The 60,948-nt window shown below is 43.3% G+C and overlaps 6 protein-coding genes across 6 annotated transcripts in view; 2 read left to right on the top strand and 4 right to left on the bottom strand.

Moving 5' to 3' along the window:
* Nucleotides 1-4,662, bottom strand: part of bcl6ab (BCL6A transcription repressor b) — a 15,138-nt gene extending 10,476 nt beyond the window's left edge. The window contains exon 1 of the mRNA XM_080544319.1: nt 4,539-4,662. Coding sequence (XP_080400445.1) covers nt 4,539-4,563 — 25 coding nt within the window. The 5' untranslated portion in view covers nt 4,564-4,662. The remainder of the gene's footprint in view (nt 1-4,538) is intronic.
* A 7,158-nt stretch (nt 4,663-11,820) lies between these two features.
* Nucleotides 11,821-38,015, top strand: LOC308169341 (leucine-rich repeat-containing protein 71-like; the record flags this gene model as incomplete). Its single annotated transcript, XM_080544026.1, has 11 exons — nt 11,821-11,843; nt 28,923-29,012; nt 29,287-29,388; nt 30,072-30,147; nt 30,369-30,443; nt 36,687-36,755; nt 36,960-37,119; nt 37,271-37,354; nt 37,582-37,656; nt 37,774-37,876; nt 38,011-38,015. Exons 2-11 carry the CDS (start codon nt 28,949-28,951, stop codon nt 38,013-38,015), a joined length of 813 nt encoding a protein of 270 aa, XP_080400152.1. The 5' UTR covers nt 11,821-11,843; nt 28,923-28,948.
* On the bottom strand, nt 14,539-17,448 carry LOC308169627 (histone H3-like centromeric protein A). The gene is made up of 5 exons (XM_080544333.1): nt 17,312-17,448; nt 16,608-16,713; nt 15,818-15,948; nt 15,059-15,133; nt 14,539-14,952 (listed from the first exon to the last, which is right to left on the bottom strand). The coding sequence occupies exons 2-5, from the start codon at nt 16,687-16,689 to the stop codon at nt 14,824-14,826; spliced, it is 417 nt and encodes a 138-aa protein (XP_080400459.1). The 5' UTR covers nt 16,690-16,713; nt 17,312-17,448; the 3' UTR covers nt 14,539-14,823.
* On the bottom strand, nt 24,086-26,934 carry cldn1 (claudin 1; the record flags this gene model as incomplete). Its single annotated transcript, XM_080544327.1, has 4 exons — nt 24,086-24,257; nt 24,527-24,611; nt 25,524-25,688; nt 26,712-26,934. 4 exons carry the CDS (start codon nt 26,932-26,934, stop codon nt 24,092-24,094), a joined length of 639 nt encoding a protein of 212 aa, XP_080400453.1. The 3' UTR covers nt 24,086-24,091.
* A 5,060-nt stretch (nt 38,016-43,075) lies between the features above and the next one.
* LOC308169618 (uncharacterized protein) lies at nt 43,076-45,337 on the top strand. Its single transcript, XM_080544323.1, has 2 exons — nt 43,076-43,171; nt 43,640-45,337. Exon 2 carries the CDS (start codon nt 43,646-43,648, stop codon nt 45,218-45,220), a length of 1,575 nt encoding a protein of 524 aa, XP_080400449.1. The 5' UTR covers nt 43,076-43,171; nt 43,640-43,645; the 3' UTR covers nt 45,221-45,337.
* Nucleotides 45,338-54,948: 9,611 nt separating this feature from the next.
* LOC308169343 (transcription factor HES-1-B-like) lies at nt 54,949-56,428 on the bottom strand (the record flags this gene model as incomplete). Its single annotated transcript, XM_080544028.1, has 4 exons — nt 54,949-55,388; nt 55,888-55,975; nt 56,131-56,226; nt 56,318-56,428. 4 exons carry the CDS (start codon nt 56,426-56,428, stop codon nt 54,949-54,951), a joined length of 735 nt encoding a protein of 244 aa, XP_080400154.1.
* Between the last annotated feature and the right edge of the window lie 4,520 nt (nt 56,429-60,948).

Here is a 60,948-nt window from a genome sequence, read left to right on the forward strand (position 1 = left end):
TGCTTAATTCCCACTCAAAACAAAACAGAAGATGAAGACAGTTGACCACATGGCATCACAGACCTTTAATACATTCAGGGGATGCAGCGGTAGCCTAGAGGCTAGAGAGGCTGGCTAGCAATCGGAAGGTCGCTGGTCCGATCCCTGCCTCAGGAGGGATCTGAATGTGAGCTGGTGACTGGAGGGTTGCTGGCATCATATGTGACAGCAGCTGGTGAAACCGAGATCAAGTCAGCAGACGATTTAATGTTCAGACTTTTATTCTGAAAAATGTAAATACATTTTTTTTTTTTATCAATGACACACTCGCTAGTCAACTAATACAGCTTGTATTATAGTTAACTGGGTAGTAGTGGGGATTACTCACCGAATCCATTGCATTGCAATATTTTGGCTTGACTAGTGAGTGTGTCATTGATCTTCAATAATGTGTTTATATTTTTCTGAATAAAAATCGGAACAATTTCATTGGTTGGCGACTTGTTCCCGGTTTCACCAGCTGCCGTCACATATCTAAGGTGCCAGTGTGCCACTGCCGTTGTGCCCTTGAGCAAAGCACCTAACCCCTAATTGCTCCAGGGGAGCTGACTATGGCTGACCCTGTGCATTTTACATTTTGTTGTACTTGTTGAATCTAATCTAATCTACATTCACAAGATACGCATGTGGGCTCATCTTCAATGGGAATTAGAGAACGCACAGTGTGCATATGCAGTCACAGCAGTTACATATTGATAACAAGTTGTTTTTTTCTCAAAGCTAGCGGCAGGACATACTTGTTAACTAATAACAGTACCTTCTTAACAACCTAGGCATCATTAAAGTGCAGGGGGCTTTTTTTTCTTCTTTTTTTCTCCAATACAACACTGTCCCCTTGTTGTGTCCCAGTCAAAAAACACATACAGTAGCTTTGTCTGCATAGATGGAAGAAAGGGCGAAATTGCATCTTTTGCTTTGCAAATTCCTCTTTGATGTTTATACCTCTATGGTTCTGACACATTATGGAAATGCATCTCTCCTCAAGGGTTAGGGTTATAATTTAGGAAGTATGGTAATAATTACAAAGTCTAATAACGACCCTATCATTTAGGAAGTATGGTAATAATTACTATCATTTAGGAAGTATGGTAATAATTACTATCATTTAGGAAGTATGGTAATAATTACTATCATTTAGGAAGTATGGTAATAATTACTATCATTTAGGAAGTATGGTAATCATTACTATCATTTAGGAAGTATGGTAATAATTACTATCATTTAGGAAGTATGGTAATCATTACTATCATTTAGGAAGTATGGTAATCATTACTATCATTTAGGAAGTATGGTAATCATTACTATCATTTAGGAAGTATGGTAATAATTACTATCATTTAGGAAGTATGGTAATCATTACTATCATTTAGGAAGTATGGTAATCATTACTATCATTTAGGAAGTATGGTAATCATTACTATCATTTAGGAAGTATGGTAATAATTACTATCATTTAGGAAGTATGGTAATCATTACTATCATTTAGGAAGTATGGTAATAATTAGTAAGCTGAAGAGTGGAACTGCATGAGCAAGATGCCTTGGATGTATCCACATTGTTTTCCCTCACCATATTCATAATGTACATATACACCACATATACACCACTGCGACACTTTAAATGAATGTGCAATAACACTATGTGCAATATGACAACCCTAGTCGTCTATCTGTACAGTATAGTATAGTGGATAGTGTACATTGCCTTTATTTATGTAAACCAGCTCCTTCCCTTCTTGTGTTTTTTTTTTTTGTGTTTTTTTCTTTCCTAACACGCCACCCCTCCTAAATTTCGTTGTTTGGTACCTGTACTATAGCAATGACAATAAAGTCCATTCATTCATTTATAATGTAGAAAAGTTTACAATTGTAATTCTATCTTTCCTCTAGCTGCGCTTTGTCCTACAATCATTGTGAGGCAGCCATTTTTCATCATCTGGTCTCATCCGCTCTGAAATGAATGAATGAATGAATGAATGGTCTTTATGAATGAATGGTCTTTATTGTCATTGATATAGTACAGGTACCAAACAACGAAATTTGGGAGGGGGGGCTCCCCTGGTGCTAGGAAAACAAAAACTAAAAACAAGAAGGGAAAAGAGCTGGTTTACATAAATAAAGGCTATATACACTATCCACTATACTATACAAATAAAACACTGTGCTGTACTCTATGCTATGCTATACCTATTCTAACATTTCCTATTCTCTGAACCTTATGTACACTAGGGTTGTCATATTGCACATAGTGTTATTGCACATTCATTTAAAGTGTCGCAGTTTGCAGGTTTGAAATGTACACAGTTGTGTTTCAGTATTACACTTGATTTCAATCTAGTAGCTGCCATGGTAGCATCTTAACCCTCACATGCAGGGAGTCTACTACATGACCATAACTATCCTAAGACCTAAGATCAACTCAGGTAGATAAACATGTGAAAGAGTCCGACATGGATATCCCTTTTACCATAAAAGGACTGCGATGTTTAGTACGAAATAAATATTTCATTAAGCTTGCAGGTCAGTAGAGTATATAAAGCAGTGGCAGAGCATCGCCAAAACTCAGAACATCGAGTTTTGTCAATGTCCTTTAGCCTTGAAAGAAGAATCTGAATGTGTGATGCAAGAGGGTTGTAACACTGAGGACGATGTAAGCACTCTTTTTGTTAAGGTATAGGCTACTAATTCTCAACACACATTATTGTGGATTAGGAATGACATTCAGTCATATTGTAGTAACATTATGAGAAGAGTGGTTTATCTAGAAGATATAATATGGCTAGCTCTGTTTTGTAGACCTGAAGCTTGTATTTGTATTTGTATTTGTTTCTCTGCGCTCCTTGAGAGCAGTCTTGAACCCGTGAGACCTCAGTCACTGGCAGCTATCTACATGGCCTGTCCTCAAAAATATGACAAGGTACATAGTTTCCTGACAGGGGTCATAGGTCATGCTTCCTAAACACAACCTTGGAAAAACACCATCTTAAGCACCTTTATACGAGCCTTCCCAGTAGATTCCATGCCATTTCCAGGGTCGGCGTATGTCTGAACGCGACTGACCAGGGAAATCCGCCCGGGCAATTACCCTGGTCTAGACCATGTATAATACCATGCAATTTACCGGGTTGCTGTATGTCTGAATGGACGCCTGAACATTGCCTGGTCTGACTCCTTTCACAGCTGTCCTGCATCGCGCAACCAGCAACTTTGTCTCGGACTTGTTTGGAGAGTTCCTTGGTCTTCATGGCAGTGTTTGGTTGGTGGTGCCTCTTGCTTAGGTGTTGCAGCCTCTGGGGCCTTTCAGAAAAGGTGTGTATATACTGACAGATCATGTGACACTTAGATTGCATACAAGTGGACTTCATTTCACAAATTATGTGACTTCTGACGGTAATTGGTTGCACCAGAAGTTTTTAGGGGCTTCATAACAAAGGGCATACATATGCACATGCCAATTTTCAGTTCTTTATTTTTTTAAATTCTTTTTTTATATATATATTTCTCATTTCATTTAAAAACTAACACTATTTTGTGCAGATTCATCAAATAAAATTCTGATTTAAAAAATGTTTAAATTACAGGTTGTAATGTAATAAAATAGGTAAAAAGCCAAGGGGGGTGAATACTTTTGCAAGGCACTGTACATACTGTATATATATGGTATATGGCAGTCTCAACGGCTTCACGGTTCTTTGGTGGAAAGGCATTTTTAATGAACTCCCAGCAAAGTCAAAACACGAAAATCTGCGCTCACTACCTTTTCCAGTTGAACATAAACTAAACTATTTTGATGCTGCTATTGTGCGAAGTTACAAGATCCTTACATCCCACTTTTTTTTTTTTCAAAGGATGCAAAGTTCTAATGTAGCCTATGGAGATGTTGTATTTGTTCCCAAAGTCTGTTCAAACCCAGGCAGCGAGACCAGCAGGAAAACACAACTAGATCTTCTATAATTCTAACTGGATAGTACTTTGTTTCCAATCTTATAGTTAGCTAGATTACTTACTAAGCTAGGTATCTTTTACTTATGAAATGTACATTGTGTGTGAACGGCGAACATGTGTGAACGGCGAAAATGGGATTCCATGGAAATTACAGGGAACTATGTGTGAATGGGGCTTTAGTCCTCAGAGATAGTCTGCAGGTTAAAAACACCATCTGAGTCCTCAGAGATAGTCTGCAGGTTAAAAAGTCAAACACAGGATATGCTAGCTGTGCAGAATTTACAATTGTTTTGAATTTAGTTTACAACAACATATGCCATTATACGAGGTAAATCCTTCTGTATGAGTCGCTTCATAGTTCAACGTCTGGTGCAACAGGCACCCAAAAAATAGAGTGCCATAGTATAATGCAAAAGTACAAAAATAGAAGGCTTCTAAGGTTTAATGGTATACCTCCGAAACACTGCAAAAATTAGACACTGCCTCTCCCGCTGCTGAATCCCTCATCCACGCCTTCATCTCCTCCCGCCTTGACTACTGCAACTTCCTACTCACCGGCATCACCTCCCGCTCCCTCCATAGACTCCAGATGGTCCAAAACTCTGCTGCACGCCTCCTCTCAAACACCCGGTCCCGTGACCACAACACTCCTGTCCTCCACTCTCTCCACTGGCTCCCCATCAAAGAACGTATCCAATTCAAAGTCCTCATCCTCACATACAAAGCCCTCCATAGCCTGGCCCCCCCTTACCTGACTGACCTCCTTCTCCCCCACCGCCCTACCCGTACCCTCCGATCCTCATCCATTGTTCCCCTCACTGTCCCACCCTCAAAACTCAAAGGCTTCGGCCACCGTGCCTTTTCACAAGCTGTACCCCGCCTCTGGAACTCCCTCCCTCAACCACTCAGAGACTCACCCTCACTCCTCACTTTTAAATCCCACCTCAAAACCTACCTGTTCTCCCATGCCTACAGCCTCCCCTACCCCTAGCCATCTCCCCCATCCCGGCCACACCCCCCCCCCCCCCCCTGGACACGCATACAACCTCCCCTACCCCTACCCATCTCCCCTAACCCTGCCACCCCCCTGACATGCATACAGCCTCCACTACCCCTAACCATCTCCCCTGTCCCTACCACCTCCCTAACCACCTCCCCCCCCCTCCCCGTTCGCTAACTCTGTGTTCCATGTTATCTGTTGCTTGTTGTTTCTGTGTTTTCCGTTTCTCCCATATTGTCAGCGTCTTTGAGCCTCGGAATTATTATTATTATATTATTACTGTGACAGTAACAATAGAGTTGAGCTTTAACATTGAAGTGTATATGACATGCATTTTGATATACATCGATCTTGTCCTTCAGGGAACCACGACTTGCACTGATAGTATGTATGTATGTAAAGCCAGTGCAAAGTACTCTGACAGTGCAAAGTACTCTGACTGCACCAGCACCACATATCTCCACTTCGCTAGGTGAACAAACTCTCTTGTGATTGAGCAACTTCCTACCTAATGTCTAACAAGTGCAATGCTATTCTCCTTCAATTTGAGACAGGGTACTCAATAACATTTGCTATGCCTTTTCCTCAAACGAATACCAGTATGTGAAATACCAGAATGTCCATTGAGATTAAAAAAAAGAATAGATGATATTAAATTATTGATGCTGTGAGATACATTGAAGACCGTTTTCATTCCAACAGTTTTCTTCCCTTGTCATGCTGATGTTCTCCACTAATCACCTGGCCGTCCAGTAACTGAGTAATCTTTAGTAGCTTGTGTTAGGAATTCAACTGGCCAGCCACTGGCCGGCTGCCTAGTAGGTCAGTAAACTAACCCACATATTAGTATATTTTGACTTGAGTCGTAGGAGTAGCCTATGCGGATGTTGGATGTGAGGTCATCTGGGTAGGCAATTGGCTACTTACTAGGATCCAGGATCCAAGGGCATCCGTTGTCAGCCAGCCCAAATGGATGATGGCTGTCTGGGCCGGCCTCTGGCATGTAGTCTATGCAGTTGCTTAGGACCACAACTGTGGTGGACGCCTGTGGCTCAGGAGGTAGAGCCGACAACCAATGATCACAAGATTGGTGGTTTGGCGATTCGATCCCCGGCTGGCCACGTGTCGACAGCGGAAACAGCTGATTCATGTGAGTTGGATGTTCACTACATAGGCCTAAGAGTTTATTCTGCAAATCTGTTTCCATCTAACTTTTTGCGCAGTAACTCTGATTTGCAAAAGGCAAAAACCACCTCAAGAGAGCGTAGGCTACAAACTCTTTTTTGTAATGTGATATACTTCAAAATGCGCATTATTATTATTTTTCAATTCTTTATGGAAACACGGCTACTGTAGATTGTAGGAATAAGACGGGAGGTTTGAGTTTGAAGAGATTGCTAGGATAGTAACTTGCTGGCTTTAAGTATGTGGCTTTGTCTGTGGAAAGTACGTCATATTCCGTCTGTAGTCGTGGTCTTTCTTTAAAAGGTGTTGGGGAGGGAGAGGATGAATAACGGTTATCAATCTCAGCAATGGATCATGAGCAGGGCTGCCAAGTTTCACCAAAAGTTTGGAGTGAGATTTTTTAGCAGTGGAGCGACCCAAAACTGTACACGTTTTGGCAGCGGCGGCCCCTCTCTCCCACCCAATTATTTGTACTAGTTTCCTGCAATTTTACATGTTGTTCATAATAAACCAGCACAAGAAATTAAAATAATTTACATTTTATAAAAGAAGACAAAAATTCAGACAATATATCATATTTATGAATGTTAATAAACAAATACAGTAGCCTACAGACTCTAAAAGAAAATTGGGCTCCATCAACAGGACTCAGCCCCTTGGTCAGCAGCAGAAAGACCCGTGGTCATCATCTTATATACAGTGCATTGCTCATAGATGGCTATCATGTTATACAGTACACATTTTTTTGAGGGACCCCCAATTGTTGTATTTGTATTGTAAATTGTAATTATTATTATTATTATTATTATTATAAATGTACCTGGTTATGTTACAGTAGAGAAACAAAAAACTGTTACCAAAACTGAGTATTTACTAGCTAAGATTGGCAAAAGATTGGCGTGGTGCAACCGAAATTAGTAAACAACTAGTTTGAAACTAGCTAGTAACAACTAGGGGTTTAGTAACTACTAAATCCACCCATCCAGTGTGACCAAAAGTAGCCCAATCTGGCAACACTGCTTGCTACGTTCTTGCAGCTCGCGTGAACACAGGTTCTTCCATCAGCGCTCGTCTGCCGCTTCGACTGCAGACTCAAGTCAACGCGCGTGCAGAAAGATGCCACGAAACTCATGTCCGGTAGCTTTCTTTCAAGGAATTTCAAAAATAAAAGTCCCGTAAAACAATTGTTATTTCTCGCCGTGAGAAATAGAGGTGCGGCGTGAGAGCGTGAGAACTGGTTGAAATGCGTGAGTCTCACGGCCAATGCGTGAAGACTTGGCAGCTCTAATCATGAGATGTAATTGAGTTTAGAGTTTCTTGCTATTTTTGCCATGGAGGAGTATTTTCCCACGAAGATAGGCTTTAAGGGTCTCCCAAAGGGTCGAATGAGTGATTTCTGGAAGAAAATTAATATGAGAAGTGGCATGATTTACAAATTATTCATCGGCTAGGAGTAAGGAGTCATCCTTATTTTTTGGGTAACATTGTCAATTGAGTACCTTCCTTTGACAGGAAAGCTTTACACACAGGTTGATTTAGAGTGCTGGTGGAATTCAATCAAATACGTTTACATGAAAATGATAGTTGATCATCCAGATCTTTGTGCTTAACCTTGACCCTAACCCTAACCCATTTCTGTGCTTGATCTTTGTGCTAACCCTACAGATCTTCTACACAGTGATGTCAGTTGTAATTGGCATGGTGAGGGTGGGGCGGGCGGTCAATCAGAGGGCATCTCCACTGCAGCTCTTGACTCATCAGCAGCAGTGTTACAAAGCTCCTGGATCACATTGTATACAAGAGGATAGTGGACAAACGTTTCCATGGCAACATGTGTGTCATGCATTATTGCTCTAACTGTGATGAATGAACACAAGGGAGCAAGGGAGTGAAAGTTAAACATATAATTAGCTGAGTGTTTAAGACAGCAGAGAATAGCATAGTGTGGGGGATATTTCATCTGCTTCCAGTCGTTTCAGAGTTTAAATACAATAATGTGATTGTTTCATGGCTTAACAAATGGAACGCTGATGTCACCTTTTTCATCATAAAAGCTCTTCGGTCTTATAATCTAATTATTCAAGTCAGCCCAGCAAACACGTGGATGACACATGGCCCATATCATGGGACACAGACACACAGCTAAACATACTCTTGTATCTTCCTCTTCTGATGTATTCTAACTGTACTATGCTTTGAAGGATCAAGAAGATTGACATAAGGAAGAAAAACCTTTCTGTATTTGGCATTTCTCTCAGGGCACCATGAATAATATATGGCTGGAGAAAATGTTCTTTACAGAGGGAAACTTTAGTAGATACGTATTGAAGCTTTACAGATACACATGTTTTCTTTGTTGTAAAAAAAATAATAAAAAAAAACGTTTTAATCATCACTACTTCGTCAAATATCTGAGGAGTATGTCAAACAAGGTTCTTATTTGGTTTGAGATAAAAGACAGTTCAAGCCCAGTTGATGAGAACTCTCCACTGTGCTAAAGATAACCTGTACAGAACAGATTAGGAAATCTTTTTGTTGCCATAAACTCTAGTTCAAGTCAATAATTCCCCAAGGTCCCTCTGCCCAAAAAAGAGTTGGATCTACTATATACACACAACACAGTCATAATGCTGGTCAGGAAAGGGTTAGCTGTGCTAGAAAAACATCAGTTCCAATGAGTTATGGAACGGCCGCAGTAAGCTTGGGGGCAGCTATGTTCAAGCTGTGCGGAATGTGTACACCGTGTTCCGGAATGATTGAATTTACAGCACTCATGAAATGGAACAACACAAGCCATCTAGAAGCAGTCATGTCATTGTCATTATGAAAGGATGTAACAGCTTTGTCACTACGTATGACTCTTCAGTTTTCACTGTATGAATGGTTTTATTCTTTTTATTATTGTTATTCTTTTAAAGCCAGACAAGGTGTATCAGTTAATGATTGGTAAGTACAGTATGCTATCTGAAACTTTAAGGCTTCCATTTCTTTGTAACAAGCTGTCTTCGTGGCATGTGTTTGCTAACCCGAATAAACGGTGAGCCCCAAGGTTTGTCTCTTCCTTGCTGAGACCCTCAACCAGAGGAGAGAGCGCAGGTGAACAGCATGTGGCGATTGGGCCTAGCCTTTCAGCATCGAGCACAAACCCTAGAGAGCTTCTGTTGCTAGGGCTAATATCAGGCAATAAACCATGGGTCACTATAGTGTGCAGCAGAGAGTGATTCATCTCTATGGAAAAATCAAAGGGGCTGCTCTGATTGCAGCCTGGCATGCTGGCTGTCAGCGCAGAGGAGGAAGTGTCCCATTAAGAGTGGATTGTTCGGTTCACTCTCAGAGAGAGGAAAACCAGCATGAGATGCTGAAAGTCTGTATGGGTACACAACAACGTCAACCTTTCTCTAAGGTCAACATGCCGCTATCATGTCGAGGGTGGTTGAAAACAATATCATAAATGGATAGCTGCTTTTGAACTTGTCTGGCACTGGCGGCAAGATGGCATTGTGTGGATTAGAGTGGCAGTTCTATTCATGGGTATTGAACTCTTGTCGCTGTTTCAGGCAGAGAGAAAAATTGAACTAGACGGTGGCTAGCTTCATTAAACAGTCATATATTAAATGGTATCGATGCATCAGTGTATTAATGATGTGTGTCCTAAGGACATTGCGGTTTGAGCTGTTGAACGATGAGGCTGCAGCATAGCCTGGATTAGTTGCAGTGGAATCAGCCAAATGGACTCTGGGTTCAAACTGTGTCTGTTGAGACTCTGGGTTCAAACTGTGTCTGTTGAGACCGAGAAACAGCATCCGTACACTCAAATGCAGTGGTATAAAGGGTACAAACAACATCACTTGATTAGCACCTGTGGCAAATATTTCACCTAGTGGCTAGGCATCAAGGGAATTGTAGTCCTAGATGTTGTGGACTACAAAAAACACATACACAAGTGTTCATGACTCATGAGACAGGACACACCAAAATACATCAAATATTTTTTGTGGTTTTACCAATATAGATTTTATCACATGGGCATTTTAACAAATACACAACATTGTTTATGTTGCATGTGATTACTCCCCTTACTGGAACAGAAGGGTCTGTTTAGGGCTAGGCAATATGTCTATTCCGCAGGTTAGGTCCTCTTTTGTAAACAAAAAGAGGTGGATCCATAAAATGTTGGTTGAGGGCTGGATCTGTGGTCAAGATATGCCAATATTTCAGGATAGTGCTGACATTTCTAAAAACTTGTTTGTACTTTGTCATTATGGGATATTGTGTGTGGATTGATGACTTTTTTTATTTTTTTATTGAATCAATTTTAAATTGAGTCTATAACACAACAACATGTGGAAAAGGTGAAGGGGGCTGATGACTTTCTATAGGCACTGTACCTGAAACCCTGCATCCTCATTATTCTCTGAATACAGTCAGGCATGACACCTGTGTGTAGAATCCCACTAGCTACAAGGAAACAAAAAGGCAATTTTCTTTTATCTTTTTTGAACATTGGATATGTTTTCCCATTGATCACTTCTGTGGCAGTGCACACAACTTAAAATACAGTGAATCAGGGATGAATGTGGAATTTACAACTTTCACATTGCTAAATACCCATTGCTATGTTTATGTCTATTTATGAACACAAATGGTACAGTAGCATATTTACTACGGGCAGGAGACTCTACTGTAGCTTTGGCCTCCAAAGGTCCGCAAAATAGACGTCCTGTAGACTTGTAATGTTATCATGTCCCCTCTCTATCCCTGGTCCATGTCCCCTCCCTATCCATGGTCCATGTCCCCTCCCTATCCCTGGTCCATGTAGTAATGTTATCATGTCCCCTCCCTATCCCTGGTCCATGTCCCCTCCCTATCCCTGGTCCATGTAGTAATGTTATCATGTTCCCTCCCTATCCCTGGTCCATGTCCCCTCCCTATCCATGGTCCATGTAGTAATGTTATCATGTCCCCTCCCTATCCCTGGTCCATGTAGTAATGTTATCATGTCCCCTCCCTATCCCTGGTCCATGTAGTAATGTTATCATGTCCCCTCCCTATCCCTGGTCCATGTCCCCTCCCTATCCCTGGTCCATGTAGTAATGTTATCATGTCCCCTCCCTATCCCTGGTCCATGTAGTAATGTTATCATGTCCCCTCCCTATCCCTGGTCCATGTAGTAATGTTATCATGTTCCCTCTCTATCCCTGGTCCATGTAGTAATGTTATCATGTTTCCTCCCTATCCCTGGTCCATGTCCCCTCCCTATCCCTGGTCCATGTAGTAATGTTATCATGTTCCCTCCCTATCCCTGGTCCATGTAGTAATGTTATCATGTTCCCTCTCTATCCCTGGTCCATGTAGTAATGTTATCATGTTTCCTCCCTATCCCTGGTCCATGTCCCCTCCCTATCCCTGGTCCATGTAGTAATGTTATCATGTTCCCTCCCTATCCCTGGTCCATGTAGTAATGTTATCATGTCCCCTCTCTATCCCTGGTCCATGTAGTAATGTTATCATGTCCCCTCCCTATCCCTGGTCAGAGCAAAAGCACATTGCACCAACTGATCCAGAGAAAGGCCATCGTCGTGGAAACCTGTCACCTGCTGGTGTCAAATACAGGAACGACTCCTGTGACCTGGGAGGTACCTAAACAACCAGGAACCACTCCTGTGACCTGAGAGGTACCAGTCCTGATTATTTGTCCCAGATTGTTGTTTACCGTGAGGTCATGTTACCCCTTTGTGGTGAGCATGTGTCTCATGAAAACCAAAGCGATGACCTGGAATTTGATCCTTTGACCATTGAGAAGCATGAAAAGCACTGAGGTTTATTTATTTAAACGGATTCCCATTAGTCATCACCATAGTGAAGTCTATTCCTCCTGGGGTGCACATGAAAGACAGACAATCAAACATAACAAAATCAATCAACAAAGGAATAATTAGTGAACAGCATTCAACAGCAATTAAAACTAAGAAAATTTAATAAATAAAATATAAGATAACACAATTAAATAAAAGACAAGTAGCAGAACATTTGAGAGCTGCATTTGTTTCAACCACCATATCGGATGACCTGGCCTGGAAGGACAACACTAAAGGCACCATCAAGAGGGCACAACAGCGGCTATACACCCTGAGATGCCTCAAGAAACAACACAGCAAGCAGGAGATGCTGGTGGCCTTCTACCACGGCGCAGTGGAGAGCATCCTCACCTTCGGCATCTCCAACTGGTACCACAGCTGCACGGCAGCGGAGAGAAGCGATCTACAGAGAGTCGTGAGAACAGCACAGGGGATCACCGGCGCCACCCTCCCCTCTCTGGAGGAGCTGTACAAAACACGCTGTCTCAGGAGGGCCTCCAAGATCTCCAAGGACCCGACCCACCCTGGGCACGAACACTTTGTCAAGCTGCCCTCGAACAGGAGGTACAGGACCCCGGCCGCTAAGACAAACAGACTGAAGGACAGCTTCTACCACAGGGCCGTCAAGGCCCTGAACACAGAAAAGGCCTAAGTTCTGGGCCCAGGACAAGTCCGGACGGATTGTATGGCAGCTAGTGCTGAGGCACAAACATGTACATTTTCAAGCCTGCAAACTGTGACACTTTAAAAAAATGTGAAAAAATACTTTCTTGTGAAATATGACAACCCTAGTTGACTATCTGTGCAGTATAGTACAGTGGATTGTGTACATAGCCTCTATTGATGTAAACCAGCTCCTTACCTTCTTGTGATTTTATGCATCTATGCTTTTTCCAAAATGTGTTTCTTTTTCCTTTCTTAAACACCAGGGGAGCCTCCCCTCCTAAATTTCGTTGTTTGGTACCTGTACTGTAACAATGACAAATAAAGTCTATCTATCTATCTATCTATCTATCTATCTATCTATCTGCATCCAAATCGGAAAAAAAGACAGAGCGCTCACACCAAAACTACAGTATTATCGTCAGGGCAAAATCAGACTGGGCTAAACCTTAATTTCTTTCCGGACAACAGCTTCTTTCAGTTTCTTTTTGAGGCTGGATTTATTTCCAATAAGGGTCAGATATTGGGGGAGTCTATTCCAGTATACCACAGCTCTATAGAAAAAATGTTTTCCGTAGTGCATTTGTTCTAGGCCTTGGTAAGATGATGAGACTGCACTCACATGTGAAGATTTGCTTACAGTTCAACACATACACTACAGTATAAAAGGTCTGCTATTCATGAATTGATGAATATTGATGAATATAATATCATGGACACAAATATTGGCACCCCTGCACTTATATTAATATTTGGTAGCATACCCATTTGGAAAACATAACTGAAATCAACCTTCCTGTAACCATGAATGAGTTTCTTACACATCTCTACTGGAATTTTGGACCACTCTTCTTTTGGCAACTGCTCCAGGTCTCTTGCATTTGAAGGGTGCCTTCTCCCAACTGCTGTTTTGAGATCGCACCACAGGTGTTTTTGATTGACGGGTGGCAGCTTGCACTAAATCAACGGCTCAAGTGTGGCCCCCTCTAGCGCTTGTGGCCCTAAACCGGCCCTGATGACACATCTCTTTTTATATCATGTTTTATGTCCCTATTTGCACTTCTGGTTAGATGCTAAACTGCATTTCGTTGTCTGGTACTTGTACTGTGCAATGACAATAAAGTTGAATTTAATCTAATCTAATTTGATCATCATCTGAAATCTTATTGGACCACGATACAGATAGTTACTATAGTTACTGTACTTCTGTTATCCAAAGAAACATATCCATAGATGACATGATAATAGCAAACTATTTAAACCCTAATAAAGTGACTGCATGTGATGGGCTCAATCAGGTTGAGGATTATGTGCTGTCATGTGGTATGTATGTGTTTGCTACCTGGGAGTCAGTACTTCAAAGTTATGGATCTATTTATCTATCTAATCATCTATTCATCCATTCCTCCCTGTCTCCGTCTGTCTATCCATCCATCCATCAGCTAAATGTTGTGGTGTGCGGAGCACTTTTAGAGGAAGCTGTCAATTGTAGACATTCACACAAGAAAAACCACGTTTTAAAACAAGCCAAGTCAAGATGTCTTGCTTTGAAGGTCCTCGTCGGTCCTGATGTTCCAAATTGCCCATTTGAGTCAATTCTCTCCCAAGATTCCCCTTTTCTTCCCACACAAGGTCCTTCTGTTGAACAGTGCTAGAACTAGCGCATGCTGCTCTCTGGGAATCACTGGCTTAGTGCAGGGTTAGAGTGCAACAACTCTCATCTGACGTATTTTAACATGGTATGTTTTTGTAAGGTAAACACAGGTTTTTCGAGTCGATAGCTATGACGCAGCAGAACGTGAAATGATAGCTCAAGACGGTTTTCATTATTGATTGACCAGGAATAATGAACATGGATTTCACCTTTAATAATATAAAAACATATATCAAAATAAAATGTCTCTTCAACATAATTGTGTGGTCAGAACAGCGATAAGCCAAGTCATCTATTATTACAATAGATTTTCTCAACCATGAACATTTCTTAATGTCACAACTTCAAACTCGTATACATTATTTACATTAAAACCAGACAGATTTTCACAGTAAAAAAAAGTTTAGTTAAAGTTAAAACTGCAAGCAACCGTCTGTGTTTGACCAACAGTCAGCAAGCCCGTGCTCCTCCTCGGTCTGCTCAGAGCTGATCCGGTCCCCGGATTCGGCGACACAGCTGGATGTCCCGGGGGTACAACGTTACCCGCTTGGCGTGGATCGTGCACAAGTTAGCGTCAGCAAAAAGTTTCACAAGGAACGCCTCGGCGGCCTGGGGATAAAAAAATAAAAAAAAGTACAGTATGTCAAAGTTGCGGTCACAGGAAAACAATATGGGACCAAAGAGTACAAAAGTGAGACGCATTAGGTGTACATACTTCCTGCAAGGCCATGAGCGCATACCCCTGCCATCTCATGAAGCCTGCGTGATACTGCTGGCACACCTCCCGCACCTGTGTAAACAGCACAGGTAGACAACCTTACTACACTTCATTGAGGACAGATGTTCATGTTGCATATCGATAACAAAGACACGGTACAGCCTCTGAGGTGGATCAGTCACAGAGGCAGAGGTGGATCTGCCCGCAACAGGTGCACCTCTCTGGGGTGCATAAATTCTCAGTTCAAACCGAAAGTACTATCTAGTCCATTCAAAGTGTTTTAGCCTACCCCCTGTCCACTGGTAATAAGGAATTGGCAAGAATAGATCGATATAAATAGATCAACATTTAACAACAGATGAAGAGAATACAATATAGAGAGAAAAGTGTTATTACTGGAACTGTATTCTATTAGCGGGATAATGCAGAGTTCCAGTAGTAATTTGGGGCTAAACTGTGCAGTGTAGCCGGCGTCCTGGTTCCTCCAGAAACACGCGCCGCGGAGGTAACGCAGCAAACACGCGTCTGGTGAGGACGACGCTGTAAAAAGTCCAGAAAACGTTCCGCCATGCACAGGTAAGGTAAGGGGTGGGTTTTAGGCGTAAGTCTCTGTGAAACCGGCCCGAGAAGAGCTGAGGGATATCTCAGTTCTTGGCTCAGACCACAGGCTGGATCCAGAGTGTGGACTTTCTCTGTTGCCTAAAGGGTTCCTTAAACACAGAAGCCGTCACTGTCCTGTTTTGTTGGTACACGTACCACCCTTGCGAACGGTCCCTTGCGTAGAAGGAGGTGGGTGGTCTTCTGGTACTTGCGGATTTCCATCAGCGCTCGAGTCCCGGGGCGAAACTTTTTCCTTTTTCCTTTTTTCGGGGAGGCAGTCGCTGGTCCTGTGGAGAGATCCAATCCATCATTCAACAACATGAACACTGTTCTGGTCAACACCCTCTGGAACACCAATTAGTGACATTGGGTTCCTCCTTGTTTGAAAGTAGGTCACTAGAGCCAAACACCGTCATCCACTGGATTGATTCCATGAGAATGCACAAACCACCTACATTTTTAAATTTATATTTTAACCATTTAGTGGACACTTTTATCCAAAGTGACTTACAATTAGAGATTACAGGGACAGTCTCCCTGAAGTAACTTAGGTCTGAGTGCCTTACTCAAGGACACACTAGTGGTGGTGTTCCTAGGTGGGATTTGAACTCATGACCACCAGTCTAACTCACTATCCACTAGGCTACTACTACCCCTGCGGTTGCGGTCTCATTGGTTCTCCTTGCAAAAAGCTCCTAATTAAAATACTGGTGGTTGAAGTGGGATATAAATAAATAAAACTTGTTTTTTTTTATTGCGTCCTGCATTCCATCAACATCACTAAAGGACAATCCAGGCTTATTTTAGATAAATCCCACCGGATTTACCAAATAAGCTTGGATTGCCTTGAGCGACGTTGATGGAATACCCCCCTGGTCAGAGGGTATTGTTTTGTGAGTAAACAGATGCTGTTGTCTATTTGTACAGTACACCCCACCCCCCTCACCTGATTCCCCGCTTCGCCGAGGAGAAGACTTCAATGGTGAGCTTGGGGGCCGACGTTTGGGGTTTGTTCCTTTGCGCACCATTCTCCAGGCAGTAGGTACCGTGACCTGCCTCCCAACAAGGGCACAGTAGAGAATATTACATCATTATTATTATTATACATGCTTTTGATCATAGCAAGATCATTGGTGCCACTGCCACCCCACCCCACCCCCCCCTTTCCATGGGGCTTTACACACTACAGCAGGGAGAAGGCTAGTGGAGGTAGAAATCAAGAGGACGGGTTCATTGTAACGATTTCCTCATTCCATTCGTCTGTACTCCGACTTGTACCCACCACCCTCCCCCTGCACCCTGCAACACAAGGCTGACCAGTCATATGTGATTATATCACAAGTTATTACGGGGCATGGACATGCACGATTGCATACAACTGGATGCATCACTGAGCATGTCCAGTCCTGTCGCAATCGTGTCGAATTGGGGACAGCAGCTAATACGTTCACATCGACTAATGTAACAACGATCGTTGCACCGGTGGCGAGCATGCATCCATGCATGCATGTAGACAAGGGTAATGGCAGCAGCCCACTCAGCTAGCTAACCCTGTTGTTAGCTACTCTTTTCTCAAGGAGAGGGGAAAGATTGGGCATGCTTGCAACTTCACTTGGTAAACACATTAGGAAATGTCGATGTCACACTCACCAGTCGGTAGCGAAACGTCTCCAAAAACGAATCAGCTAAATTGCGTATTGTTATCTTCTTCTTCTTCTTCTTTTGGTGCCTATTGTTATCGTCGCCTTCATAGATATTCTAGTCTACACAGGTTGCCTTCCCTCACATTCAGCTGTGTGTGTTTGTTGAATTCAAACGATGCTACGCGACGGTGTGTTGAACCAATCAGATCGGTCTGAATGGGCGTGTTGAACCAATCAGATCATCGGTCTGAATGGGCGTGGAAAAAACACGCCGACGAATTGGACAGCAGCTGTGTTTAAAGCGGGCGGGGGGAGTTGACCGCCGAAGTCTCTCTCTCTAGTTCATCAACCATCAGCGGTTGATCCAAATATTGCAATGCAATGGATTCGGTGAGTGATCCACACTAGGGTTAGGGTTAGGGTAGGGTAGTGGGGATAGTTAGTGTAGGGTAGTGGGGATTATTCACCGAAACCATTGCATTGCAATATTTTGGCTTGACTAGCGAGTGTGTCATTGATTTTCACCAAAATGTATTTAAAATGTTCTGAATAAAAGTCAGAACAATTTGATTGATTGCCGACTTGTTCCCGGTTTACCTTATAGTAATTGTTTGATTAAAATAGACAAAACACTTTTGGAGTGTAGAGCCAAAAGAAGGAAAGCTTTATTGTCCCATTACTTACGCAGGGCATTGTACAGTATATTTGTGAAAACCACTGACACAGGCTGAAGACTACTGTAGAGACAACTGTATGTGGACATGAATAATGAGCTGGGGGTATTCCATCAATGACCTTAAAGGAAATCCAGGCTTATTCTTTTAATTTAAAAATAATTTAAATTATTTAATTTTTTAAAATCTAAAATCCAGGCTTAAGTCATAGTGGTAATAAAAGTCTAAACGAAAAAACACGTTTGAATCAACAACAAAGTGTGCATCAGGGGACTCATGAAGTGTGTTTTGTTGGTCATATTGCCAGCATCTCATGCCAAAGTTCAATGAAGGGGAGGTAGATGTTTTGTGTTGTCTGTGGGGCAAAGACATTTTGGTTAAACCATTCAAGAATAACACTAGTTAGCCTATTTAAAGAATAATGGAAAGTGTTTTTGGGAGGTGGACATAAAGTCAATTAAAGAAAGAATCTGATTTGGTTTAGGGCAGAACAAATCAGAGTGCTATTTAAAAAGAACGTGTACAACAAAAAACAACAACATTGGTTACGGTAGTTAACAAAAGTAAAAACATATCTACTTTACAACTGGTCTCCTGACTTGAAGCAAAGAGTAAAATAACCTTTTAGCTACTCATGTTAAATGAAGAAATAGAGCTAGCTAGCTATAACAAATATAAAAGTAAGTCAGCTAACATTTTCTTTATTGAAATGTAAAATAGAATCAGCTATGGACACAAAACAGGGATGGACAGTTATGTTACCCCAGGGGCAAAGTCACAAGTACTACCATGTTGTCACGTTGAATAAATAGATGGAACTAGAAATGTTTTAAACCTTAATGATTAAGCAGATAGCTATCTCTTACTAATGTTGACTTTTTAGAAACCAATCAGATTTGTTCTGCCCTAAACCAATCAGATTCATTCTATGCTTAGAACAAAACTGACCTGGCCACTTTTCTATTTTTACACATTTCTACAATAGGCTTAACCTCTTACATAGTTCGGTCTCTTAGCTAAGAGGATAACCATGTTAGGCACTGGGGCATTCCCAACTTCAGCAAAAGCTTGTTGATTGGGATATTTTCAGTCTTTTATCCTCCAAAATAGTATAGCACCCTGATGACAACCAATGATCACCACATTATCAGCCATTGTTACGACCCCATATAGAATCTAGGGATATGGAATGTAACAATAAGATAACGCCGGGGGGACAAGAACCAGAGGTGACGAGAGAATATAAATTAAACAACATTTATTGTAAAAAGGTAACACAAACAGGTTTCCGAGAAACACATTAACTGAAAACTACTCTATAAAAAGAAGAGCGAATCAATCTAATATATATAATAAAGGATAAAGTAACTGGCCAAGTGGTTAACCTTAACCAACCTTAACTAACAGATCAAATGCAAATAAGGCTAAAGTGCTACAACTAACACTAACAAACACAACCTACAGAACTAAGATATCATACTACAGCCGTAACAAACAAAACCAACTCAGGAGTTGTCGTCTGGCCCACTGGCACCATCGAAGTGTCTCTCCCACCCTTTTATCCGCCCTCCACCCTTAAGGGAGTGATTGAGCACATCTGTACTCAATCAAGCCGTCACCATGGCAGCAGGCAGGAGGAAGGACAATCACCTGGGAAAATCAACACAAGAAACAACTCACAAACACACTATGGCTGTACACAACACAATACAGCCGTAACAGCCATCATGTGTCTCCTTGGAGCTCATGATGAGTTGCAGTAAGGAGAAGAATTGAGTTAGCTGCCCCAAAGGAGTAGGTCCAAAAATGGCATGCATCAACTTTCTTTCTCTGCAGTTGTCTAGAAGGACCTGCAGGGCTCTCAAGTCTCACGCATTGGGCGTGAGACACACGCGGCGTGTGAACGGGTTGAAATGCGTGTGTCTCACGCCCAATGCGTGAGACTTGAGAGCCCTGGACCTGGAATAATTTGATTAAGTTACTGTATATTTGTGAATATTATACCACGCTTTTAAAAATACATGAGACAAGGTACCAAAATTAAATACATTTCAGAGCCAGCCTTGCATAAGTCTTGTTATGTTTCTCAAACTAGCACAACCACTAGCCAGAGAGCTAGCCATCCAGTTAACACTATGTTCACCTAGCCTAGAGGGCAATGGCTGTTTTGTAGTTTGGTACAGTAAACTAACCCACATGTATGTTTTGACTTGAGTTCTAAGAGTATGCTCCATGCTGGAGGTGCTGTGACCTGGGGAGGCAATTGGTTACGGCAAGCTCCGACGAGACTCTGCAGTCGACCAGCACAAGCGGATGATTGTCCATAATGATAATCCATAACACAAAAGAATCCCCAAAGAATATGTCCAATTTAAGATAAGAAAAGAAACCTGGATTTCCCTGACGGCTCTGGCCAACACATGTGGTCAGTGGTAGTGTTCACACCGACCTCCACCTGGGGCAACCCACTGACGTCTTCACCAAGTCATCTTTGCCACTTCTACCCTGGGTCCTGACCTCAACTGCCCACTTCCCCAGGTGTGGAGTGTGAAATGTGATCATGTACTGTCTGATGTGTGCTCTGTACTTATCTAGCCTAGCTATTTCTAACATCAATCATCTCTTTATGCTCCACGGTTCTTGAAGTCATGAGTTAGTGAATCTATCCACATCACCAAACCAAGTGTTTATATTTCAGTGACATTCACTTAACGACCCACTTCACATATGCTCTGTGGTCTCTTTATTTCAAAGAAATAGACGACAACTTTCCCCATGACCCCTGATCATACATGACCCCTGATCATACATGACGCCTGATCATACATGACCCCTGATCATACGTGACCCCTGATCATACATGACCCCTGATCATACATGACGCCTGATCATACATGACGCCTGATCATACATTTCTCATAACCAGATGTTGAGGAAGTAAGGAATACACAGACTGTGATGCACAGCTGAGAATACAACCCTTATTTTTACTGACCATGATTTGATCTGATAGGATACTGAAGAAATAGAATTGCCATACCCAGAAAAGAGAAAGTTTGAGAAATGGGTCTTTCATCAATTGTGTTTTGGGCAACTAGGTGCAACCAAATGTCGGATAAATATGTCCAGTGTTAGTGATATCATCTAAAGTCCCTTTCATGGATCTTTTCACCTCAGCACATTTTACAGAGGCAGTGATTCTTTCTCATCATTAAATCCATGTGTCCCCCTAGATTTCAAGGAGCACTTTTTGAGCACTTTTTAGAAACCTTTTTAAAAATGTATACCTGGCCACTTTTCTATTTGTACACTTTTTTTTTGTTATATGATAATGAATGATAGTCTATATGGGAATTAAATAAATCAAGGATAAAGGGCCAGTCATGTCACAGTCAATAACACAGAATCTAATAGAGAGAATATTGGAGATCAAATTGACGCCCGTTTGTCCCTTAGGGTTGAAACAGCACAGACACTGCACCATGTTGAAATGTCTGTGTTTGCCATCAACACAAGAATGATTGCATTAGTAAGAGTTGGATGGCCTCCAGATCCAATACTTGGGCTGAAGTAGGAAGGAACCCTTGTTTGCTGTGTCAGTGTATTTCATCAGCCAAAATGCCAGTCTCTGCCTCGCTTCTGAATATGGACCATAAAAACGTCCAAAAACAGACATTTAAAGGATTAGACATGTGGTCCCATTGCATCATGTATGACGTCATACCAAGGGCTTACCTAGTGATTGACTGATTTATTGAATGTATTGAGTTATTAAAATACACTCACAGCCATTTCACCAGTGGAGGTTACCTCAAGCACAATCCATTTCATTTTATTCACAGGACAGTGTAGGTCCTGAAAAGTGTAGGTCCTTTTTTTTTTTTACATTGCTGCAGAACAGATATAACTGCACATTCAGGGCATATTTCAGCTATATATTTGATTGCATGGGATTGCCTATGAATTTAAATGTTATGTGCAACAAGGCATTATCACCCATGAAAATAGTGTGTCACATTATCTTACTTTTTCACAGCAAGCTTGATGTTACTGTATTATTGTGTCAACTGTAGTTTTCCTGCCTAAAAGAGTCGTAGGCTACGTCTTAGGCTTCGAGACAGGATACAATTAGCAGTACAAATAGTCAAATACAATAAAATAGTACAAGTAGAATGTCATGATAACTGAAAATGTAGAGAATTTGTGAACTATGATTGGGGACATGGCAAAACAGGTTAGTGACACAGAAGACAGATGGTTTATTATTAATTAAATTAACTGATACTGTAGTTACATATCATTGTGTTTTATGGTAAAGGGAGTCTATCCATACAACAAAAACATGTTTTAAATTAACGTTGTTCCATAATTCACACAAAATATGTGTTAATACTGTATGTTATGGGGGCACGGATTGTAGAAATGACCCATATATGCATCACTGTTACTTCTCAGTGCAAACTTTGGCTTGGTATCTGAGTTGACAGTTGGCACAGTTTGCTCATCCTTCTTATCATCCTAGACAAGGCCAAGGAGAAAAATACACTGCTTCAGTTCATCTCTAATCGGGCCAAGCAGTGACATGACCCAGCAGCCAAAATTGAACCTCTGCTGGCCTCTTGTGGCCTTATGCATGTGAGGTGTTATACATCTTACTGTTTGCTGAATGGAATCAAATGTAGTGTTATCACCACCTTGTGGTACTGAGCGTTTTCAGTAAATAACCAATAATGGCTATTCTAGTTTAACAATGTTAATATCTAATCTTCTTTCTTCTTTTCTTTTTCAAAACACTTTACAGGATTGTTTCCACTGCAACATAGGTCTACAGTTATTATGTAATTACCATACAGTTTCTAACAGGTAATTATACAGATGGCCATTTTTGTACTATAGAATAATGTGCAACCCTGAAATGTGTTTGACTTATTTTGATGTAACCCCATTTTTTATCTGCAGCAGGTGGTGCTGTCTGCTAAGGAATTAGTGAATTTAGATGGCCATAGAGGATGAAAAAAATACTCTCTCTCTCTCTCTCTCTGGGAATGAGAGAGAGAGAGAGAGAGAGAGAGAGAGAGAGAGAGAGAGAGAGAGAGAGAGAGAGAGAGAGAGAGAGAGAGAGAGAGAGAGAGAGAGAGAGAGAGATGTGGGCATGTGAAGACAGGTTGAGGCAGGTCTGAGGAAAGCCTTTCAGTTCAGCTACTCCCCAGCAGCTTGCGTCTGTTTGTATTACTGGAGGTGTGTATCCTTGGGGCTACACATTTCCCCTCAGGATTGTTCATTGTTCATTGAAACATTTTAACAGTCGTTGTAAAATAGGTAATTACTTATGACTGCCTTCAGAGGAAAGTGAAAGTGTTGCCAAGCATGTATTCTTAAATGTAGGAATTTATATGACTCCAAATTCATTCTGTTTCTGTCACAAATTCCTCTTGATGTTCTAATGACCTTCTTGGACATGTTTCTGCAAGACAAAATTATCGCCACAAGGCAAGTCAAAAGAAAGAAAACTTGCCATAGCACAGGGCAGCTACATTCAATCAAACCTTTTGCCAGTCAAAGTAATCAAATGCATCTTTAAAAGCCATTAAACCCACTATTTGCCCATTATTACATGTAATCACACAGAAGTGTATGCATTTTGGTAGGAAATCTTTATTAAAACAGGGTATTATTTTTTGTGGTAACTCATAAAAACATTTGTTTCGTAAACATCAGAAAATATCATAACAATGACCACCCAGACCACTCTAATACAACTTTGGCAATATTCTACCATCATTTGTTAACTAACCCACCCTTGTGCTCCTCCATTTTGCTTTTCAGAGCATTTTCCAAAGATAGGACAAGGCACACATCTATACAAACATACTTTTCAAACAGCATACATCATGACTAGCCTTATATTTTGCTTGATAATGGAGTATGTTACGATACAACCAAAATACTGGAAATAATACATTAAACCAAATAAACCCTAACCATAACAAACAACAAATCCACTTTTGTTGAGATGAGGTGCTGTTGCCCTTGCATAGCGGCAATAGTGTTGCTAAATAGAGGGTGGTGATGGAGTTTTTTTTTATTTTAAATCTTCTGGAGGTTCCCTGGTTCTACACATAGTCAGCGCCCCCAGACTGGCCTATGGAGTGGGGCTTGGGGTAGCGGGTGGACTTCCCTGACGCCCCACTAGAACAGTTGCAGCAAAGGAAAGCTCCACCTATGATGGTCATGCAAGCAGCGCCCCATCCCACGAACAGGGCCTTTCCAAACTCATATCTGTAGACACAGAGGCATAGAGGTGGTGCAACAGTGAATCAACTTACTCGACACAATGTACTGTAACATGATTGATTCAAGCTTCTGAAACAGATACGAGAACTGAAAATACTGTAGACGAAATTGATAATACTACTTATATGTTAAACACTTATATAGTACAATTGGTTAATGTACTTGCCTTAAGAGGACGATGCAGTGAAGATACAGTATAAGTCTATAAAACAATGCCTGTTCATTCCTCTATCAGTTGTACAATGACACCATACCTGGAATTTGTTGGAGTGAAGGGGTTGTAAAATTCAGCTGCTATTCTGTTCCCATACCAGGACGTCCCAACCAGAGCAAACAGACCTGTGAGGCAGAGGGTAACACGAGAGGCTCCAATGACACAGACATGGTTTGATCGCAGGAACAACGTGAAAATGACCAGCTCAATGAGAAGTGGCTTACATTTTACATTTTACATTTTTGGCATTTAGCAGACGCCTTATTCCAAAGCGACTTACAATCAATACATTTGAATACTAAGCATGTGAATCAGCAGTCCACCATTCGTTGCAGGAAGAGTACTCTAGCTCGGGCCCGGGGCCACTGATAGAAGGAAAAACCTTCTCCCTATTATCGCCTTCTACTAAAACTTTTTTTTTTCTTTTTTTTTTATATTACTGGAGAAACTGAGAAACAGTACAAGGGGGGCAATATAAGTTCTTAGGGACACAGTAGAGGGGAAAGCGGGTGTCTTTAGGAGACGTAGTGGTGAGGGTCAGAAGATGTCTCAGGAGGAGCAGTTAAGATGTAACCTCAGATGTGCTGCAGCTGACAGCTACAGCACATCAGTAAGTTTACTTTGGAAGAATCATTTATTTCACACAAAAGAATTCAGGGAGCATTATCGCATATTACGTAGCATACATACAGTAGACTATGAAATAAGTACCTCATGGGCATGAACATTATTCAAGAAATGGAGGCGAGAAATTGGTTTGGGCATAGGAATCCAGTGAAACAATTGGCACTGATGAGAAGGGTTCACAATTGTTAACAATGTTACAGGTATCGTAGGTACCTCACTCAACTATGTTTTTAACCCTGTGGCAAGGCAACCTGTCTGTCCGAGTGAGTCTGGGCTCATTGTAATGGAATAAGGAATGGTATCAAACACACAAGTCTGTGGCAGAATGACTCATCCCTACTGTACGTGTACGTGTAAGCGCCTGTAAGAAGAACAGGATGAATCTGATAAAGCTAAAGTACAACCCCAACCTGCGATAATGAACAGGATTCCTCCAGTCAGGGCCACCTTATTCTTCTGCGCCTTGTCCTCCGCCAGGCAGGTGGTACACTTCATGCCCACGGTGGCCACCAGGATGGCGATGCCACAGAAGAGGATGGCAGCGATCATGAGACCTCGCGTGCCCTGCACCATACCTAGAGACACGGAGAGGTCCCGTAGACACAGTCAATGACAGAATACGCCTGTTCATGGATAGGACTACTGTATAGGCTACTGTACTATCTTTCAAAATGGCTCTTGAAAATATCTCCTACAGAACACATTGATTTAAGATTGAAATATTTTAAAACATCTCTCCAACTCTCTAAAATTGCTTTCTACTCATAAGCATGTATGCCTACTTATATATCAGACACATGAGATCAAAATAAATAGGAATCTGTCATATTTTTCACATCAAACAACTTACACTGACATTGACAAGTTCATTAGACTAAAGGCTTTTTCATTAATTTAATCGTTCTTTGATGTAACTGCATTTATTCATTCAAGGGAATAGACTTCAGTTGGTAGTTTGATTTATCTGGTATGTTTCATACAAATCTAATAGTACCGTAATCTCTTAAATCATAATCCATTGTTTTTTTTCATTAACCTTTATTTATACAGGTAAAACAATCTCATTGAGACCCAGGGTCTCATTTACAAAAGAGACCTGTACAGAGGCCTGTTATATTCAGAGAGATTAGTACAGTTATGAAGGGTTTGGTGTGTGGAACTCAGGTTTTTTCCTCTTTCATAGCAGGCGTGCCACTGGCATTCACAGGACTTGTCTATACATGCATGAGGTCTTGTGTGGAGGCTAGGGACACATTCTTACATCCCCCCCCCTCCCATGCACACTGTCAGACCTTGCTAAAACTTTTATTAAGCTATTACTATTGCTGCTATTGTTGATTGTTGATTTTGTTTTTATATCCTGCTTTATTGATTGTTGATTTTGTTGTTTTTATATACAGTATACTGCTTTGTTTTATTATTGATCTTGTATTCTGCTGAAATGCCAATGTGGAACGAACCCTGAACCCAAGAATTTTAGTCTGTGTACCCGTACATTGATGTAATAAAATAAATTCAGATTCTGATTCTGATGAGTTATGGATGTTTTATTATAAGAGTAAACTATCCGTAATGATGAAACAATTAAAGTACATTACCCGGTAACTGGAGGAGTGAATCGTACACTTTACACTGGATTTGACCTGTGCTTTGCGACACACAGGACTTCCACAGCCCCTCATACATGGCCTGCGCCGTGATGATGTTGTCCCCCGCATAAGACGATGCTTTCCATTCGGGCATGGCTGTGGACGCTATCAGTCCGACGAAGCCAAGGAAAGCCAAGACAAAGCCAAGGAGTTGCATCCCTTGGTTTGCCATTTTCCCGAGTGAACTAAAAGTTGTGCGGAGAAAGTTGAATATTTCAAAGACGATCAAACATCAATATAGTCCACACGGAATTCAAATAAATCCGCCCAAATTATGAAGCCTTCCTGGAAACTTAAGGCAAGGGTGAACGCATCCCTGAGACCACCTGAGGGAAGGTGGTCCTAACATGATATTACATTTGGAGGAGGGTTGGTGTTGCACGTCATCCACTGGAATGTGTTTTCTTTTCCATTTCGAATCTCGAGTGATCCTGATGCACACCAGTTTTGTTGACATCTTTACAGGTTTACGCTGTATTTCTACATGGAAACACTACAGATTAAATACAATCTAGGGTAGAGTAAATTCCCATACCGTAATATATTTCTAAATATATTTAAATATATTTATTTTACCATATGGGAATTTACTCTACCCTGGATAGTATGTCATCTGTTTATTCATTGCTCATATATATATATATATATATATATATATATATATATATATATATATATATATATATATATATATATATATATATAATGCTAAATGCATTCGCAATATATTATGTACAGAAATGTATTTTTATACATGCCTACATGTGCCTACATTTCAGAAATGAATGTATTGAGGAAATCTACTGTACATGAGTCCACAAGTGCGTCAGCAGTTCAGCCTCCAAGATTAGCCAACATGAATACTGAACAAAACACAAACACAAAAGACAAATGAAATCAGTCACCTTTAGATTTTTACAATATTTAAATATGGGTGAATTTGCTGTTGTGAATGTGGATATAGCAAAACATTTGATTAATGATTTTCTATAATTACTCCATTCACATGAAGTCAATCATTGCGCAGAACTTTTTTTTCTTTGCCTTTCTGTCATCGTGTAGTCACGATGGAATATTCATAATATTCATATTAATTAGGGGTGTTTCACTGACCATTTATAGGCAACTCTATAGCTGTTAAAAGGGTGGGACAAGAGGCTCGTTCACGTGCGCAAAGTTTTGAGTTGAAAAAGGCGTGGGACGTACGTGCGCACTGTGTAGATCAGAATTGGTGTGTGTAAACGCTCTGGCTTTCGTCGGTACGCTTTCACACCAGTCCTACACACAGCTTTATAATGACCCCCCTGGTCTGAAGCCAGCGATAGGTCATTGACTACTTTGACTAAAGCTGTTATGTGGGGCCTATGTTGTGTCACAAGGAAACGCTTGTTTCCAAATAAACCAACATAGAACTGAATTGAATTTACTGACTTGGGCTGAGTTCGTAAATTCACTCATGGAATGCCTCTTGTCCAATCAAATTACGTGGTCCCTTAGTGACGTTGAACCCAGTGTGCCCTCCGGCGATCTCAGAGCGAATTTACGAACGCAGCCCTCGACTCTTAGCGCGGTTTTGTTTGAACTTGTGTCGCGAGCCCGGCCGGCCGTTTTAGAACACTTCAGAATCACCCGACAGACAGAGCACTGACAGCAGCAACGGAGATCAACGGTCTCACCTCGGAAGGAGAACATCGTAATAATATTATATTATACATTATTGTGTATTAAACAAGGTAATAGTTATTCATGTTATAAGGGCAATGCCCGGCTGTCTTATCACGACCACAACAAAACCTAGTTAGCCAGATTGTCCGACGTTCACAGCACACAGCTAACTGCTAGCTAATGTATCTAGCTAGCACAGATACCAACGGTAAACTTCTGGTAAAAACACAAATAACGCCTGTTATAAATGACAACTAGTAGTTTAGCCAGTAGTAATAGTGAGACTTAATATTTTTATCAATTAAATTACAATGTAAATGGACATTCTGACATTTTTTTTAAACATTGTCTTGTCACATAGTCGTGATATGAGTTGATCTGGCCACCCTGTCTGTGCTGCTCTCTTTTAAACTGAACATATATTTAAAAAAAAGTTTTTTCGGCGCAAATTCCGAAACGTTGCTAGCTTGATTTATCCTTTCATGTTCATCCAAGTCTACAGGGATTGTTAGCTAGCAACGATGGAGAAGAGGGCTGAAAAACAACTCAAAGCAAAACAACTCAAAGCAACTCAAAGCATTATAGGTAAGTCACAGTAGCATACAGCTTTAATTTAGCAAATGTGTCATTATTGTTCAGTTGCAACACATCTTCAAGTTACCGAGTCAGACAGTCTGTTGCAAGTATATGTGGCAGATGAGGCTTTTATAGGAGAGAAGAGGTGATTGGTCTCTTCATTTCTCTCTCTCTCTCTCTCTCTCTCTCTCTCTCTCTCTCTCTTGCTCTCTCTCTTTCTCTCTCTCCCTCTCTCTCTCTCTCTCTCTCTCTCCCTCTCTCTCTCTCTCTCTCTTCTCTCTAGATGCCTACCAGTGCCATGGCAGTCTGTATTTTGACTTTCCTGAACTGTGTGCTCTTCTGGGCATGAAGGAAATCCCTGCTGTCACCACCAGAGGCTACATGGGTAAACAACAACAACAACAACAACAACAACAACAACAACAACCCACATGGCATTCATCAGCCATACAACAGAGACTGACACTTATTATATATGTCCATCTTTTGTATAGTCTGTTTCATTAACCCGTTGCATCTGTGTGGCCTTAGAGACAACGTGGTGTCCTAAAGCCCCCCTCCAAGTGCAGCTAGAGAGTGAGAGTGACGGCCCTTTCGATGTAAAAGCGGTCAGGGTGTTCGGTGAGAGAACCACTGAGCAGAACTACAGTACATACGTGACAGCAGCTGGTGAAAGTGGGAACAAGTCGGCAATCGACCAAATGTTCTGACATTTATTCATTCGTTTAAAAAAAAAAAATAATAATAGTGGGGATTACTCACCGAATCCATTTTGCATTGCAATGTTCTGGCTTGACTAGCGAGTGTGTCATTGATTTTCAACAATGTTGACATGTATTTTTTTTTTTCAGAATAAAGGTCAGAACATTTGGATTGGTTGCAGACTTGTTCCCACTTTCAGCAGCTGCCGTCACCTATTCCTTTACTGTCTCTGAACAACAGTAGAATGCTGCATAATAAACAACGTTGCCTAGTTACTAGTTGACTTAACCACACAACATAAACATGTATTTGTTACCATAATGTTCAGCAGAAGTTCTGTGAGCCATTTTGAATGTGACTTCATAGGTTGGAAGGTGGATGAACTGATGGCGCGAGTGTTTAACAAGGTACTGCCATCCAACAGCAGTCTCCAGCACCTCAAGTAAGTACACAGAGGGAGGTGTCAGAAAGATAGATGCGCTCTTGAACTACTTTACTGTAATATTAGGCCTATACGACAATAGTTTAGCTACCTTTAAACCCACTTTCTGAGAATGGGTGTGCTAGGATGACTATATTTTGGCTAATTGTGTTTTTCAGTGGACTGATATCCTATGATTGTTCTGCTGCATTTTTTGTTCCTGTGTTGATTTGTGTTTTTAGTCTTTGCTGGGCTGGGCTGACACATCAAACTCTGACTTCCCTGAAGAACACAGTGTCTATGTGCTCCAACCTCAGGTGATTTAATGATCCGTCTCCTTTGATGCTTCTTTAACGTTGTGTCATCGTACACTAGAGATGTGCAGAAAATAATGAAAGCATGGCTGAACACTTAAGCTCTGTTTCTCTGTTGTCTTGTCTGTTATGGTAGCACTAGCAAAAAGAGTCAAGTGTGGCAGAACCCCAGAACAGACGGACACAAGAGGCAAACTAATAATAAAAGGATTTATTAAAATGATGGACAAAAGAATAACCCTACTCTAACGGGGCCTAAGTGGGGGGAATGTGTGGATGCCAGAGAACTGGATAATGTAAATGAGGTGTGAGTGGAACTGTACTCTATGTGTCTGGGTGTGAGTGTCTAGCGTGCAAAACTAGTGTGGTGTAGATATGTAGATGAGTGAAGTGTTGAAATATGTACGTGTACTAACCAGTCCAGAGCAGAGAGGGGGAATAGTCGGCAGGCAGGCAGACGGGGGGGGTTAGGCAGGAGGAGTAGGCGGCAGGCAGGCAGGGGGTTAGGCAGGAGGAGTAGGCGGTAGGCAGGCAGGGGCATAGGCAGGAGGGGTGGTCGTTAGGCAGGCAGGGACATAGGCAGGAGACGTAGTCGATAGGCAGGCAGGAGGTCTAGGCAGGGGGAGGCAGGTTCCTTTGGGGAGCGAGGATCAACAAAGAAAAACAACTACGGTTAGCAAAATAACAAACAAACAAAACTCTGAAGAGAAACTACTTGAACGAGAAGAGACAACAGGGAGAGCCAAACTACTAACCACATGGGTCAAAATAATCAAGCGTCGGAGGAAGGTTTCTGGGGCTTCTTATAGGGCTGCCTCCTCCTGAGTTGATAGCTGGACCCAGCTGTCTCCACTTGAGCCTGATGAGGCTCAACGAGCGCCAACGAGGCAGGAGGGGGCGGAGCCGATGAGGGATTCACAACAGTACCCCCCCCCTTAGGGGAGGCACCTGACGACCGTCCTGGAGCGTCCGGGTGGGCCAGATAGAAATCCTCCAGGAGTGTGGGGTCGGCGAGGTAGGACGGGGGCACCCAGCTCCGGTCTTCGGGGCCGTAACCCACCCAGTCCACCAGATACTGGAACCCCCGTCCCCTACGGCGGACAGCCAGTAGGCGGTCAACCGTCCACACCTGGTCGCCATCCTTCAGGACCCGGGGAGGTGGGGGGGCTGGAACGGGGGGGGACAGGGGGCTAGTGGAAACAGGCTTGAGGAGGGACACGTGAAATACTGGGTGGACCTTGAGAGCAGGGGGAAGGTTTAATCGAACCGCTGCAGGGTTAATAATCCGGTCAATAGTGTAGGGCCCAACATAGCGGGGATTTAGCTTACGGGAGGAGGTCTGGGCGGTCTGGAGGGGCAGGTCCCGGGCCAACAGCCAGACCTTCTGGCCGGGACGATAGGCCGGGGCTGGCACCCTCCGCCGGTCGGCACAGCGACGGGACCGCTCAGTGGCCCGCAGCAGAGCGGTCCGGGTGGTCCTCCAGATGCGCCGACACCGGCGGAGGTGGACCCTGGTGGACGGGACTGCCACCTCCAGCTCCTGTTGGGGAAAGAGAGGAGGTTGATAGCCCAAGGAGCATTCAAAAGGGGACATACCCGTGGCGGAGCTCTCCATGGTGTTGATGGCATACTCCACCCATGGTAGGTACTTGGCCCAGGAGGCGGGGTTGCTGGTGGTGACACAACGCAGGGCTGCCTCCAGGGCCTGGTTGTTCCGCTCGGCCTGTCCGTTGGACTGCGGATGGTATCCAGAGGTGAGGCTGACCGAGGCCCCAATTCCCTTACAGAAGGCCTGCCACACCTTGGAGATGAACTGGGGGCCCCGGTCGGACACAATGTTGTGGGGAATGCCGTGAAGCCTCACCACATGGAGCGTGAGGAGGTCAGCAGTCTCGGCCGCGGAGGGGAGCTTGGGAAGGGCGACAAAGTGGACAGCCTTGGAAAACCTGTCCACAATGGTTAGGATGGTGTCCTTACCCTTGGATAAGGGGAGCCCCGTAACGAAGTCTAACGCGATGTGGGACCAAGGACGACCGGGGATAGGGAGGGGACATAGGAGGCCCGAAGGAGGACGATGGGAGGCCTTACTTCGGGAGCAGATGGTGCAGGCACCCACAAACTCCTTAACGTCCCCCCGGAGTGTGGGCCACCAAAAACGTCGGCTGATAAACTCCGCTGTCCGGTGGGAGCCAGGGTGGCAGGCAAAGTGACTAGAGTGCCCCCACCTAGCACTTGCGGCCGGACAGTGGAGGGAACAAAAAGTCTGTGCCGGGGTCCGGTACCTGGGTCCGGCTCGGCACGCTGGGCCTGTCTGACCACCGACTCGATGGCCCAGGTGACGACACCTACCACCCGGGTAGGGGGGAGGATGGTGTCTTGGGTCACCGGCATATCCGGGGACTCCCCCGGGAACAGCCGGGAGAGGGCGTCCGCCCTGACGTTCTTTGACCCCGGGCGGTAGGTGAGGGTGAAGTCGAATCGGCTGAAGAACAGGGCCCAGCGTGCCTGTCTAGGGTTAAGCCTTTTTGCCGTCCTCATATAGGTCAAGTTCTTGTGGTCAGACCACACTAGGAACGGCAGCTTAGCCCCCTCCAGCCAGTGCCTCCACTCTCCGAGGGCAGCGTGGATGGCCAGCAACTCCTTGTTGCCCACATCGTAGTTCCTCTCGGCAGGGTCAAACCGGCGAGAGTAGTAGGCACACGGGTGGACCTTCTGGTCCTCCTCCGACCGCTGGGTGAGAACGGCCCCGACGCCCGTGTCTGAAGCGTCTACCTCCACGATGAACTGCCTGGCTGGATCCGGGTGGGCCAACACCGGCGCGGTCGTAAAGAGGCCCTTCAGGGTGGAGAAGGCCGCCTCAGCCTCAGGGGTCCAAGAGAACGGGCGAACAGTGGAGGTACAAGCAGTGAGAGGGGCCGCCACCTGGCTAAACCCCTTGATGAACCGCCGGGTAAACCCGGCGAACCCGAGGAAGCGCCGGAGTTGTGTTCGGTCGGTGGGTCGTGGCCACTCTGCCACCGCCTTAATCTTAGCCGGGTCGGCGCGCATTTGCCCTTCCTCCACGACGTTACCCAGGTACGTCACAGAGGAGGAGTGGAAGACGCATTTCTCCGCCTTGACGAAGAGACGATTCTCCAGGAGCCGTTGTAGGACCAGGCGCACGTGTTGGTGGTGTTCCTCCATGGTCGGGGAAAAGATCAGGATATCATCCAGGTAAACAACCACGAAAACATTTATCATGTCCCTCAGCACGTCATTGACCAGCTCCTGGAAGACTCCGGGGGCATTGGACAGGCCAAAGGGCATGACCAGGTACTCGAAGTGACCGAGGTGGGTGTTGAACCCGGTCTTCCACTCGTCCCCCTCCTTGACCCTAACCAGATGGTAGGCGTTGCGGAGGTCAAGTTTAGTGAACACCCGGGCGTGAGTGAGTGGCTCGAAAGTGGAACTCATAAGGGGGAGTGGGTATTTATTCTTAACAGTGATGGTGTTTAAACTACGAAAATCTATACAGGGCCTCAGGCCACCATCCTTCTTCGCCACAAAGAAGAAGCCCGCCGCGAGGGGGGAAGACGATGGTCGAATTACACCCGAGGCTAGGGACTCGGCTATATAATTGCGCATTGCCTCCTTCTCCGGGACCGAGAGGTTGTAGAGACGACCCTTGGGAAGGGCTGCCCCGGGAAGGAGGTTGATGGGACAATCATACGGCCGGTGAGGAGGAAGTGAAAGGGCGCGGTCCTTACTAAACACCATGGCCAGGTCAAGATACGTAGAGGGGACACCAGTGAGGTCCGGGGGAGAGACTAAGGGCCTGGGACCGCTGGACGGAGAGAGGGCGGAGTGTAGGCAGTTGGCATGACAGGGGATGCTCCAGCCCAAAATCCGTCCAGTGGTCCAGGAGATGTGGGGATCGTGTCTCTCCAACCACGGCCTACCTAATACTAGGGGTGCAGTGGGGGCGTGGAGGACAAGAAAACGTGCCGTCTCGACGTGATTACCGGACATGGTGAGGGTGAGGGATTCAGTGCTATGCGTGATCCTACCTAAGGGCCTCCCATCGATGGCTTGGGGGAACAAGGCATGGTCGAGGGGAACGAGCGGGATGCCGGCCTGACGAGCGAGGGTGATGTCCATCAAGCACTCGTCGGCCCCGGAGTCAATGAGGGCGCCGGCAGAAATGGACTCCTCACCCCAGGAGAGGGTGGCTGGGAACAGCCGGTTGTGGTTCTTGATGGGTTGGGGGATCGAGGCACGGCTCACCAAAAACCCCTCTTTTAGCGAGCCGGGTCTTTTGGCCGCGCCGGGCAGGTTCGGAGGACGTGTCCGGGTCTTCCGCAATACAGGCACAGCCCGCCCCGCATTCTCTGCTCTCTCTCTTCCTGAGAGAGGCGGGACCGGCCGACCTGCATGGGCTCCTCTGCTGACTCAGAGGTGGACGGGGCTGGGGAGAGCATGGGAACCCGAGGGGGCAGGGCCGAGTGGGCGGCCGCAAAACGGGGGAGAGAGGACGTGCGGCTGGGGACCGAGTGAGCGGGCCCCACGGCGCGTTGGCTGCGCTCCTGGCGGCGCTCCCGCAGGCGCTCATCCATTTGTAGGGACAAGGTGACCAGTTCTTGAAGGGAGCCTGGGCGGTCCCGGACGATAAGGTCCTTCACCGCCTCACTCAGACCCCGCCGGTAGGCGCAAAGGAGCGCTATGTCTCCCCACCCGCTGTCGGCGGCGAGGATCCGGAACTCTAAGGTGTAGTCCGCGACGGTCCTGGAGCCTTGCCGGAGTTCCAGCATCCTGGAGGCGGCGTCCGCGCCGTCAGAGGGGTGGTCAAACAAAAAGGAAAACTCCCGGCGGAACGCCTCGTAGTCCTGGGCAAGATGTGGGTCTCTGCCCACCACGGCTATGGCCCAGTCTAGAGCCTTGTCCACCAGGAGGGACATAATGAAGGCTACTTTAGCCTCTTCTGACCCATACTTGGACGGTTGGAAAGCAAAAAAAAGTTCACACTGGGTCAGGAACCCTCTGCCCAGATCAAAGTTCCCTCCAAAGGGTCGAGGGGTGACCAGGTTGGGCTCGGGTTGGGCGGGAGCTCGCCCTGGGGGGGCTGGAACCCCCGGTGAATCAGCAGGGGGAGCAGGGACTGCAGCTCCTCCAGGGAGCGTGTTCAGCCTCAGCTGGATGGAAGCCACCGCAGAGACAAGAGTGCCCATCTGGACAGCAAGGGAGGCGAGAGCAGCTGAGGCGGAGGTGGACGACTTCTGGAGCTCAGCGATGTTACCCTGAACGGAGGGGAAAGCCTTACACAACTCCGCCTGGAGGGACGCGAGCTCGGCCGCGTGGGCGGAAACAAGCTCGTCAACTGAATGGGACACTGGGTTGGGCTTAACTGCGGGCGTCTGCCCCGAGGTGCTGCCTTGACTCATTTTGGCTTGATTATTCTGTTATGGTAGCACTAGCAAAAAGAGTCAAGTGTGGCAGAACCCCAGAACAGACGGACACAAGAGGCAAACTAATAATAAAAGGATTTATTAAAATGATGGACAAAAGAATAACCCTACTCTAACGGGGCCTAAGTGGGGGGAATGTGTGGATGCCAGAGAACTGGATAATGTAAATGAGGTGTGAGTGGAACTGTACTCTATGTGTCTGGGTGTGAGTGTCTAGCGTGCAAAACTAGTGTGGTGTAGATATGTAGATGAGTGAAGTGTTGAAATATGTACGTGTACTAACCAGTCCAGAGCAGAGAGGGGGAATAGTCGGCAGGCAGGCAGACGGGGGGGGTTAGGCAGGAGGAGTAGGCGGCAGGCAGGCAGGGGGTTAGGCAGGAGGAGTAGGCGGTAGGCAGGCAGGGGCATAGGCAGGAGGGGTGGTCGTTAGGCAGGCAGGGACATAGGCAGGAGACGTAGTCGATAGGCAGGCAGGAGGTCTAGGCAGGGGGAGGCAGGTTCCTTTGGGGAGCGAGGATCAACAAAGAAAAACAACTACGGTTAGCAAAATAACAAACAAACAAAACTCTGAAGAGAAACTACTTGAACGAGAAGAGACAACAGGGAGAGCCAAACTACTAACCACATGGGTCAAAATAATCAAGCGTCGGAGGAAGGTTTCTGGGGCTTCTTATAGGGCTGCCTCCTCCTGAGTTGATAGCTGGACCCAGCTGTCTCCACTTGAGCCTGATGAGGCTCAACGAGCGCCAACGAGGCAGGAGGGGGCGGAGCCGATGAGGGATTCACAACATTGTCCCCATTTCAGGTCTGTGGTTTTGGAGGGAAACCCTTTTCCGGAGCATAGCTACCACATGCTTATATCTGAAGATAGTCTGTGAGTCACTGTTTCATTTTGGCATTTATTATTCACAAATGGGCATTTTGTCGAAAATCACGCACGCACACACACACACACACACACACACACACACACACACACACACACACACACACACACACACACACACACACACACACACATGCACACACTTATTCCATTCTTACTGAAGTATGTCGTTCCTCCTCATCCGTTGTAAAGCCTTACCAATGTCTTCCTGCGAAACAACCGGATTGGAGAGAAGGGCGCTTGTTTGATTGGCTCAGCCCTGTCTACAGCCCACTCTGCCAACAAGAATCTCGTGTCACTCGACTTGGCCGACAATTCCATTGGTGATGTTGGCGCTGCTCATATAGCACAGGTACACAGCCCCTGCTTGTATGATTATTGTGATCATTTTCAAATGTATATCAGCCTTAAATTGAAAATACTAAGGCGATTGAGGATATTCATCTTGTTCTCATCCCGCCCATCAGACTAATTCTCATTCTCCTGAATCTCCTGTTTCCTAGGGTCTCCGTCTGAACCGCTCCTTGCTGTGTCTCTCTCTGGCTAACAATGATATTGGAGACGCAGGGGCCGTTTGTCTGGCTAAAGTGAGTTCTCAAACTCTGTAGCACTCTGGATTCTTTACTGCACTGTCCCCCCCCCTCTCTAGTCATTACAACTGCATTCAGTGATTTGTAATAGCCTTATTTATGAGTGTACGTTGCTAACAAGAAAATGATTGCACCACACGATACAAATAATACATTATGCCTGTACAACTGCTGAACAGCAACAGCAGTGACGCTTTCTCCCTTCCCCTTTATCTTCTCCTCAGGTGCTGGCTCGGTTTGCTCTGACTCCTGAGGAGATTGTTGAGAAAAGGATGTTACTTCTCAAAAGGGACCAGTCGGTGAGAAGAGGAAATCCATCTATCTTATCATACACAACAAACTCAAATTGAACACATCTGTAATTGTATGCCTACCTGTGTTTCTATGATAGTTTCCTGTGTTTCTATGCGCCAAAGGTGGCTGAGATAGTGAGCCCCCTGCTGGAGCCAGAGGTGCAGCACACAGGGGGGCAAGTTATTCTACCTGTGAACACGGCCCTCACCTCCCTCAACCTGGCTGGTCAGCAACACTTTCACTACACAACAGCGGTGTCTGGAATGGGATCATTCTTTTATATTATATGTAAAATACATACTTGCAGGAGTATGTACTTCACATCTCATGTCTAAGATTGCATTTTTCACTGAATTCAGTATGACATCATCTTGGTCTTTCCGTTATAATAGAAAAACTCTCACACAAAACTCTCACACAATCCTTCTTCTGTGTGTCCAATGGATATGAAAACATTACTACTGCCTTCTAGAAAAAATAATATATAAGATAGAGCCAATAGAATAGAAAATAATTAATAGAAAAGAGCCACAGTTTTGAAGTAAGAGAGAGAGTTTTTTTTCTAGAAGGCAGTAGTAATGTTTTCATATCCATTGGACACACAGAAGAATGGTTGTGTACTAGTCGCCTGTTGACATGATTGAAATGATTTGCTTCTCATTGTAAAGGCAACAAGAGCAATTTATTGTTAAGGTGTGTTGATGTTTTTGTGTTGCTCTGGGTCTTCTGTGTACTCTAGGCAACAGGCTGACGGAGCAGTCACTCCTCTTCTTAATGTCCTCAGTTGGAGCACAGAGCGAGGGAGGTCTCCGAGTCCTACGTCTTAATGTTAGTGTATATCTTTCTACCATTTCTTCAAGTGCTGTTTGTGTGTGTGTGTGTGTGTGTGTGTGTGTGTGTGGTGCATTGTCAACAGCCTTGGTGAGTGTATCTTGCTATTTTAAAAGTTATTACCACTCTGTACCAACATACTGTACTAATGCACTACAGTTTTATGGAAAAGTAAATCTTGATCATGATGATGATCAGTCCTGTCACCAATGTCTCTGGCTGCAAGACTGAGCAGGAGCCTCTCCTCTTTCCTTCAGAGAGACCTCTTCCCTCCTGACTGCGATTCCTCCATCACGATACGGGAACTGACAACAAACTGTCTCAACAAACCTGCCTCTGGTCAGTTGCACTAGGAACAGCATAGGTTAGCAGCATAGGATATAGGGGATCATTTAGATTAGATTAGACTAGATTAGATTAGATTAGATTGGTAGTAAGGATCCATTTTAAATCCCATGTGAATGTTAGCCCGATATGTTATGTTTCAGATTAGCCTTATTTATGAGTGTACGTTGCTAACAAGAAAATGATTGCACCACACGATACAAATAATACATTATACCTGTACAACTGCTGAACAGCAACAGCAGTGACGCTTTCTCCCTTCCCCTTTATCTTCTCCTCAGGTGCTGGGTCGGTTTGCTCTCATGAGGTTTAATCTCATGAGGAGATTGTTGAGAAAAGGATGTTACTTCTCAAAAGGGACCAGTCGGTGAGAAGAGGAAATCCATCCATCTTATCATACACAACAAACTCAAATTGAACACATCTGTAATTGTATGCCTACCTATTTAATAATAATAATAATAATAATAATAATAATAATAATTCATTACATTTATATAGCGCTTTTCCGGGGCTCAAAGACGCTGTATTTACTTTGAACTGTGCTAAATACATATTGTATTGTACATATTGTATATATATAATATATACATATATTGTACATATACAATACAAAGCTATATTAATTACACACAGCCTCAACTGACATTTGAGGTCTTTTACTACAAACAGCCCAAAAAGGATGAGAAGCCAAAAGCCATTCAGGCTCCGGTAAAGAAGGAGGAGCTCAAATAAAATAAAATATGATTAAATGTATTAAATGTATTAAATGTATTACATATTATTAAATGTATTAAATGTATTAAATGTATTACATATTATTAAATGTATTAAATGTTTCTTGTATGATTTATTCTTGCCATTTGATTTACACAGGATTACACGTTTTTCAAGAGCTGACATGTTAATGAAGCACACCACAGACAGGAGAATGACAACTCACAATAATCGCTGTTATGATACCAATTTTCACTGCTTTATTGGATGTTTAAAATAGTTTATTGGATGTGTAATTGAGAACTGGTGTGGTTGTAAATCAATAAGCGTCTTCCGACCTTACAAATATCTCTTTACCTCATAGAGAGAGATTTCAGGCCCAATTTGAATGTGTAAATATCACATGCTATCCCTAATGTTGGGCCGGTAAGCATATGTGGCTGCAATTTGGAAACAAGTTTCTCCCAATAGATATTGGATTTTTTGTTTGTCTGTTTGTGCGTCAAAATCATTGTCGTTCTATGTTATTTGGGGAAATTATTTTGCTCATAATATGTGACAGCAGCTGGTGAAACAGGGGAACAAGTCGGCAACCAATCAAAATGTTTGGACTTTTATTCTGAAAATGTTGAATAAATGTAAACGTTGTTGAAAATCAATAACACACTCGGTAGTCAAGCCAAAACATTGCAATGCAATGGATTCGGTGAGTAATCCTCTCACAGCCTGTCCTCTCTGGGCAGCCAGGTCTGCTTGTGGACGCCTGTTTCTCCAGCCAGACCGGGCTCTCTCTCTCTCTCTGATTGGATTGTCTGGAAGGCTGCTGCCTCTAGCCAACTCTCTCTCTCTCTCTCTTTCTCTCTGTCTCTCTCTCTGTGCCTCTCCCTCTCCCTCTCTCTCCCTCTGATCTGGATTGTCTGGAAGGCTGCTGTCTCTAGCCAACACTTCAACACTAAAACACTTCAACTCATCTCTCTCTCTCCCTCTCTGTCTCTCTCTCCCCCCTCCCCTCTCCCCCTCTCTCCCAGCCTTGTTCTGTCCTCCTGTCAGTGTCAGCTGTGTCAGAAGGGACCAAGCCCCTGGGTTCTCTCTGACCTTTCCATCATCCTCCTCTCCTCTCCTCTCCTCTCCCTCCATCTCTTTCTCTCTGTTCTCTAATCCCTTTCACTCTGAGGGCTGCTGTGAAGCAACTCAACTGTCTCTAGCAGGTCCAGGTCCCTGTCTCCCTGGCTCTATAACAAGCCTGATTGTGATCCATAGTTGATACTTAGTTGATCCATTGTGGGCCACAGTTGATACTTCAACTATATTATATAGGCTATGATTTTGAATGAGGTGTATTAGTGAAGGACTGGAACAAAAGCTTGCATTGTGAGGACCCCTGGGTCTGGAGTTGCCCACCCTGCTATAGACATGGTCCCAGCAGGAATCAACGTATAGCCTACTGTCTGTAGGATGATGCCCCATACAGATGACACCCCATATCTGTGTCATGTACATAACATATATGACAACCCTCGTGTACAGAAGGTTCAGAGATAGGAAATGTTAGGATATTTATAGCATAGCATAGAGTACAGCACAGTGTTTTATTTGTATAGTATAGTACTATAGTATAGTAGATAGTGTACATAGCCTTATTTATGTCAACCAGCTCTTTTCCCTTCTTGTTTTTAGTATTTCTTTCCTAGCACCAGGGGAGTCCCCCCTCCCAAATTTCGTTGTATGGTACCTGTACTGTATTAATGACAATAAAGACCATTCATTCATTCATTCATTCATTCATTCATTCATTCATTCACATGGTGTAATTCACCTGTCAAGGTGTGTGTAATGTTTACTGTACAATTTGTAGTGGTTATTTTATAAAAAGAAAAACAAGAAAAAAGTTGTTTCCCAATAAACAGGGCTGGACTTAGGGGGGTGGGGACCCCTGGGCTTGAGTCATTGTTCGGGCCCCTACCTACACTAAAAATGATAAGCTACAACTACACCAACCAGAACCTATGACCAGAAACACACGTATCCCAATGGAGTATGTTATTGGCATAAAGCACATGAAGAAAAAGCAAGTGTTAGGCCTGAACCAAGCGGTCAAATGTGGCAGAACCCCAGAACAGACGGACACAGAGACAAGGGTGACAATAATAACATGTTTATTTAATAAAGACAGACAAAATAACAAACCTACACTAACAGGGCCTACGTGGGGGGAGTGTGTGGGTGCCTGAGACGAAATGTAAGTGAGGTGTGTATTGGACAGCTACAGTATGTGTCTGGGCGCGAGTGTCTGAACTCATGAAGCATCTACGACTGGTTTGAAAAACCCAGTAAGTTTTGGAGTTTTTCTCAGTGTCTCTCTTTCGCGTTCCACTTTTTCATTTTTCATTTTTCTTTTTTGCGCTCCACTCTCGTAATTCCTCCTGTCCGCCATGATCATGACATTGACAATCGCTCCACCAAAGATGATGCCCCTGCCCTGCACGTGACGCGTCGATGTAAACCTCTCCATTGGCCTAAATATACAGTATAATTAAACAAATTAAAACACGTCATTCATCAGAGCGTCCAGTAGGAATAGTGATAGGGGCTGTATTTCCATGCCCGCGGGGGAGGGGGGGGGGGCTGTATTTCCGTGCCCTGCGCTGCGACAATTTTTTTTTTCTCCAATTTGAACGTAATTTATGAATTCAAAATCAAAGAGCAAATATTTATTCATACATTTGGATTTATTTTGGGGCCCCTTGTAGCCCGGGGCCCCTGGGCTCAAGCCCAGGGTAGCCCATGCATAAGTCCGGCCCTGGTTGTGTGCTATGTTGGGGCTTAAAACCTGACTGCAGAGTCTCATATAGGCTATTTCAGAAATGAAAATACAAACTAACCATTGTTGGTTAAAAATGTTATTGTGAACAAAAAATGTATAGCTTCAAAATATGGTTATAGTGTAACAATCTGCATCCATAGCTCCATCTTTGCATTAGAGAGAATTTCTGCAGCCTTGATTCCCGGATTGCCCCTTTAAGTGTTTACAATGGAGGTCTATAAACTTTACATTTCACTGTACATTTCACTTCAATCAGTTGGAAGACCAAAGTGCATAGACGTACTATGGTCTCAAAATGCAGAGCACTGACCATTGCCACCTCACTACATACTATATGTTTTATACTGTCCCTATGCAAACTGTTTTGCTAACCATACAGTAAACTACCATGTAAGTGACTTATAAATGTTCATTTCTATGCTAAAATGTCTGCTAAAATAGTTTTGTCAAAATAGAGATCAATCTTGGTCCAGAAACGGTTGTTTTCGGAATATAATGTAAACCATTTAAAGCAAAGCTTACAATGAAACACACTACTCGAATGTCGTCTCCATTTTCTTAATCCTTTTTTTAAAAAACAAGACATTTTGCGTGGTACTGTTTGACTGAATGTCATGATCTCAGAACACTCCGCCCCCTCCATTGTGAGTTAATGATTTTATGAGATAAAAATGACCAGAGGTTTTGTCTTGCCCAATTTAGGCATATAGATTTGCACAGTGTATCAGTTGGACTCGCCTTGTAAAATCCACAAGGGGAACACATCCTCAGTTAAATCTGGTTGGGATCTTTGAAATACAGAGGTATGTTATGTTTGTTTTTGTTGGTATTTTATGATTAAGGAAGAAAATAACTGTTGGTTAAATCTTTTCCTGAAAACATGTTAGTATCAAAGGGACAATTCACACTCCAAAACAAAATTTGGTCCGATAGATTACAGCCAATAGTGCTTATCTATGTAACAGATGTTTGGTGATGTGGACTCATCTCAATATTAAATAACTTTTGAGATCTAAAAACAATCTGATAAACTTCGATTTCAGAGTGAACTGTCCCTTCAACACTTCACCTATTTTTTAAATGGTTAGTATCATGTGAGGCCTATATATATACAAACATATTTCATGGCTGAACTATAATTCCCATAGGTTCTCTCCTGTCCTGTTCTGAACTTAACACTCCACCAATGTCAGATATGACTGATACACCTGGAATGTTTTTGTTTTCAGTTTTTTATTAAAATGTCTCCAAACATATTTCTATTTCTACAGAAAAGAATGATCAGAGAAATTGGCACAGCGTTATGTTTGATGCTGCAGCTCTGTTATCAAGGGAACACATTCCCTGACACAAATTGCCCATTGCACTGCCAATGCTTCACAGCGACAACAGTGATGTGTTCTGATGAGCGCAAGACAGTTCTACCTAACAACGTCTCCGAACAGGTGAAGGAGATGATCATCATGACAACAGGATTGTCGAGGATTGGCTCCAACGTCTTGCATGACAGCCCCCAACTCACCAAGCTGGTCCTCATCAACAACCTGTTGCGAGACATATCAGCCACTGCATTCAATCAGCTGGCTGGGCTGGAGGAGTTGGAGATCAGTGGCAACCCTTGGCTGGAGCATTTGTACCCAGGGACCTTCATCAAGCAGGCCAGCCTCACCAGACTCCTGCTCAACTTCAACAGACTAAAGTCTCTGAGCTCTGGCCTCTTCGATTCGCTCCCGAATCTGACGACTCTACAGCTCAAAAGCAACTCCATCCGCCACCTGCCCAGGCTCCTGTTCCAAAACCTCCATAGTCTCCGGTCTCTGGACCTGTCTCTCAACATGCTCACAGGAGTGGATGGGAAGCTCTTCACCGGCCTGACCCAGCTAGAGACCCTCAGACTGGGCTACAATCTGATCGCCGCTCTTCCGTCCGACGCTTTACACAATATCTCCCAGGTGAGAGAGCTCAGCCTGGAGGGAAACCAGATAACTCACCTCCCTCATGGCATCTTCTCACACTTAAACAAGCTGGAGGATCTCAACCTCCGTGGCAACTTGATCACGAATGTGAGTTGTTTAACACTTCCCTCTAGCTTGAGAGCGCTGGATCTCAAAGGAAACAGATTGATGGAGCTCTCCCCCGACTTGATGGGCCGACTGACTGCTCTCACTCACCTCTTCCTGTCCATGAACCAGCTCTCGGAACTCCCTGAGGATGTCTTCCGGAACCTCACAGCCTTGCAAAATCTGGATCTCTCTGAAAACCGTCTCACAATGCTGCCTGAAAAAATCTTCTACAACCTATCACAGATCAAGATGATCCACTTGCAGAAAAACAACCTGAGCTCTTTGGAGGCGAAGCTGTTTGAGGACCAAAGTTTATTGGAGCAGCTCTACTTGTCAGAGAACAACCTTCAGACACTCCCTCTAGGCTTGTTTGACTCCTTTCTCACCCAGAATATTGTTAGACTTCATGGAAACCCCTGGAAGTGCGATTGCCACATGCAGTATCTGTATGACTGGGTAGTGGAAAACAACGTGGAGGATTCTGGTATGGTTTTTTGTAAGGGCCCTAGGTCTTTGAGAGGACAGAGCCTGGCCTCTGTAGAAAGAGACCAGCTGGTCTGTCGCTACTCCTCTGAAGGCCTGGAAGACGACAGGCCACACCCCAGCAAGTGCACTTTTCAGGCTGTTAATGACACCATGATTATTAAGTGCAAAGTGACAAAATGTTCTCCATTGAGAGTTAAGGTGCAATTCCATGAGGGAGATGGTAGTTTGTCTGAGTATACGGTGAAAAAAGAGTGGCCAGAGTTTTCACAATGTAGTAATGGGACTATAACACTTACTGTGTGAGTAGTGTATTGTATGTGCTTGGAAACTTTGTAAGAATGTCGGAATGCAGATTAAGCCATGCATCTTTACAAGATATTATTTGCAAGTACAATACCAATATATGTTATAAAAATGTTATACTGACATGCACCCAATTGCATTTTCAAGTTTAAGAACTTATTGTCATGAAGATGGATAATGCAATGTCTTCAAGAGTAGGATTTAACATAGTGAAATATCTTCTGTAATCAGTTGCCCAAACAGACTTTTAACTCAATGGCTGATAACCAGGAACCCCACAGCAGACAGATAAGAGAGGTCTATGAACTTTTTCTTGCATGGATCAAAGTTCAGACGTGAAGTTTTAAATTGACAGGAACTCAATACAACCCTCTTAATTAATAATTTACTCACAAGATAAATGGTTAAAACTGCAATGGGTGTTCTTACCAGCAGGTGGCCCTAATTCTCCATACACTGTACTGGCCAAGTCATGTAATGAGTGAGTGAATTGACATAGAAATTGAATAACACAGACGTCACATGATAACAACTTGACATCAACTTGACATCACAGTAAATGACAGTATGATTTCTGGATGTAAGACTGGCTAGATATAACAGATGACCCATGGATACACTGTTATGGCTCTTGTCAATTTATATATTAAAAAAATGAATCAATCAATCAATGAATGTAAAATATGAATATGTAAAATGTATACAGTATATAACGATATATATAAAATATATATTTAAAAAGCCATTTAATTTTCTACTATTGATCTATTGGGAATTTAAAAATAATAATAATAATAAAACGTAATAGAAACTGCAAATATAACATGCATGAAATTATGATAATGAAACATGACATTCTAAGACATATTCAGTAAGCACAAGCAATGGTGCAGGTGCTTACAAGGGGTACCTCACTCTTTTATTTGGGGGTTTAAAAGTTGACTGAGACAAACAAGTCATCCACAGAGACTAGTCTTCACACCCCACTGCCCCTGGACACAAGAGAGGATGAGAGGGTAAGGGGAGAAAAGAGAGTGAAGAGAGAGGAGGAGGTGAAAGAAAGGGATAGAGTGAGGCACACAGATGGCAACACCTTGAATACAGCACTCTATAACTCCACAGTTTATAAGGGTCAGGGGGTCAGCGGGTCGATTGGATCGTTGAGCTGAATGACATCACAATTCAATTGACAAAGGAGTGGCCTCGGAGGGACAGTCTAAAACAGAGTCATCCACACTTGACCAAAGATGAAGGTGTAAACATAAACTAAAGTGGAATAATCTGGTTCCAATACAGACATGTCATCAGATAAGCACATAGGCATACACAACACAAAAGCAACCATGGAGACAAAGCTGGACTTCAAACCAAACACATACACAAGTGCATTTTGAATTTTGCATCATTTTGACTGACCACAGCACAAGATAATGAGAATACGTACCTTTCTTATCAGTCAGCTACACTGTATGGAATGCAGAATATGTTCTGCTTTCAAATTAAAATTCAACTGATCTTCAATTCAACTGTCTTTATTTTATTTACTCAGTCTCCCTGAGTTTCATTTATGAAAATAAATGCTTCTTAAATTACACCATCATCAGAACCATCTCTCTCTCTCTCTCTCTCTCTCTCTCTCTCTCTCTCTCTCTCTCTCTCTCTCTCTCTCTCTCTCTCTCTCTCTGTCTCTCTCTGTTACTCTCTCCCTCTCTCTCTCTCTCTCTCTGTCATTCTCTCTCTCTCTCTCTCTCTCTCTCTCTTTCTCTCTCTCTCTCTCTCTCTCTGTCTCTCTCTCTGTCACTCTCTCTCTCTCTCTCTCTGTCACTCTCTCTCTTTCGCTGGCCATTTAGTAGAGTTATTATCACCATTATTACTTCTCCAGCTCCATCACACTGACCAGTACTAGACAGGGCACATTTACAGCAGCAGCGTGTTAGTGTTGTCCTGTGAATCTGGATGAGAAGCACCCTTTAACCCCCAGTCAGACCCCAGCTCTCTGTCCCAGTCAGAGGGCAGTTAGCGCTGGGCACCATACGTCACACAGCCACTCCTCAGCTGGGGAGAAGAAGCAGGAGTAGGGGGTGGGGCGAGGGGGGGCAGGGTGGGGGGGCATTATCTCATAGGGCACACAATACCCAGACAACAACAATGCACTGGGTGGTTTCCCACAGAGTTTAGGACTGCGAGAAGTGAGTGGCTGTTAGGGCAAAACCAAGGTTCAGGGGACAAAGGTCGAAGGTCATCTGAGATCCATAGCCTGAGGAGAGGGTACTGTTTTTAGAAGGTTGAATTGTCCTTCAACCACGTTAGAGCCATGCTTTTATATCAGTTTCTTTTCCCAGGTTGAAGGCTTTTTTTTTTGCGAATATGAAACATTCACAAATATCAAACAGTGACTTTATCTGACATTCAAACCAATGTTGTGAGGCAGGCAGGATGTTATATTCACAGCACTTGCTTGTTCAAATAGCACAGCACTTTCTTGTACAATTCAGGAACAGACAAACGGACAGACAAACATTCTCACAGGTGGCTCCTGTGACCGAGCAGTAGGGGGTGGGGTGAGGGTGGCTCCTGTGACAGGGGCCCTCTCTCACACTCATGCTCTATGATACAATGACCCACAACCCTTGAACACAAATGGACCATTTTGCACTCGTCGCTAGCAAACAAGGGTCAATATTCATCCTTCCACACCCAGACCCCCGAAGAGAGGGATAAATGAGTGTCGCTGACCAACTTAAGAACAGCTGACCTGATGTTCATGTTAAGTGGACAAGGAGACTTGGCTAAAATGGTAATCTCTTATTTTATTCGTGCACTGCTCTTTGTCTAGTCTTCTCTATTGGAGGTTAACAAGGGGCTATAAGCTCCTTATCCTCAAATTACAATTATTGGGGAATAATCAGCAACTCTGGGCAGAAGGAACCTGCTCTTAAACTATGATCCTGGTTTTGTTTCCAGCACTCCAGATGGAGTGTTTTTGATATGCATACAACCAATGCTTCATTGTGAATATGAATGACGACGTTCTAATGAGGAGTTGCTGAGAGATTTAGCACACGGTTCTTCAAGACAATAAAAGACAGCTAATCTCCCATCTTTAGCACCACAGCTTATCGATGTAGATAGCACAACTCCTTATGAGGAGTCCACAGCTTGCAATGAGGAAGATGAGTTTTTATTAGAACATTATACTGTCTCATATGAATGATAGCATACTGTATTTAGAAATACACATCACAAGACCTGCCTCAATGTTCTTGTGCCACAGCTCGTTAGGCTTGAGACATAAAGGTCAGGCACAAGCCTCTTTGAACGTATCCTCACTACCAGCCCCCCAACAGACAAACCACACCAAAGACACACTCTTATTATAATAATAATAATAATAATAATAATAATAATAATAATAATAATAATAATAATAATATAATGTTTTATTTGCTATGCAATCAACTTGTCAATCAATTGTTGGAATGTGGTATTTTTTGCTCTAGGCACAGGGTCAGTCCCTGGAGCAATTAGGCGTACCTTGCTCAAGGGCACATGCAGACTTCAGTGGACTTTAGCTCCGCATTTAACACCATCATCCCAGCTCTTCTCCAGGACAAGCTGTCCCAGCTGAGCATACCTGAGTCCACCTGCAAGTGGATCACTGACTTCCTGACAGACAGGAAGCAGCACGTGTGGCTGGGCAAGGTTGTCTCGGGGTCCCCCCCATAATCAACCACATACCTGCACCCCAGGCAAATACACCAAGACACTTTTTGTATCTATCGACTGGCGTGAAGGCATGTGGTTAATCACAGAAATTACCTTTACCTTCTTTAATTATCAACTAAGTATATATTATATGTAGTATTAAGTATCAACTCAAACATTGTTTTGAGGGTGAATGAAGTTCAGCAACATTACCAAGCAGCAGCTAAAGGTGCACATTTAGCACTCTAGAATACACAAATCTTCACTCTGCGCAAAACACTGCCTAGCACAATTTAAGGTAGTTCATAGATACTGTCTACTGTCATAGATAGACATGTCTACGGTCAGATAAGCTGGCTTATACCCTGATATCACCCCCACTTGCGACAAATGTAAAAACAATGATACTACCATGTACTGGCTAAGCCCCTGCCTACAAAACTTCTGGATGGATGTCTTTCATACCCTGTCCAGCATCTTAAAGCAGAACCTAGACCCAGATCCCCTGATAACTCTATTTGGTACTACTGGTGAAGATGGTCCTCGTCTGACATCTGCAATGCTGCATGGTGGCATTTGCCTCGTTCTTGGCCAGGTGTGCGATTTGGCTCAAGTGGAAGGATGCTGCCCCGCCTAAACTTAGTGGCTTAACGACACATATAATGTTCTGCCTTAATCTGGAGATGCTGCGCTTCTCAGTCAGTGGCTCTGAGAGGAGATTCTATAGGACCCTTTCGATGTTGTGCATTCCAGCTCCGCCCTTAATATAAAAAACAACTTCATTTTTTATTTGATTTATTTTCATATTTATATACAGTATACAGTATATTATACAGTATATATATATATATTAGATAATCAAGTGGATGGGGAGGTGGTGGAGGTGGGGGAGAGCTGTCTTATTTTATAGTCTTACTGTTTGTTTGTTTGTTTGTTTGTTTGTTTGATTGATGTGTATTTTGTAAATAATGTGAATTTATTTGCCCTGCCCTGAAGTTCAATAAAAATAATTTGGAAAGAAAAGAGATGTATCCTGACGTGATGCCTAAGCGGCAAACTCGTCCACCTGCCAGACTCTGGACTGTATGGGATATCATCAAAGAGACCTGTCACAATGGGGCTTCCCATCTCCTACCACACCAAGCAGGGTGATCCCTCCCAGGGAGGGTCCAGTCCATATGACCCCTCCCAGACTCACTCAGGTAGCTTCCATGGGAATGCTACTCATTATGAGGTTGGTCAACTAGCCCCAGGCCGCATCCAAAGGAAAGATAAGTGATGTCCTACCTGAGCATACATGATACACTCTCATACCAGTAGAGCCCTTACCTGCATTCCCGTATCCATATGGAACTCAGAACTCTTCAAGAGAAGAACGCTAGGCTGCTCCAATCACAACATGTCTTCCGGTCAAGTATAAAGGAACTCAACGAGGCACGCAGTGAGATGAAAGAGCTGATTGAGGTAGCCCGTGCACTGAGAGCAGACATGAGTCAATCTAATTAGACCAGCCTCAAACTACAGCACCTACAAACCTCCACAAGCCAGTGGTGTAGCCTCACAGAGTTACGCCGTCAAGACAAATTTACAATGTATGTGTAGCATTGGCCAACACCACTTTTATCGATCAATATGTGAGTATGTAGCAAATTCAATCCAGTGTGATGCTAAGAAAGGCAAATCCATAAAGGCTGAAGTATAGGTGTAACGGAGTAGAAAGGTTCAATTATAGCTAAAATAGGTATAAACTGCGCCCTCTAGGGGTTTAATGACGTGGTATATCCGGGGTGTGTCCGTGACCCGGATGCTGTGTAAATATAGCTGGACAGTGCAATTGCACGGGACGTAACGTGATCTCCCTCAGTTCATTCTTAACCACTGACGCGGTAAGGTCATGTTTTCTGCAGGGTCTGAGATCGCATATAATTTAAGAGATTATTAATGTACCTATGTTTTATTTGAATGTTTAATGATCAAGATAGCTGTTTTGAGTTTCTCTGGTTATAGTATTTTAGTTTGGAACATGCCACAAGTTTAGTAATGTGAGTTTTAAGTTGTTAACATTGATGGCGCTAACGTGAATGTTCGTGTAACACCATTTTAGAATGTAGCTCGATGACCCTGCAAGTCCCGTGTCCAGAATTTGATGCACTGTTTTCTACAGGTAATATTATTATTGTTGTGTTATTATATGTCTGTTGTTCTGTTAGTAGTAGACCGTATTGTATGAGGTTGGGTCTTCCACCTCGCTAGTTTGCAACACGCTCGCGGCTTACCTAGCAGTCAGGTTGCAGCCATTGTTGCACGTGGTGCGCATGCGTATCCCAAGTGCGTGGTTTTTCCATGCATTTGGATGTTATGATTTCTAGTTGTTGTTGTTAAATGAATACCACTATATGATCACACAAAGTGAAGATTTATGTAGTCTACACATTTTGTATTTTTGTTTCATATTATTGTTATAATTTGTGTAGTATGAGTGACTACTGTATGCTCAGTTCATTCTTAACCACTGATGCGAATGTAGCTCGATGACCCTGCAAGTCCCGTGTCCAGAATTTGATGCACTGTTTTCTACAGAATAAATGAATGTGAGCCATCCAGCTGAGAGTGATTCATGAAAAGATACACCCCGTCACATAGGCACGCATGGTACAATTTTGCTCAGAAGCTGGGAGCTGCATGCACAATGTAGAGACGTTGTAGAGCCCTTAGGGGGCTAGGCCTGGACTAACTTAATGCTTGTCAGACTCCCCTTTACATGGTATGTAAAAACATTGCTTCAAACTGCGGGGGTGAAGGCAAATAACTGTAATTTAAGGAAAGGGCAGGAAGGCGGGAAAGAAGAATAAGAAGGGGTTGGGCAGTATTGATATTTCCCTCAGGAATGACCCTCAGCTGTAGAATCCACTCCACTACACCATTCTTAACAGTACTTCCATTAGCCATATAGGCTGGCTATAAGAGGAACTAGGAGTGAGAACTAAACCTGTTTGGAGTTCCAGTGGTCCTCTCGTCTCTAATGAACATGGTCTGGTCTGAGAGCTTTAGCAACATTCTTCAACAATGAGGCTTCAGCAGGAGGGGGGAGGACAGTTTGGTCCTCCCCCCTCCCCAGCCCATTAAACCTCTTCCTGGATAAACAAGAGGAAGGCCCTTTATGAAGACTGAGAGGACCACAAATGGAGGGGCCATTGGGCCACTGAGGGGCCAGCCTTTGTTTTTGTGGTGCTGTGGCCCTTCTCAAAGGCCTGTCGTGACAGGGGAGGTTCTATTTGGATTTTACTGCTCTCACATTGGCCAGACTGATCTGTGTTTGGGCAAATCAGAGATGTAAACTTAATTGACTGCGTCATGAGCAAGAGGATTTGGGTTAGGGTTAGCGTTAGTGTTCCGGAAGTGACTACTGTACTAGTATTGTGCTACAGGCCTGTAAAAGTAGAAAAAACTATTACAACCCACCAAAACATTTTCCCCAGGCAAGAGATGATGTTTTGACCATTTTAAAGGTGCAGAATTCCAGAATGAAAGGGTTTGAAAGACATTTCACCAGTTAATGGGATTATTGCACTATAATTCTACACCAGCATTATCCAAAGGCTAACATGGCCTGGCGGGAGAAGGGATACCAGGGTTACCGCCAGCTGTCCTGTCCTGTGAACTGATTGAAAGGCACCTGCGACCTCAGGTCAAGCTCTCCTCATGGGCTACTGAGGGAGCTCTCAAGACTGGACACATGTTGGGACTGTCACTCCATTAAGAGGTCACTAAATGGACACTGCACTGTTACCTGTCTGTCCTACAATAAGCTGCTAATATCCCATGTGGAAAAATACACTTCCTGTGTGAAAATCAAAGTTCAATTGAAATTATTTACAAGGCTGCTCTGCATCACCCAGCGGACAGTTCACTCAGATGTTTTATTTGAGGGTGCAATACCCCTTTGACTTTAGTTGCCAGCTTAGCTTTAGTTCAAATGTGACTCACTAATTTGACTAAACTACAATATCTAAGTAAAACCGTAATATTTAAATGCACTTTATCTACTGTACCTTTGAGCTGTGCTCAAACATATCTGTTCACTTTGACAAAATGCATATCATTGATGTTGTAAATAATAAAGCTCTTTATTGGACAAAAAGATGCTGAAAAATGAGTAGCGTAATGCCTCAGAATACAATTTAGAACCTGTGTTAAATGACCCCCGTCCGACAGTAAGAGGATGAAGTTGCCCTTTGAAAAAACGGATTCATGGTCAGTATGGCATTGTCTAGTAAAGGCTATAGGACATAGAAGAGTAAGCATGGGGCTCTCTTCCCAGATACACACTTCATCTTGTGTGTGTCAGAATTTCATTAAGGCAGGCAGGCAGGCAGGCAGGCAGGCAGGCAGGCAGGCAGGCAGGCAGGCAGGCAGGCAGGCAGGCAGGCAGGCCTGCGCGTGTTGGACAGTGTCTCTCCCAGTCCCGCCCCCCACCACCCAGGCTGTATGCCTGGTGGGCTGAGTGTTATTCCCACAACCGCTCAGATTTCTAACCTCATGGAGCTATTTGTATCCAACCAAAAAAAGGGTTTCCCTCAATGAAACACATGAAGCCAAGGGGGGTCAGGTGGGACCATGGAGTTAGAGCACAGAGCATGGGGGTCAGGTTGGACCATGGAGTTAGAGCACAGAGCATGGGGGTCAGGTTGGACCATGGAGTTAGAGCACAGAGCATGCTTGCATGTCTCGCCACTAGGGGTGGGCATCGACGATCGATAATTGATCGATAAGGATCTTGGTCGATCACAAAATAAAACATTTGGTCGATCACAAATTTTTTTTTTTTTTTTTTTTTTTTTGTGATCGACCAAATGTTTTATTTTGTGATCGACCAATATCCTTATCGATCAATTATCGATCAATTATCGATCGTCGATGCCCACCCCTACTCGCCACTAATCCGTTCTAGCTCAGGGGGAAATGTTCACATGTGGAAGTACTTAATAGTGAGACAGCACTAAAAAGCTGTTCAATGATAAGAAGAAGCAATCATTTTTGATGTATAGAGCTTAGAACTATAAAGTTCTATCTGCATGAAATATAGTTCTGAGATATTGAGCATGCTAAACCTTTTAAATCAATATCGGTTCAGTTCGGTTCTCTCATGAGAACATTTCAGTTTTGATAGAAATGATTGACACTTCAGTTGATTTAGGGAGAGAATTATCTTATTTTGTACAGATAATGTAATAACATTGCAAACTATTTAATGTTAGATTTAATTCCTAGATTTAATGTTAATTACAATTGTATGCAATAACACCTATACTATGCTATGCAAGGTGAATGAACTTAACAAAACATTTGCATTGCTGACTCTTCTGGATCAATACACTACTTACTACTTACCAAAAGCATGAGGTGGATTTATTATTTGAGCTACGGCTGCAGTGAAAGTAAACCTGCACCTACTGTGATTAGCTAGAAAGGAATGAAAGGTATTGAGGCTTTAGAACTAGAATAAGGGTATCCGCAGAGAGTATCATATTGACAATGTTTTAGCCCAGATATCAGAGTGGTTTTATAATATGCTTTTCTTTCATAACTCAATGAGTTCAATAAAATGGGCAACACAGATGGGCAACACAGAAGTGGCCAGGCTTATGATTGGGCCCCAGATTTATAGTTCTAAATTCTAATGGGTCTGTCAGAGAGAATTGTATAGCTGACTTTTTTATTTTTATTTTTTAAATGTGACTTTACCCACATTATGAACAACTGCCTTAAACCCTAACATATCTAACATATCTGTCTAGCTAATGTCTCATTGTAAAATGTCACAAAGAATGTATTGGTTCCAAAGGGAAGACATTGAAGGGCATTTGAATCATATTCTGCATCAACAATAATAACACATAGTAGATGGTTTTATGAAAAAAACAAAATGTGCGTAAAAAGCAATGTTCAGTCCTATTTGAACATCCTACACACATATACAAAAAGAGGGAACACGCTGATAAATGGTATAGTCTTTCTCCGAGTCATTTAATTGACCATGGTCTCCACACCGTGCCAGGTGACACGGCCAACGCTGGGTTGCCGTTTATCGCGTTCTGTGCGCTCATGGGCAGGACAGCCGCGCTGGGAATCAGAAAGGCGAATTGACCATCCGTCGCTGGTACAATCTGGAGGCCATTGTATAACTTCGCCACTTCTGGCGTGATGCTATTAGGTGAGCCACTTTTGCAAGGCATTCCAGTGATCGCGATGGCGTGTCCAAGCGCTGGATGCAGCGTGGGATAGGTGACCTGGCGTTGGGTCGGGATCTGTGACACGCAGCCGGCTAAGTGGCTGAGAAGCCGGGTCCTGACCTCCGTGTTCACCGCTTCACATGTGGACATAAAACGAGTCACTTCACCCATGCACTCGCTGAACCCCGCTCTGTACTTGACTAGGACTGATGGATCCGAGTTGACAGCAGCTGGAAATGAACATGATCATACATTTAGCATATACATTGCTATGAAAAGTATTACTTTCTTCTTATCGTGACATTAGAATTATAAGGTTCTATCTCCATTTTTGTCAAAATTGAGTTTTTTTTACATAATCTGATCCATTAGGTGTTTATTAATGCCTGTGTGGTGTTATTTTTAAAATGTTGACATTTTTGAGTTACAAAGGTTCCATCTCACAAAACATAATGGAATGTACAAACTTTGACGCTCAATATCTCTGAACTGCCCTAAACGGAGATAGAACCTTATCATTCTAAGCTCACGATACATTGCTATGAAAAGTATGACTTTCTTCTTATGACATTGATTTATTGAATATCAATAGCATTACAGCTTTATTTTTCAAGATCTCTAATAATGAGCGTGGGTAAAGCAGAGTGCTAAATCGATACTCATCTCAATTTGGCATCTCAATGTGTCTAGAATTACCGTAGGCCTAAATCAATCGATCGGAAATCATACCGGTCATTTGAAGACGTTGCAGGTTCCTAAGGTGCTTCACTGTCATCTCCAGGATGTCAGCCTTCTCCAGCTTCGAATGTCTGGAGCTCTGAATAAATAGGCATCAAGGAAAAACAATCACCGTGAGCTTCATGCTATAGGCAACATGTTATAACGATAGAATATGGATACATCGTTTAGTGTCATCATGTCAAACAAATACATTTTGTTTTGCCATTTGTTACCTAAAAAGTCACCACTTACATCTTTCTTCAGCGCGTCCAAGATGAGGGTCTTCAGCTGACCGAGGCTCTCGTTGATTCGCGCGCGTCTCCTCTTCTCCATTATTGGCTTGGACGACTTCAAAAGCGAGAGAATCCACATGATTAGACTACTCCATATCTTGCAACTGATCATAAAAAGAAACAATTAGGTGCGATCCGTGGCCTACCTTTCTGTGCTCGGAAGCAGTTCTGGGTTTATCGGGTGTTGCGTTTACGCTCGCCGGGGTGGCAGCAACAGAGGATGGAGATGTCTTCTCCAACATAATATCGGCTGGCATCTGTACGTTTCTCCCACAACTGGGCAGCCAAAGCCACACACTTCCTTTATGCCTATCCGAGAAATTGTCGAGGAATAATCCAAGTTATTATACAATATTTTCCTGTCCAAATAACTCTAGCAACACCTCTGCTCTGTGCATCAAATATGTTCAGAGCGGGAGTTTAATGGTGCGTATGGCTAAATAAGTATATCCACTATGTCTACTCAGCAATCAGCTATGTCAACTCCGCGTTGATAACAAACTCAACACTGCTACTTTCACCTCCGGTCGTATTTATAGCGGAGGCTGCACGCGAACGGCTCGTGTGAAACTTCCCAAAGTTTCATTCCCACTGCAACTTTCTGCCAATGGGCGCGCGCGTTCCCCACTGCTTGGGAGGCGGTTGGCTCGTGCGAGGCAGCCTGTCATTGGACACCTGATATTCGGTACGGGCCGTGGTCCACAGCGTACAGCACACAATTTATCAATGTGAATTATCAACAATTTCATGTTTTAATAGATTTTTCATGAAAAAAAAAAAAGAAAGATGAGATATAGGGTAGCAAAATTCGAATTCTGCATTCTATTGGGGACACTGCTAGATGTATGTAATGATCAAGGAAAAGCTGAGATATACTCAATGAATTACTGAATTGATTTGTTACATTCAAATAAAGAACAAACTCCTTATTTCCCATACCCCCCAACAGCATCATGTGCCTAATATTTTTATGGGAGCATGTTGAGTGGACACACACACACACACACACACACACACACACACAAACCGTTCACTCTCCTGTCTCTCTCACTATTTATTAGAAAAGTATCGACCATGCTTGCATTGAAGACTCTTATCATGTCATCATGCTCATTGAGTTGACAATATCTCTGTGAACTACCGTCACACATAGAGTATGTGAGACTGATAGAGGCCTGGGTGGTATTCCATCATCCATCGCTAAAGGAAAATCCAGGCTTATTTTTATGAATCTTGTGACATTGATGGAATACCTCCCTGCTTCTTTTTGTTGGCCCATAGTCTGCTGACAACAGAGTCTAATCATGCACTAGAGAGGAAGGATCACCATGGAGTTATCAGGGATTTCAAAGCTTCTTGACAAAGTTCAGACACCTTATACACTTGCTGAACACTTTATTAGGAACACAAGTCAAGCTTGTGGAGGTGGGGTAATGGTGTGGGGAATGTCACACACTATTAATACCAATTAATGGCACACACTATTAATACCAATCAATCATCGCTTGAATGCCAGAGCCTATTTGAGTATTGTTGCTGACCATGTGCATCCCTTCATGGCCACAACGTACGCGTGTTCTAATAGCTGATAATTCACCATGTCACAAAACAAAAGTAATCTCAAACTGGTTTCATGAACATGACAATGAGTTCAGTGTTCCTCAGTGGCCTTCAGTGGATCTGAATCCAATAGAACACCTTTGGATGTGGTAGAACGGGAGATTCACAGGTTGACAGTGCACCTGAAAGATCAGCAGAAATTGCATGATGCAGTCATGTCGTCATGGACCAGAATCTCAAAGGAATGTTTCCAACAACTTGCGGAATCAATGCCACAAAGAATTTAGGCTGTTTTGAGAGCAATGGTAAGCCCTACCCAGTATTAGTATCGTGTTCCTAATAAAGTGTTTGGTGAGTGTATCTCCTTTATGGAGTTCCTAAAAACTTCACCCCAAATCACCCCAAAGTGAGGTTAGAGTCTCTGGGCCTAAAGAGGAGGAAAATATGGTCTCTCCTCAGACTTACTGAAAACAGACCCATGTCATAAAACACTTCAAAAGGCAGGAGTTTCATCTACAATGAATATTGTTACAATAATGTGAACTTATCACTGAAATATGTCAATAATATTCATATAAAACATATTGGGTTTTCTAAACAATTAATGTTAATTAATTAAAAAGGCGAAAAAAGCCCCCAAACACCATCATTTTATTTCTATTCATGGCAACAGTTTTAACAATGTTTAGAAAGCCAACAACCAGAACATGAAATCACCGTTACCATCTTCCAAATACTTCTCGCTCTCTACCCTGTGATAAATATACTCAATTCACACAAGGGCTTCTGTGAGTTAAAAAAATAATTAACATAACATATTGAGAAGAGAGGGATGTAAATACCAACCATGATGAGAAATGCTGTTTTCGATACTATTTTCCTTTCTGAAATGGGGCAGTACAGTTTTTGGCAGTAGAGACTAGAGAGGTGAGGAGAGAATGCACAATTGGGCAGGGGAGGTGCTGTCGACAGACGTGTTGCCTCTTATCAGCCCTGGTGCTCAAGAAGCCTGCTGGTCTGGCAAAGATGGGCCTTTATTGTGCACAATGATCTATAACTGTGCTTTATGACACCAGATCTGTATCAGTGTGGGAACAGAGACCGAGGCAGAGGAACAGAGACATGGAGAGGCTGTGGATGGGTTACAGAGCTATCATGGGCTAACTGTGTCTGATAACAACCATAAACAAGAGAAGTTGAGGGCAGGAGGAGTTAGACTGTCATAGATTAGGATGACCTTTGGCCAGATATATAGATTTACTCAAATATATTGCTACCTTAACTGACAACAAAACCCTATAAAGCCGAATCTCTTTCTCTCGGAATCTCAACGAAACCGACTCGCTAGTGATGATGTACTATTGTCAACCATTTTAAGGACAGCACTCATGGTTGTCTGATATATTGGGATAGTCATTGGCCAGTTTCAATATGGCCCTCGATCCATCTTCACCTGGTTACCCAGACCACCCCCCCTCCAGACCACCCCCCCTCCCCACCCTACTCACATTGTGTCAAAGCAAGTGGGCAGAGGAATGACCAAAAAACGACCCTTCCTTTTAACTGGCAGTATGAGCCAGCCCAGCCCAGATGGGACAGAGGGGATCGCTTAAACATCTCACCCAAGGGGCTCCGCTCGTTTCTCCTCACATCCTCCCTTTGAGACCCTCTTAAAGAAGGGGGGGGCCTCCCATAGCAACTCACTGCCATGGGCCAGCCCGCCTTTTGTCCCCCTCCCTGGCAGCCGTTTCTGCTCCAGAAGCCTTAGACAAGGCCTCCATTAATTGCGGGCCTGTTTGGAATACACGTGGGACAATGGGACCAACAGAGGGTCCATCCCCCAGACAAGGCTGGAAACAAGTGGTACAGGAATCCGGCAGAATGGAATCGTCCTGGCTGATGTCACTGAATACATTTACCTACCTCAGAGCCCATTCAGTCTATGCTTTGTTTTATTCAAACAAAACAAAAAAGAAGGGGTTGGTATCAATAGGGAGAGTGGGAAGGGGGCGGGGGGGGGGCATGTGGATGGGAAATAACAGGTCGCTATGACAACCATCCGGACGGAAAATATGGTTGAATTTACTGGAGGTAGGGGATGAAAAGGAGAGAGGCCATAAGATTAAACCCCATAAGAGATAAGAGGAGGTTGAAAACAGAGGGTTGTGTTACTCCAGTTTCTTTAACTCTCTGTGGTGTTTCTCTCTCTCCCACCCTCTATGGTAATCAGCTACCAAGAGAGCAATGCCAACTGGATAAAGAGATCGGAGATTAGGGGACTCATCTAAGCTCATGTTTGTCAACAACCTAAGGATTTTCGAGTCAGCTTATTCCAAGTCAGTGGACAGGAGGGATGCTTAGCTGTGGAAAATGATGTCGAGGAGGAAGAAACATAGCATTGACCATAGCATGGCAACTGGTATTTTTGCAATTCTTAGGACTATAACAACCTACCATCTGTCAGCTTATTTGAGCTCTGTCTTCTGTCAGTGTTTTAGACCGTCAACTTGGAGCAAAGGCAACGAGACTGAAGTCTTATTGAACTCTCGGTCTCTCTCTTTCAAAGGCAATCTAGGTCTTTTCCCTTTTTCCTCATCAAATTGAAGCTTTATAGAGATTCCAAGAGGCCTTGCATTTAATTTTTAAAACCCCAGACATGAAAGTGTTTCTAAACCACATTCAACAGTGGAAACTCCTTAACAGGCTAGTTAACATGTAGATTATATGCATTTCGGTGCATTGTCAATGTTTCGAATTGTATTTACATGTTAATATGTTCAGGGATACCAATGTCTTGAAAAGGTGCTGGGGGTGGTTGGTTAACTGTGATGTCTTTCTCTCTATGGAACATGGGAATTTGATTTCTTTGTGCAATCAAGGTTCAAACACATTCCTGTCAGGCTATGGCTGTTATGGGAACTGCTTCACATATAAACAACCTCCTTTACTTATTTCTAAATTCTCTATAAGATCTACCTTTTCTTTTCTTTTCTTTTTTTAACTAGTTACTGAAAAAAATAAAATAAATGTATGGGCATTTCAGCTTTATTGGGATAGACACAATAGAGGTTGACAAGAAGGATGGGTTAAAGAGAGGAGGGATGATATATACAAGATACTATGTTGAGGTATGATATGCAAGATGTGTTATGCCACTAAGCGGCCGGGTAAATATGATTTGAATGAATGTTGTAATACATTTTTTTGTTGACTTTGT

The sequence above is a fragment of the Nansenia antarctica genome (assembly GCF_963989245.1).
Source record: "Nansenia antarctica genome assembly, chromosome: 13".
Taxonomy (NCBI): domain Eukaryota; kingdom Metazoa; phylum Chordata; class Actinopteri; order Argentiniformes; family Microstomatidae; genus Nansenia; species Nansenia antarctica.

Bases quoted from the DNA above. Each gene is read 5' to 3' on its own strand.
- LOC308169618 (XM_080544323.1), top strand. From the start codon at position 43,646: ATGATCAGAGAAATTGGCACAGCGTTATGTTTGATGCTGCAGCTCTGT.
- LOC308169627 (XM_080544333.1), bottom strand. From the start codon at position 16,689: ATGGTGCGCAAAGGAACAAACCCCAAACGTCGGCCCCCAAGCTCACCA. The intron at 15,949-16,607 runs GTGAGGGGGGTG...ATCTCTCCACAG, and splicing joins TCGGCGAAGCGGGGAATCAG to GACCAGCGACTGCCTCCCCG. The intron at 14,953-15,058 runs GTATGTACACCT...TTTTATCCCCAG, and splicing joins CGCTCATGGCCTTGCAGGAA to GCCGCCGAGGCGTTCCTTGT.